This window comes from Mytilus galloprovincialis, chromosome 1 (assembly GCF_965363235.1).
Source record: "Mytilus galloprovincialis chromosome 1, xbMytGall1.hap1.1, whole genome shotgun sequence".
NCBI classification, from domain to species: Eukaryota; Metazoa; Mollusca; class Bivalvia; order Mytilida; family Mytilidae; genus Mytilus; species Mytilus galloprovincialis.
Window position 1 is genome coordinate 17,328,355 of NC_134838.1, and position 51,539 is coordinate 17,379,893.

At 30.9% G+C, this 51,539-nt stretch overlaps 5 protein-coding genes across 9 annotated transcripts in view; all 5 read right to left on the bottom strand.

The window, feature by feature from the left end:
• Nucleotides 1-8,459: 8,459 nt before the first annotated feature.
• Nucleotides 8,460-13,267, bottom strand: LOC143067714 (caspase-3-like). Of its 2 annotated transcripts, XM_076241187.1 has the most exons (6): nucleotides 13,066-13,247; nucleotides 12,445-12,523; nucleotides 11,054-11,292; nucleotides 10,569-10,750; nucleotides 9,979-10,147; nucleotides 8,460-9,802 (listed from the first exon to the last, which is right to left on the bottom strand). In XM_076241187.1, the coding sequence occupies exons 2-6, from the start codon at nucleotides 12,519-12,521 to the stop codon at nucleotides 9,573-9,575; spliced, it is 897 nt and encodes a 298-aa protein (XP_076097302.1). In that variant the 5' UTR covers nucleotides 12,522-12,523; nucleotides 13,066-13,247; the 3' UTR covers nucleotides 8,460-9,572. The 2 variants fall into 2 exon arrangements, with proteins under 2 accessions (XP_076097302.1, XP_076097311.1); XM_076241196.1 differs by lacking the exon at nucleotides 9,979-10,147 and having other exon boundaries at nucleotides 9,596-9,802; nucleotides 13,066-13,267.
• A 3,880-nt stretch (nucleotides 13,268-17,147) lies between these two features.
• Nucleotides 17,148-26,175, bottom strand: LOC143067727 (caspase-3-like). Of its 2 annotated transcripts, none has more exons than XM_076241210.1 (6): nucleotides 26,055-26,175; nucleotides 22,855-22,943; nucleotides 21,840-22,078; nucleotides 19,276-19,457; nucleotides 18,124-18,268; nucleotides 17,148-17,558 (listed from the first exon to the last, which is right to left on the bottom strand). In XM_076241210.1, the coding sequence occupies exons 1-6, from the start codon at nucleotides 26,058-26,060 to the stop codon at nucleotides 17,332-17,334; spliced, it is 888 nt and encodes a 295-aa protein (XP_076097325.1). In that variant the 5' UTR covers nucleotides 26,061-26,175; the 3' UTR covers nucleotides 17,148-17,331. The 2 variants fall into 2 exon arrangements, with proteins under 2 accessions (XP_076097325.1, XP_076097333.1); XM_076241218.1 differs by lacking the exon at nucleotides 26,055-26,175 and adding an exon at nucleotides 25,493-25,586.
• Nucleotides 26,176-29,293: 3,118 nt separating this feature from the next.
• On the bottom strand, nucleotides 29,294-37,299 carry LOC143067688 (caspase-6-like). 3 transcript variants are annotated; one of them, XM_076241168.1, is made up of 6 exons: nucleotides 37,277-37,299; nucleotides 35,913-36,009; nucleotides 34,907-35,145; nucleotides 33,056-33,240; nucleotides 32,293-32,437; nucleotides 29,294-30,580 (listed from the first exon to the last, which is right to left on the bottom strand). In XM_076241168.1, exons 2-6 carry the CDS (start codon nucleotides 35,921-35,923, stop codon nucleotides 30,351-30,353), a joined length of 810 nt encoding a protein of 269 aa, XP_076097283.1. In that variant the 5' UTR covers nucleotides 35,924-36,009; nucleotides 37,277-37,299; the 3' UTR covers nucleotides 29,294-30,350. The 3 variants fall into 3 exon arrangements, with proteins under 3 accessions (XP_076097283.1, XP_076097263.1, XP_076097272.1); XM_076241148.1 differs by lacking the exon at nucleotides 37,277-37,299 and adding an exon at nucleotides 36,892-36,970; XM_076241157.1 differs by lacking the exon at nucleotides 37,277-37,299 and adding an exon at nucleotides 36,785-36,949.
• Nucleotides 37,300-41,124: 3,825 nt separating this feature from the next.
• On the bottom strand, nucleotides 41,125-48,078 carry LOC143067705 (caspase-3-like). Its single transcript, XM_076241178.1, has 6 exons — nucleotides 48,055-48,078; nucleotides 44,586-44,673; nucleotides 43,932-44,170; nucleotides 43,364-43,545; nucleotides 42,840-43,005; nucleotides 41,125-41,494 (listed from the first exon to the last, which is right to left on the bottom strand). The coding sequence occupies exons 2-6, from the start codon at nucleotides 44,669-44,671 to the stop codon at nucleotides 41,274-41,276; spliced, it is 894 nt and encodes a 297-aa protein (XP_076097293.1). The 5' UTR covers nucleotides 44,672-44,673; nucleotides 48,055-48,078; the 3' UTR covers nucleotides 41,125-41,273.
• Nucleotides 48,079-49,985: 1,907 nt separating this feature from the next.
• The window catches only part of LOC143067738 (caspase-3-like), a 14,770-nt gene continuing 13,216 nt past the window's right edge, over nucleotides 49,986-51,539 (bottom strand). The window contains exon 6 of the mRNA XM_076241231.1: nucleotides 49,986-51,539. This exon is cut by the window's right edge and continues 295 nt beyond it. The gene's annotated coding sequence lies outside the window, so the exon portion shown is untranslated.

Sequence of the window (51,539 nt, forward strand, 5' to 3'; positions counted from 1 at the left end):
TTCCACGCTACTTTGAATTTTTCGAAAAACTAAGGATTTTCTTATTCCAGGCATAGCTTACCTTAGCCGTATTTGGCACAACTTTTTGGAATTTTGGATCATCAATGCTCTTCAACTTTGTACTTGTTTGGCTTTATAAATATTTTGATATTAGCGTCACTGATGAGTCTTGTGTAGACGAAACGCGCGTCTGGCGAACTTAATTATAATCATGGTACCTTTGATAACTATATACATACAAATAAAGGCCACAGTAGTATACCGCTGTTTAAAAGTCATCAATCGATTGAGAGAAAACAAATGCGGGTAAAAAAACTAAAACCGAGGGAAACACATCAACTAAAAGGAAAAAAACGAAACAACAATACCCTGAAGTGTTACAAAAATTTTCTTTGGTCGACGCTTTCACAAACCAAAACAATTATAAAAAAGAGTCTTTGATTCTTGAATAAATATTATTTGGGATAACGTTTAAAATTAGGCCTATTTATATATAAAAAAAAAAACAATGCTGCAGTTGCAAAAAAAAGTGAAATCACAAAAATAAGGAACTCCGATGAAAATTCAAAACGGAATGTCCCTTATCAAATGACAAAATCAAAAGCTCAAACACATCAAACGAATGAATAAAAACTGTCATATTCCTGCCTTGGTATTGGCTTTTCTCATGTAGAAAATGGTGGATTTAACCTGGTTTTATAGCTTGCTTAAACTCTCACTTGTATGACAGTTGCATCAAATATTATTATATTCGCAACGATGCGTGAACAAAACAAACAGACATAATAGGTATAAATGTCAAAAATACACCAGTCAACTTTGTGTTAAAATCACTAAAAAAACACCAATAGCACAACGGGATGCACAAGCACAGAGCCACCCTATATGCATCGAAGTAATATACAAACAAAGCACACTAGAAAAAATGAAAGACAAGAATATGAGAATATCATAAACAATAGTGACAAGATGTAAAAGTTCCACAAGTATCTTAATCACAATAAAAACAAACAAATATTGAACAAAGAAGCACAAAAAGGCATATATCAAATTTTACAACCTCATTTATTGCTTTCTTATTTTTGAAGTTTTATTTATGCATGCCAAATCCACCATAAACGACCGAAAGACCTTAAGCAAAAAAAATATAAGACCTGTTTAAGAAAACATTTGTATCCAGCAGTTATTATTGATTTTTTCAACAATTTTTACTTTTAGTTTATTTATTTGTCTAAATTGACATTGACAACATAACAAGTTTTAGTGAACACACAGACGTATGTAGCTTTCTTTCTGCAGTTGCATTAATGAAAAGAAAACAGGGGAAAATCAAAAGAATTATCCGAAAACTATGATTCAATATTTATTTAATCTATATGAACATTATTATGCATGTACATAAATTAAATATATAACAATACAATCATAAGTAGACCGTTTTCCTGTACTATATTCAGAAATGTATTGTTCGTTATTTTATGTGAATTTTGTTATTCAACTAACCGGAATTAAAAGAGGAAGGTCAATATAAAACAACATAGAGAAACTAAATAACATGTTTTAAGTGCTGGTAACAATTAAGAAATCTTTAGAGTTTTTCTCATGAATGAACTTCGATGTCAAAGGTCGATTTTACAGTTTTGTCTGCATAATCATAATGAACTCATTATAAGCATTGCATCTTGATAACATATTTAAAAAAGCACCACTTCATAAAATGCTTTAAGAATTCTAACATGAAAGCAAATATATCTAAAATACTTCTCCAGTCAAATTTGATTGCATTATCCTCCGACATAACACAGAACAAAATCTCTATATTTAAGAGAGAGGTGAAATATATCAAAGTGAAAATCACATTCATTAAACCGACAACAAACCGACAATTGCGCGGCAAATATGGATAACGACCAAATAAAAATATGAAGATACAGAGCACTACATTGAGAAAACTATACAGAGCTGATGACTGAGTAAAACAACCTAATCCAAAACCTCGGTTGGTATCATGTGTTCCAGACGGGTAAGCAGATCCAGTTCCACATGCTGCATCCGCAGTGTTACGCATGTTAATACAATTCAGGTGTTAATTCTAATTTGGAAGCTTACATTTGTCGGAATGAGGGCGAAATTGTGGTTAGGGACATTTTAATATATATCCGTCAACAACTGTGAAACAAATATTCCATTGCGGTAAAACGAATTGTAATGGCGTCAAGTCAATTTTAATTTGGATGGCATTATTTCAACTTCATTACTTTGAACCATTCGTTTAAAAGTTTCGTAATAAATAGCAATCCTGTATCAAGTAAACTCATCATAGATATCAGGATTAAATTTGGTATTTACGCCAAATGCGCGTGTAGTCTACAATAAACTCATCATAGATACCAAGACTAAATTTTATATATACGCCAGACGCGCGCTTCGTCTACAAAAGACTCATCAGTGACGCTCGAATCGAAAAAAGTTTAAAAAAGCCAAATAAAGTACGAAGTTGAAGAGCATTGAGATCCAAAATTCCTAAAAGTGTTGCCAAATACAGCTAGGATAATCTATTCCTGAGGTAGAAAAGCCTTAGTATTTCAAAAAATTCAAAATTTTGTTCAAAGACTCATCAGTGAAATCGAATCCACAAAAGGTAAAAATGCCAAATGAAGTACGTAGTTGAAAAACATTTAGGACCAAATTTCTTAAACGTTTTGCCAAATACAGCCAAGGTAATCTATGTATCAGGTAAAGAAACCTTAATATTTCAAAAATGCAAAAGTTTTGTAAATAGTTAATTTATAAATATGATTACATCAATGATAATTCATGTCAGCACAGAAGTTCTGACTACTGGGCTGGTGATATCCACGGGGAAATAAAACTCCACCAGCAGTGGCAATCATGATAGAAATCATGAAGAAAAACGGAAAATTTCAAAAAGGTATATAGAACCATATTTTGCATAATAACAAATTCATCAATATTTGATACATATCATTTTTGACATGCAAGCTATGGAATCACGTGTTAAGACTGCATGGACATGCGGTGATGGACTGTTACTAGATAGATATTGCAAATTGACAATTTAGAAGCTGAAACAATTTTTAGTTCAAATTACCTACATTCATGTCAATATATTACGCACACTTTTCTGTTTTTGTTGTATTATTTGTTAAAAGTTTGATGGGTTACATTTGTTTGACATAGTCGTCAACAATCTTTGGATTATTTAGTGAAAGACCATCATCTTTAAAGAGGAACGTGAAGTTAAGGGATAATGTAGCTTCATTTCTACTCATGGCGAAGAATTTATTATGGTTACTGTATATCATGACGGACAGTTTAAATGATAGTGCCCAGTGAAAACTAGCAGCCTAATTCAATAAAGAACATGGTTGAAAGTATCCTTTTAAAGCTGTTTTTGTCTCGCTCAGTCCTAAAAACGGACATCTTTTTTTTTTTTTAGATTGGACGTCTATCCGATTCTTATATAACGCGTGTAAATATTTGACAATATTTTTTTTATGAGTAATGATACATGTACACGAAAAATTAGTTATAAGAAACACACATAAAGAGTACAAAACAACACCATTTAAAAAAAGACACATGAAATGTTATTACCGATAAATGTTTAAAATAATAGATATCCGTAATCAGTATGATTATGATGCTAAATGAATCATAGATTTCAATTCGTATCCAAAGTAGGTTTTTTTTTAAAGATATCTTTTTAAATGTTATATATGTACATGGATTAAAAAAACAAATGACTGACTATTAACGTTTGCACTGAAAACCTTTTCCGAGAAATAGACTTGATAAAAAAACTTTAAAAAACTTCTACATGGATAATGTTTTTTAATTAAAGTTTAAAAATCAACCTTGAATAAATGAATACTTTCCATTGATCTTCACTAAAAAAATATAAATGGCATAAAACACTTTTATAATCTAGATATGTAAGATATTTTACCTTCAGCTGCTGGTTATCTAACGATTTAAGTACTGGACTGTCAGTGTAAATTACTTCCTGCAAACGTCCAAAACTGGAACAATGTCAATTAATAATTTTTGATCAAGTGGATTGAACCTAGATTACATATTTCCTGGCGTATTTAACTACACAAATATAAAATTACTAATACCTGCACTCTAACAATCTCTTGCTTTTCCGAGAATTAAGCCTGATGATAAAATAAAATATATACTAAACAAAAGCGTAGGTAGATAAAATGTTTAAAGTTTTAGGAACAATGACATATCTATCTATCTATATATAACAAGTTGGCTCATACCTAGACGTTTTTAGTATATAATAGAAATATAATTGTGTAATTGTGATTTCGACGTAACAAATGAATAACCAGTTTAACAGCTTTAAAAATCAAATATCAAGTTCTAAAATTTCTTACGAATGTTATGTCATACATTTGTCATAAGATAGAAGATTATTGCTCACACAGATTATTTGTAAGGTTGAATAGATAAAGGCAACATTAGTATAACGGTTTTCAAAACTCATAAACCGTTTGAGAGAAAACAAATCAGGGCTCTAAACTAAAACCGAGGATATACATCCACTATAAGAAGAAAACAACAGGAACAACGGGAACACTGAAATGCAATAAATTACAAACGCCAACATACATAGAAACGAAATATTTGTAAACAACTGCCATATTCCTAACTTGGTGCAGGACATTTGAACGTTTGAACTTTAAGGAAGCAAATATAATTTGATTGACCGGTATTGAACATCTGTGTCGAAGAGTATGTTTCACTTGTCGATAATACAATCCAGTTTCAAATTATCGATCATGACATTCGGAAAAGGTACATACACCAATATTAGACTCTATAGTAAACTAACAAAATTGGGAAGTCCATTAATCATACAAATTAAACTTAATACCAAACATTAACATGCTCAGCGAGACGATTCATGCATGAGTGGAGCATGAACTCCTTACCTTGAGTTCTGGAGCACCTAGTTGGGTTCGTGTTGCTCAATCTTTAGTTCTCTCTGTTGTGTTTTCAAAGGTTAGAAATATGAAAATGGTCTATTGATAAAATTTAAGCAAGTTTTATGAAGGCATGAAAGTATTTCCTTGCTCGATGGACTCTGCAATGCTTATTTAAACTCATACTTTTTCCACATAAAGTACAATTCATTGAATCTTCCAATATAAACCAAGCTACATCATAACACAATGTAAAGACTGTCGATTTCTATTTTCCATTGAATCGCATTTGGCAAGGGAAAGATCAATTCATTTTCATAGATAGAATAGTAATAATAAAAAAGTGTAATACATAGGTATCATGCATAGGTATCCTACATAAGTATCATACATAGGTATCCTGACAAAGAATACCAGACATATCAGATTAAATTTTTTTAAATTTCTGATGAAATATAAAATCAACAATAGACAACTTTCGAGTTCGTTGCAAATCCGTCAAAAATTAGATTTTTGTGAACATCATTTGTGTGTTAAGGGGCGTCGACACTTCTGTTCCTTTGTTGCGCAATTGGTAGAAAAAATTATAATGCTATATGGCACGAATTATTCGGTAAATTAAATTCTTATAATTGATATTCAGCACTGCTATCATAAGGGAATTGTGATTAGGGACCTACGGTACAAATATTATTTCTAGTTTATCCTGCACAATGACGACCACTAAGACGCCTGATGAACGTTGATAGTGCAGTGATATAGGCGTTTCCCTCTGTCTGGTAAATGACGTCATAAAGGCGCGCGTGACGAACAAACTCGAAAGTGGTCTATTAAAGATATCTTTTGATACGGTTCAGGGCACACATATAATTCACAATTAGAACAATTAGAATAAGAAAATGAGAACAATGGTAATTTGTGTAAACTCATGTATATTAAATTCATTAAACAAAGTGGGCAAAGCAATTTAACAAACAAAACCCAGATATACATTTATTCATAATCAGTCCCCAGAAACGAAACAGATTTTCCTGTTACATTCTTGACTTAGTCGTATATGTTATACGATTCACTGTGCCGACGTAATAAAGTCACCACACTCCTAGGGTTTAGGGTCCTTATGCATAAAATCACTGAAGTTAAGATATCCAATCGTTATACTAATTTATTGTAGGACATGTTGAAAAATCCGTCCGTTCGGAACAAATCTTAACTGAAGTCGCTTTATGCATATGGGCCCAGATAGTGTTATATATAAGAGTGCTTTGGCCTTTTAATTTTTTTTTATTCGAACGTAACTGGTGAGTCTTTTGTAGACGCGTCTGGCCGAAATATAAAATTTCAATCCTGGTATCTATGATGAGTTTATTCACAAATTAGAAACCCTTTTAGATGTTTGAATTACAAAATGTAATTTTAGTTATTTTGTTTTAAATGATGACTTCAACTTTACATTCAGGAACTCAAAGTTCAAACTATTTAAAATTGTGGAAATAAAACAAATATCAAAATTCAGCATATGAAGATGTGGTGTGATGGTGACATTTGATCTTCGTATTCAAAAATAAAATTATCAGTCCCCAAATGGTAAATATATTTCAAACAAATAAAAAAAAACTATGTGCAGAAAAGTGTGCAACTTCATCCAAATCTTGATTGATTCAAGTTTAGTTTAACTTACGCTTACGAAGAATCAGATTACTAAAATAATTTTCACTCTGGCTTGTTAAAGTCATTTGAAACGAGTGACTGGTGAAAACTAATGTTTATCCAATTCCTAAACCAATGCATGTATATATCATAAACTTAGTCTTCTGTGCACGATTTTATCATTTCTTCCGAAAAAATATCATATAATCGTTATTTTTGTCTGTCTGTCTGTTATGATTTAACAAATATGGCAGCTGATTGATTGCCGTGTTTGGAAGCCGTAGTGTACCGATTGTCACCTTAAAGTAAACAATCAATAAAGATCATGGATATTAAGCACGTGTATAACATTTACAATCAGATAATAGTTTATGCCAATGACACTCAGATTCATGCGAATTGCGACCACCGGATTATTACGTGAGGGTCACGCTAAGGTCACTTGCGTACGGAAAATATTTTATTGTAAGCACACAGAGAAATAATGTGCAGATCATGTCCCTACTCTTTTCTGTTCTTTTCTGTTCTTCTTTGTTTGAAGTTCCATTGATTTAAATGTGTTAAAAGAGGTAAAGTGCCTGAAAAGCAATTTATACAGTAAACCGGCCATAATGAAGTATACAACAAACAAAAAAGAATAACATATGATTATTTTAATGATGACATCCAATGCAGAGAAAAATAAAACTGTCCATCTATGGGTTGTTGTTTTCAATATCATATACCCATCATCGTCTTCCATATAATCTACAAGAGATATGTTATAACTAATGTGTCCGGTGTTTTTGATGTTATCTGTTACTTCTTAAGTTAAGGCATATCTATTCTGGAGTTTATTCTCAGTTGTTTACATTTCATTTCTTACCCAGTCTTTTTTGTTTCGATAATCTTTGTTCGTTTATTTTGTTTTTGTTAAATTAGATCTATTCATTCCATTATTTCCTGTAATATCATCTTGCATATACGTTAATATTTCCTGTGGTTGTATAAATGTTTGTATTGTTCATCCACCATTTTTCGTAAAATGTCCTGTATAAAGTCAGGAAAATGGCAATTGTTATCTTATAGTTCGTTTCTGTGCGTGTTCCATTGTTGTTCGGTTTTTTGTTGCACTCTAGTGTTTCTGTTCTGTTTCGTTGTTTTCCTGTTATATTTGATGTGTTTCCCTCAGTTTTAGTTTGTAACCCGGATTTCTTTTCTCTCATCAGTTTATGACTTCTCTAAAGCGGTATACTACTTTTGTCTTTATTAACGTATTTTGAATTGAGGTGGTCACTCAAATAATTTGTTTGGATTGGTTTGCTCTTGATAGCCATTTATCTGTTGGTAATCAAACAAATATGGTGTATAAATTTAAATGCTGTGTTATCCACATCGAACCAAGCGTTATCACTCATCACCAGCTTACATTGAGGTATTCCCAAGCATTTGCTCCCTGTTGATCACCTCAGTGTGACTTCGTGGTGAATTAACTCATCAATGATACCAGGATTCAAACCTTGTATTTGCGCAAAACGCGCGTTTTGTCCAAAAAAACTAATCAGTGAAGCTCGATTTAAAAAAAGGTTTAAAAGTCCACATAAACTACAAAGTTGAAGAGCATTGAAAACAAACAAGTCATAAAGTTCTGCCATATATTTACACAGTTGAAGATATTTTTCTTTACTTCGTGGTTGTCAAGTATACTTCGAGATATTTTGTCATGAATTATTAATTCTTCAATATGTACAAAATTATTAAACAAAGTACAAAAACTTAGTTTATGGCATATAAAAATATTTCATACAAACAAGTACAATTGTGTATCAGGAAGAACAACAGAACAAGCTATATAACTGGACTAAAAATGTGCAAGGTATATATGTAATTTTTATTGTAAAATACAAAGAGCAGCAAATACTGAAACAAAGAAAAAACTATTGTAGATGCATTGAGAATGCAAAGATTAATTTCATGATACTGTACAGTTGTTTATTTTCGACGAGTTTCAATTATATCTATAGAGTTGTGTGTTTTATTTTAAAATATTTTCTTTTTTTCATTGGGATATGATCTACATTTAAAACCTTTACTCGAGTGCAAATTAATGGCTATTGATTTTTAAGAGCAAAATTGACAGAAATAAAGCATATTGTCAAAATGTTTTACATTACAGTATGAAAGAACAGAAAACTAGAATGTTTTATACTCAATTGATATGTCAGATTACATTAGGTACATGCAATATGTATATAATTGTAAAATTGATTTGACAAAATAGTCTTACCACAACATTACAATGTTGATATAGATTTCTTTTAATAAAATAAAGATTCCAATAAATGACAGTAAACTTCAGGACCTAATGCAGTTTGCAAATTCATGTTATTATTTTGGCATTGTTTTTTTCCTTAAATTGAAAATGATCATATGTATATATGGGTAACTACGTACAGCCTATTGGTTAAAAAAATAAAATCACAAAAATACTGAACTCAGAGGAAAATCAAATCGGAAAGTCCCTAATCACATGGCAAAATCAAATGACAAAACACATAATAAACGGATGGACAACAACTGTCATATTCCTGACTTGGTACAGGCATTTTCAAATGTAGAAAATGGTGGATTAAACCTGGTTTTATAGCGCTAAGCCTCTCACTTTGTACGACAGTCTCATCAAAATCCGTTATATTTACAATGATGCGACATAATAAATAAAATAGTCAAAATATGGGTACAGCAGTCATCATCGTGTTACAATTTTAAAACAACTTTGTTTATATCCTTATCTCCAAATGGATGTCAACATTGTTTTGCTCCTTTTTATATGCCTATAGTTGTTAAAATTGTGGTAAATACAGATTATTTTATTATTATTATGTTATTAAATATCACGGTGTTTAGCATTGAAATACACAACTAATTTGTTCATATCTTTGTAACCCGTCATTTTAGTATATTTTCATGCTGTGGATGATTTGTCTAATCTTTTTGTTTTAAATATAAGTCTTTGGTAAGATGTGAAATAAAACAAGGCATCTGGGTAATAATGTCACTGTGTGCATAATTTGGCTTATATCCAAGACCAACGTCTTTATTAACTCTGGTCAAGACTTTGTAAAAGTCATCTTCTTTCTTCATTTTGAGTAGCTCTTCTGACAAGTAACGGACAAATGGTGACCCTTGCTCGGTGTTCCGGAAAGATCCATAACCTACAAAAAGAGAGAAAACCATTCTGGTTTAAATATACTTTTTATTGTTAACGAGTATAACTGTTCCTTTTATGGATTTCAATTAAAAGCCAACACCTACCATACACAGCCTTTTAAAATCAAAATTAAGAGATTCTCGCCTGCTTTAAAATAATGCACGCGTTGACTACACCTACCAGGGGAAGTAGAATACACGGCTAGGAAATCTGCTTCATTAGGAATACGTATAATCTCTCCGTGTGTCTTGTCATACTCATGATATTCTGCAGCAGCGTCTGCCTGATTTGGATCTCTTCTTACCACTGTCTTGTTTACACCAATTCCTAATCCTGTTCCTCTACAGGCCTGTAATTATAATTTGTAGTATATTTTACAACCGAAAACAATACATTTTCTCCTATACCGTGTTTAAACCAAATGCTAACCTTTTTAGGATATTTTCTTTGGAAGATGAACTATATCATGAGTAACTTTCTTAATTCGCATATTAAATGAATCAAAACGGAGTTTAGATTTCTATTTTTAAAACTAGACGACGAGCTTGTTAAACAATTATGGTCCAATATGAAACCAAAATTTGAAAAAATGAATCAAGTGGACCTAAATGCAAACTTAGAACGAGCGATTTGTTACACAAAGTGGAATCGTGATCAACGACATTTTCACTTGCTTGCAATTTTTACAAACAAAACTAATGTTATTAAACTTTAGCGTAAACTTTGTTACTATATTCCTGCAGGAAAATTCTAGAAAAGATTTATCTAACCTGGACAATAAATATTTTTGGCTTCATTATAAGTTCTGGACAGTTTTCTGCATTGAAGTAATCCATCACATTTTTTATCTTAACAGACTCATCTGTCATAAATACACTATCCTCATTTCCATGCGTCAACAAAGCTACGATTAGGCAACCTGCGTTTTCCAAACTTTTTTTGTCGTTTTTAACTACAATAAAAAAAAAATTGTTTGAAATGTATGTTAATGCAATTTTATGTTCATTTTGTTTATCAGTTTATACAATGTCTTACTTAATTGTTTTTGTACCATAGAATCAACAAGTACACACAAAGTTAAATGAATCCAGAGTTAGAATACAATAAGGAGTTTTTATGCATTTCATATATTCCTTCCATACAATGGTAAACATTTTCAAAAGTTTTGGAGGAAAAAATTCAAACATAAACGATGTATGATAAGTTCAGTGATTTCATCACAGCACATTCAATCTACATCTTTTTAAAATCTTACTTTCATTAAATTTGTCCTCCATGTCAACTTTAGTGGCATCATTTAAAAGATCACTATCAAAACCAAGTTCCTGAAATCTTTGGAATAAGGATGCAGCATCCAAGTCACTTCCTTTACGATCACCTAATTTCAAATTGTTATGAAATTCTTTGTTATTGATCACAACTGCTATCCCAGAACTAATAGGATATTTTTCTTGATCCAAATGTGCTTTCGATACAAAACCTTGTCCTGAGTTGCTATAACAGAAATTAATTTCAAGTAGATAAAAGGTAAAAATCACAAAAATACTGAACTATGTGGAAAATTCTAAACGGAAAATTCCTCAACAAATTTCAAACTCAAAATATCAAACACATCAAATGAATGGATAACAACTGTCATATTCCTGACTTGGAACAGGCATTTTCGGTAGTAGAAAATGATGGATGAAACCTGGTTATACAGATAGCTAAACCTCTCACGTGCGTGACAGTCAGATCCTTTTATTGACAACGATATGTAAACAAAAATAAGCAGACATAATTAGTAAAAATGTCACAAATAGGGGTACCACAGTCAACATGGTGTATTAATCTTTGTATCAACAGTCTACAATCTGAATCACTATAAAAACTTACAAATACGTAACAAATAAATAAATAAATAGATATCAAAAGAATGGTTCGGTGCTGCTTTTTCTCTCAACTAGATATGTAAACCGGCGTTTTGCATTTTCGCCGATCTGCAATTCATTGGCGCGATTGTTTTACAAGGAAATTACAGGTAAATGACAGGTGAGTATTTTTTCCCCTTTATCACCATAGACCTCTTCCGTTAGCCAGTTGTACAAATGTTATGAAATGTCAATAAATTGGGAAAGCCATTTACAAATTTCACTTAATTTGTCTTTAAATTCTGTGCTCAGCCCACATGGTCCAACAGACTAGATTTTCCTCCACAAGATCTGAGTATGATGAAAACGACAACACTCTAATCTGCATCGTGGAAAGCATCCATAATTGCGTTATGCCTTGCTTGTTCAAAGTCAATATGCATAATCTCGGCCACAAAGAAAAGCTGATTTTGACAGCAGAGATCGCAAACAAATCCCCACATAATTTCATAGCACTGTTCACCTTTCGCTGGTAAGAGGGCGTAAAAAAGATAAACGTTAGTTCTTATTTTCAAAGTTGAATGTCTTAAAACTCTTCTTTCACATATGAAAAGTAATAACAACGTACTAATTATAACGAGAACAAAAAAAAAAAAAAAAAAAGAAAAGAAAAGAAAAACAACGAAATTTTAGAGCGTATTTGGATTATATCCCTTCAACAAGTATGGAACTATAACATTAACTGTAACAGTTATAGTGCAGAACTGTGGGAAATATTTAAGAGCAGTACGTTTACCTTTCTGGTCCATGGATGATGGTTGATGTTGACGTGTCTTCTGGTTTACCACGTTGGGCATCTAGAACATCTGTCATTTCTTAAAAAAAAATAAAAAGTGTGACTGAAGAAAAATTCTATGAACTTATAAATCTTAGATTGAAGTTAAAACGGATACTTCAAACTGTTTCATTTTTACCAATATAATTGTAAATCTGGTCTAAAGGAAAATTATTCAGAACTATGAATCATTTTAAATTTCTAACTTACAAATGTGAACCTACAAAACTGACGCTGAATAAAATAATCATTGATTACTGTGTAACGTTAAGGCAGCAGTTATCGTCCCATGTTTATATGTCGCAAATGAATTTTGAACATGAAAAAAAAAACCAGTGAAACCAAACATGAGAAACGCATGGACTTTATTTTTGTAAAACATAGAATGGACTTCTGCAGTTTTTGAAAAATATATACGAAATAAAAGCATGCAACAATTACATTTTGAATGAAGCTCAGACGCACACAATGATATATCGATATCCTCGAATTACAATCAAGTTATAAAACGAAAGTAAAATCCAGTTAATATATTTCAAAATAATTAACGTTAAAACACTGAAAGAAAACTAAATATTTTACCTTTTGATGTGTCGTGTTGTAAGACTAATGAATGAACTACTATCACCTCAGAATTACAATCATTTGACGGAGGATTCTTTGAAAGAATCTAAATCATGATTGTTCCAATTCGGCAAGCGTTTTATATGTATGATATAATCTATACGTTTACCTAGTTTCCAAAAATGTCCGACCTTTTCCGAGAAGTCAATTTCACAAGAAGATTACAAAAGCAGTTATTTTTTTACAGTGTCTCGCATGACACATTATATAAATGTATAATCCTTTGTTCAACTGGGTTATATAATAAGTAAGATTTAATGATATATTTTTATAGAAAAGGTAGTCTTATTTCTCAACACGTCAGTCATTTCTCACAAAAGATGATATGTAAAATGGATGCACTTTTAATCTGGACAACGTGGAATCCTGAATGGCGAGCATGATAACTTATATTTTTTAAATCAGTATGAAAAACAAAACGCTTTTTATTCATTTTATAAGGAGTTATACTAAAATTAATTGTTAGGTCATTTTTTTTACTTCTTAAGTTTTATTGTATGTTATGCTTTTCCTTTTTTTATATATATTTTAGCACCGCATTAATTTGTATCATCGTTTTTGCTTCTTTTGTTTTGATCCAGATCTTTCGGTCCTTTATTCTCTATTATTCCCAATTGTTTTCTATACTGTAAATCAACTCTAAATAATCACTAACAGTTGGTAATAAATTAAAGATATAAAACGTGAAAATGGTAAAATCTTGCTAAGGGTACTTCTTGAAAATATACTTCATTAAAATAGAACCATGGATGACTGTTTAAAAAAAAAACAACCTTTGTTCGTTATTTTCTCGCAAATCACTTATTCGAAAAATATCTCTTAATAATGTAAAGTTTTCTGGTCACTCAAGTATGAGATTTTAATTTTATTGTTTTTGTATTTTTCAAATATTATAATTTCTTAATCATTAGACCTTAAAATACTTGAAAAGTTCTTCATAACAAAAAATATGTAAGTATGTCAAAGATATTGAAGTATATACTATCATTTTCCATTTTCAATGGACCGTGAAATTGGGTAATACATCTAATTTGGCATTAAAATTAGAAAGATTATACCATAGGAAACATGTGTACTAAGTTTCAAGTTGATTGGACTTCAACTTCATCAAACATTACATTTACTCAAAAGCTTAACCTGAAACTGGCACTTCCATTTTCTATGTTCAGTGGACCGTGAAATTGGGGTCAAAAGTATAATTTGGCATTCAAATTAGTAAGATCATGTCATAAGGAACATGTGTACAAAGTTTCAAGTTGATTGGACTGCAGCTTCATAAAAAACTACCTTGACCAAAAACTTTAACCTGGAGCGGGACTGACGAACGAACCAACAGACGGACAAACGAACGGACGCAAAAACCAGAAAACATAATGCCGCCTACTATCGTAGGTGGGGTATAAACAATTAAAGTCTGTCAGAAAAGTTGTACTTTGCTAACTAAACAGTTCAAAATGATCTGTTTACTTCTAAGAGTATTATACATTACCTATTCCAAGAAGAAAAAATGTATTAATCATCTACCGAAAAATATATGTCTATACTCATATCATAATAAAAGTCTGGCAACACATTACTTTAAAAAAAGATTTCCAGGTAAAGAAAACTTTAATTTCGGTCAAAGATATGTATCGTTTAGGAGTAATCTTTATTGCTAACACATGAACAATAAAGATACACCATTCTTATATCGCTTATACATATATATTATATTTTTTTGTGTTTTATATCATAAGTTGTAATCACAAGTGGTATTCTTATTCTGATCTTGCTTCCTTATTTATTTTGTTTGTTGGCATTATAATAATTGTACATTACTTCTTCTTAAAATGTTCCTTTTTGATCGTCTTACAAATAGAGTATTACTAATTTTGTCTGGTTGTATGGTAAATCTTACTAATATACATTTTAGAAAACAGCAAAATCAACAAAACAAAATGGGGAGTACGAAAGAGTAAGGCAAAATTATTTACAGAATGAAATGGTTCTATCACAAAAAACAAAATTCTTCTTTACAACATGTCAAATGTTGAGTTTACGGCGAATTGTCTAATCTATCTTAAGCATGGAGTTGAAAAGAAGTATTATACACTTTTTAGAAATCATCAATTGCATATATATTTCAGATTTAAGATAATAAAATGTTTACAAATGTACCTGTGTACTGAGAAGAAGACGTGACATAAAAAATGAATAAAAGTAGGTGTTTATGACATATAATACACTGATTGCCTGATGTTATTCTAATCCAGCATTTGGTATGTTATTTGATTTTACATTGTGATATTCAAAAACTGCAATTTGTGATTTGATCAGCTATTTAACGTTTAAAATAAGATTTTGGTTTTAAAATATTTTGGCCTCACGCAAAAATTAAAGGCATAGATTGTCATATCAGATGATATTGTTATTTTATTTTTTTGTTTGAACAAGCAGAAAAATCATTTGTTTAATTTCTGAAAAAAAAACCCATCTGTGCAGTAATAGTGGTACCGTATTTTAGTATCAACTCAAACGTCACCAATTATTTACATGCAGACGAGTTAAAAAGTATAAGGTTAGTTTCTTTGATATTTTTTAACTTTTCGTTTGCACAAGCAGGTAAAAACTTGTTTGATTAAAGTAATTTAGTAACGTCCAATATCACATAGATTATAAAGCCCATACTATACTGAATTCTTTTTCTGCTTGTTAACTGTTTTCATCTATTTAAATCATCTGTTTTTAATTCTAGAATTGGTTGATCTGGCCTTAATTTATGTCAATACTTACCCATGCATTCACATTAACATCATTTTATTTTATACGTATAGGTAATTTTTTAACTTAATTGCGATTGGTACACTGTATGTTGTGTTCCCAAGGTGTTAAGTTTTGAATTTTATTTTTTCTGATGGCGAACGTCTGTAGCAAAATTGTCATATACTCAGATTTATGTAATAAAATAAAATTGATGTGACTGCATGGTAATAACATAATAACTAACGACAGGTAAAATAGCTTGTTTAAAGAACAAACTTATCAAGGAGAAGATTCAACTAGGAATGCCACAGGACATACTCTTTTTATTGTTTTAATTTGATTGATATGTTGTGGCATTTTATATTTGAATGACAGGCGTTTAATTTGGACTTTTGCTTATGATACCAGGATTAACATTTTGTACGCCAGAAGCGTTTCGTCTACAAAAGACATACCCTTGACGCTCCAATAAAATAGTTCATACCTGGACTTGTTTGTATTCTGATCCAAGAACAAACAACACAGAGATTATTGATGCCATATCACTCAAAAAGCTACACTTCATTGATTGTTTGCTTTTCATTTAGTCCAAATAAAGTTTAGATCAAAAATACTAATCATACCCTATATTCTGCTTCATATTTGGGATTTTGATTATAATTTTATTTAAAAATTGAGGCTTTGCTCACACCGAACAGCAAGCAATTAAGAGCCCCAACAATGACAAGTTTAAAACCAATAAAACAGGAAAACTTACAGTCTATTTCATATATATATAAAAAACAAAAACACGAAAAAACGACATCAACAAACGACTATAACTGAACAACAGTAATTAAAAGTATATGCATCCGAATCAAACATATTAAAAAGCAGTCATTAGGTAGGCAACAGGGTTTCAAAATGACATTTAGGAAACACCTACAAAATAGACCTATGTTAAAATACTGAGTGCTTCGTTTAACTTTTCCAATGTCTATCGAATAGCAGAGTATAATCCCAAACGGAATAAAAGAACGTAACATTTAATAAAAATTATTCAAATCCAATTGACAGTACAAAAATATTATATGTCCGTTAAGATCAACGTCTCTTTTCTTCTATAGTTATTGAATCATTCTATAATTCAATAACTATAGAAAAGCTTTTAATATAGGGAAAATAGCAGCAATAATTAATTAAAATAATATTTTAACAAACGGTTGTAGTGCAATATGGTACACTTCGTTGACCAGTACCCTTGTAACGGTCATTGTAATAAAGACTTTTTACATATTAGAGTGTGAAAAGTTTCAAAGCAGTATTCAACAAAAGTTTATTAAATCACCTTACTGAGACCTAATCAAAATTTTAGAAATATTTTACATTATTGTTAATAAGTAAACCAAACAAATAGTTTCATTTCTAATATTATATGGTCAGTTTGATTTTTAAAGTCTGGTGAAACGATTGTCGGAATCTTGGCTGAAGGTCATCATATGTCTAGTTGGTCTGTTTCAGATATAAATCTTTTGTAAGGTGTGATACAAAATATGGCATCTGTCTCATATCTTTACTCGCCGTATGTCCAGGCTCAAATGTCATCACTTTGCTATTTACTTTTGTTAAAACTTTGTAAATATCATCGTCTTCCTGGATGTTATGTAGCTCTTCTATTAAATGACGTAAAAATGGTGATGATGACTCTGTGTTATGAAATGATCTGTCACCTGTTGAAACAAATTTTGGACATGAACAATTTGAATGTTATAAATGTATTTCAATTTTCTTCCAAGGACTCTTGTTATGTAAGTAAAGAAAAAAAAATATAATATACTAGTAGTTAGAACTCGGCAAACTATCACCTTTTCCGAATTTACTTTGGAGTTCGAAGATAGTTGTTAAAACTTTTATTAGCCCAAGAAGTTTTCCACTTCGCTTAAATTTTACAATCAAACCTTTTATTTAAAAATCCTCTACTCAGAATTTGCAGGAAAAATAATAGATAAATTTCTTGCCAAAGAAAATATTAAAAAAGGAATTAAAGAAAATAGAAACAGATAACATTATGAATATTTTACTCGCCCCGTTAATAGTATTTTTCACCCAACATCAATTTTCTCTAGATCAATAATTAGAGATAAAATAAAACATCGATTTATCCGGCAGAACAGCAAACAAGATTAAAAAAATGAAAATGTTACTCGAATACGAAAAAAAAAATTGGAAATGTTTCAGTTATATAAAAAAACTACAACATAGCACAAATATGTATTAGAAATGTGTTGTACACACCTATTGACGTAGAAAAAACTTCAAGGAAATCGGATTCATTGGGAATACGAACTGTATCTACAGCATCTGGAATCGTAACCTTGTTTTTAAGTGTGTCCTGAACAGTAATGTGTTCACCTTGTCTTGAGTCGGGTTTTCTAGAGCACTGAAATGATTAATAAATAAATCAGTAAGGTCAACATGTTTTTTCTTTCTATAAAAGAAATCCTTGATTGGTCTATAATTTAATATTATTTTATACTTTACGGTAAACGTTACCAATTGTCTGCACCAAATGCGCATTTCGACGATATTGTCTTTCAGTGATGCACAGGACAAAATTGAAAATCCAAGAATGCTGTTATTATAACCGATTTAAATTGAAAATATGTTTCGTTTTACTTCGCAATTTTTAAGACAGTCTTGCAGATTTTTTTATGCCTGGTAGGTCTGAAAGTCCTTCTATTCCTATAATATTTTTCATCTTTCGTAACGATATGTGCATTTCGAGTTAATTTTTTTCACAATCGTGCATGATATTTATATGCTTTTTTTTAATATCCGTAGTGTCATGCCAGTACCAAAGTCTAATCGGCTGTTCACATGTTGGACCAACAATCCGTTGGCAGAGTAATTGATTCAGTGGATGTTACTGTAGTATAATATGCTTAAGTTATCGTGAAAGTGTTATAGTTTTGCTATGGTTTCCTTAAATCAAAATCCTTTGAAAATATTTAAAAACAGCAAAATACACTATCTGTATTTGCAAATTTCGATATCAACATAAGTTATCAACTCATGTCAAATCACTTAATTTTTTAAAACAGGATATTTGTTTTTAATACTTATCCCGTTTCACATACGGCACGATAACATTTTTACGTTGTTTACACCCGTAAAAGAGTCATTTCTTACGCATTCACATTTATAATGTTCATTAGAAGTTTCTTCGGAAGCTTTGCCGATAAGATAATTGAACATGAATGTCAAAATATCAGACACTGCAAAACAGTTTCAGGAAGTAACCTTCGTTTTTTGTATGTCTACATTAGCCTTTTACATGTATCTTGAGGAAGCCAGTTACAAATGAATTGTTCAAATGCAGTAATAAACTGCAGGACTATAACGAAGTTTTATTCCAAAAGAGCAACAAATAACATTCACATATATTACCTGGAAAATAAATATTTTGGGCTTAAGAATTAACTCTGGACAGTTTTCTGCATTGAAACAATTCATTATTGATTTCATCTTTATACTTCTATCTGTCATATACACGCTGTCCTCATTTCCATGTGTCAACAAAGCTACGATTAGACAGTCTGTTTTCTTTAAATTCTCTTTGTCATTTATAACTACAACAGTATATACAAAAGCCTTTGTTTATGCAAATTGTATTACCTAAAAATGAACATTCGAAAAAGAAATGACATACAAAATGTTTCTTTTAACGTAAAGCATGTAAATGTGACTTCCTACTTGAATCTTGTGATTTAAATCAATGATTTTATCGTTTCAGGCTGGTAATGGGTGTTTAATCATGAAGGGAATATAACAAAATTGAAATAAAGTGGCTTAAGATAAAGAAACAGTAAATGGGTTATGTCTCAGATTTTGCAAAAATTTTACATACAACCTTTACTCGTTGAACTACAACTGAAAATCGAAAAAAATAATGCATTTATCTCTTTTATTACTTGAAATATTACAGATTGATTTCTTTCAATATGGGTGAATATTTGTATAGAAAGCACATAAAATCGGCGACAAAGCTTCTATTTTTTTTTCTAAAAACCGTCAAATCACTAATTCTACTCCATAGATTTTTCTAAAAAAAATATATATTGTTGATACATAAATTTCCGTTTCAATGATATAAAATAATCATCTGGTCACCGACTTCGTTTTTTGTCTACTGATCAATTTATTACAAGCCCAGTAGTCAGCACTTTTTATGCTGACATGAATTATCATTGATATTGTTATATTTATAAACTGTTTATAAAATTTTGATTATTTTTTTTTTTTAAATATTTAGGCTTTTCTACCTCAGACATAGATTACCTTAGCTGTATTTGGCAACACTTTTAGGAATTTGCTCTTCAACTTCGTACTTTATTTGGCTTTTTTTTTTAAACTTTTTTGGATTCGAGCGTCACTGATGAGTCTTTTGTAGACGAAACGCGCGTCTGGCGTATATATACAATTTAGTCCTGGTATCTATGATGAGTTTATTTACAATGTTTGTGGTAAAAAACGTAAAAAAATCAATGTTTTACGGCCTGTAACGCGATGACGTTGCGATTATTTCGACGTTTTATTAGATTTATTCACAAAGAACACCACTTTGAATAAAGTTTACCGTAAAAACGAAGTCGGAAATCTATATACCAACAACATATAGTTTTTTAAGAAAAATCTATGGAGTAGAATTAGACCTTTGACGATTTAAGGACAAATTTTAGAAGGTAATTCTCCGCTTTTATGTGCTTTCTATACAAATGTTCATCCATTTTGTAGGATTTCAATCAGTAATATTTCAAATAATAAATGAGATAAATGCTGTTTTTTTTCTACTTTCAGTTGTTAATTCATCCAGAGTTATGTGCAAATTTTTACTGAAATCTGTGACATAGCCCATTTACTGTTCTTTGACCTTAAGGCAATTCACTACGCAGTTTTAAAAAAACCAAACTTTTCATAACGTTAGTATATATTGAAAAGGGATTAATAAAGGAACCAAAAGAGCGAAAAAAATATGTAGGTCCGTGTGCTTGTTTTCGAGATATCAGCCATTTAAATTTTGGCGGGAAAATGTTCTCTCTTGATTTTTCATAGCTTTTTTCATTGACATCTTTAAGTTCTCAAAAACTATTAAAATATAACAAAGATTTTATATGACTTTCACAGATGGTTAATAAATATACATGTAAAATATTTATAAAAAGAAAAATGGGGGTTATTTGGCAAAATGTTTTAGGGCATACAAATGGATAAAATCAGAAGATTCAGAAAATCTTACAGGAATTAAAAAAATGACAAGCGAACATCCTTAAAGCAAATTATTCTGCTTAAAGAGTTCACAGTTCCTATGTTTCCCATTGTTATTGGAGAAATATTTTCTGTATTTGTACAAACGTAATAGTATGACTTGTAATAATGACATAACGTTAAGGATAAAAGGGGCCAAGAGTTTGTCATAACTATTGTGGTTAAACGATCTTACAATCATTAACATAAAAAGGTGTATATATAGCATATGCTGTGTAAAGGGTATCTGAAATAATTTTTTTTATAGAATATTATGAACTTAAGTAGTTTAATTCATAAATCGTTAATCTAGATAACTAATTACTTTGTAATACCTATGTAATAGCCTGATTGGAACATAAGAAAACAATAGTAACAACGTCTTTGAAATTATATTTGTTAGTTTGAAAATCATGCATAATAAACTATTAAACCTAAAAATCATTTGTATCGAACTATAAATCTAACAGTTATGCGTATCGAGATTCAAAAAGGTTGATTTCATGAGTATCGAAATATAAAATCCAACAACTATGCCTATCGAGATTCAAAAAGGTTAAATTTCATGCATATCGAACTATAGAATATATATGCTATATGTAGTGCTTTGATTGAGAAGCTCTGCGAATTATTTTAATAGGTTTAAACACAAAACAACAAGAAATTTTTACAACAAGATATACAAATAATTGCAAATTCATTTTTACTTTCTTGTAATTTCTCTACCAAGTCATCCCTATTGGCATCGTTCATCAGATCACTTTCGAAACCAAGTTCCATGAATCTTTGGAATAGGGATGAAGCATCTACGTCACTTCCAGAACGGTCAGATAAACCTAATCTGGCATCAAATTCTGTGTTGTTTATCACAACAGCTATTCCTGATTTAATTGGATATCTTTCTTGGTCTAATTGGCTTTGGTATATTGTTCCTTCATTTGTTTTTCTATAGCAGAAAAATAATTCTTCAAATTTGTGAATAAAAAATAAATAAAAAGGTTAAATACTATACACCAGCAGAAGTGTTTTGAAATGCATTATTTTCTTGTAAGACGAAAATATTTTTTATTTTGTAAATTGTTCAATTGAATTTGTTTTAGAAAGTTTTATGATTGTTTTGATAAAGTATTCAATTTGCACAAAATCCTATATCTGCACGACATTCTGCAGGTAGTACATGATAATGAGAATGATTACTCCAACGTTCGAGCTAAGACACTTTCACCTGATTTTGCGTAAAGCTTAAAAAGTATGCTATACAAAGTAGAAATATCAAAAATACCGAACTCCGAGTAGATAACAACTGTCATATTTCTGACTTAGTACATGCATTTTTTATGTAGAAAAGGGTGGTTTATACCGAGCTTACCGCTCATTACTGTGACATTCGCATGTAATTCCATTATATTGACAACGATGTGGGAACAAAGAAAACAGGAAAAATAGATAAAAATGTCAAAAATAGGGGTACAGCAGTCAACATTGTGTTATATTCTTAATCTCTATAAAACAAACTAATTTGTCAACAAAGAAAAACCAAAAGGCATTTATGCAAAGCAAATAAGCAAAAACGAAAGATAAGAATAGAACAAATTACCTTAGCAGAATAACACAATGACAGGACGTATAAACACAGAGATATTACTATGTTTAAATTTGTTTCTTAGATTATACGGGAAAAAATCAACATAACTGAGTGAAATAATTGAATGTTATATTTACGGTTCTGTCCCTTTGGTAACTGGCAATTTTGTTGATGTTTCTTCAATAAGATCAGGTTTAGCATCTAATGTGTCTTGACTTGCCATTTCCTAAAAGGATAAACATATTTACTCAATATAAATTTATAACTTATTACTTGTATCAGGTTTTATATTAAGCGTTGTATCTAATGTTGGAAGAGTGTGAAATATGCAAAATGTGTTTCAAAAGTAGAGCATCTGACCTTCTTCTCAGTAAACAGGTCTTAAAAGTTGGTTATAATTTTATTATAGAAAAGTTGGATAATTATCTAATGTGTTGTTTTAAGTCATTGAGAGTAGAACTGTATGTCACAATATCTTTTTATGTTGCACTTTGTATCTATAGAAGATCCCAAGACTGGGTATTTTTTAGGAAGACACCATAATGTGTTAGTGTACAATTTGAAATTGTATGCGTCATTCAACTTCTCTATGTTTACCACAGTTCTTCATTATTTTTAAATTTAAGACACATTAGAAGAATCAGTTTAACTTTGTTTTATCAAAAAAAAAAAAACAACGTAGATAAGCTTTCACGTTCGTTAAAGGTGTTAATAAAACTTTGATAAAAAAGCACTTCCTGAAACGGCATCATATACTAGTACATGCTTGATTTTTTATTGCGAACAAATGAGTCATTTTTTTGGGGATGTCGTTTCGTTAACATACTACGTGGATGCCTCGATGGAGCATCCTGCTTTCCTAATCCTCTGTGCATTTGACTTTACCAAACCTGGTATTTAAAAAATTATGTTCATTTTTTCCAGGAAAGGGAAGCAATGTACAATGAAGAAAATTTTCATGAATGACAAATCATGAAACAAGTTTTTTAGTTTTTTAGTTTAATTAAGACAAACAAATTGTTCTCCTTCAGTATCTTATCTGTAGCACAATATGTACTTTTCATTCACAAAGAATATGACTATGTGTTATGGTGCTTTTCCTTGGTTCTTTTGGAGATTTATTTTATAAAAGATTCTTAAACAATTTGAAGACAATAACAATCAAAACCAAGGAGTAAACAAAGACTCATCAAACCAAAAGACATTTACGTCAACAGTTACAAATAATAAATAAGAAACAACACGAACTCCACTAAAAACAGGGCGTGAAATCAGGTGCTTCGGAAGGGTAAGCATTTCCTGCACCGTATACGGCACCCGTCGTCCTATTTCTTTGTTCAGTTTGGTAATGATGGAAGGTTATTATGACTACGGAAGAATATCAGATATGATTTCTGACACACTTTTGTCATAATGGCCAATCAGCTCATGATGGCGACCGTAAAATTTCTTGAGTGATGACCTTAATTTGATTGATTCATAGCCCTGTCCTTAGCAACTTTTGAGAAAGCAGTATTGCTCGTTCAACATAATCAACGTACTTTAAGCTAGCTCTAGAGTAACGTATCAATTGAGACACATATACTCCATATGCTGGTGCCGCTGGGATGTTGCTATACAGAAATGGAAAGTTGACTATGGGAAAATTAAAATCATCGCGTTTGTCATAAATTGTGGTATTTAAGAATTTTCATTCTTATGTTCTTTCTCGCACATATAAGATGTAATTTTCGATGACATTATCATGCATAATTTCAATCACAGGCATACCTTCAATTAAACTATGAAGACCTTCTGCTGTTGTTTTTTTCTATAGTCGGGTTGTTGTCTCTTTGGCACATTCCCCATTACCATTCTCAATTTTATGAAACTAAGAGTTCGGAGTGGTGAAGTTGAAATTACCCATATATAAACGGACGCCATCACGAGTTTGTTGAATGTTAGGGAAGATCCGCTTCACAGGTGATAGCAGATATGTTCCAATTGTCGTATTTACAATCCAGTGCACTTTTCCTCGAATGTGACCTTCCGAATAAGACTTAAGACGGAAGGGCGAACGGACAAACGGACGGACGGACGGACGAACGAACGAACGTACAAACTGAATCATAGACCGATAAACATGATGTCCATAAATGGGGCATAAAAAGCAAACCCAATTTGAAATTATTTAGTTTGTGTTTACTTGTGAGAATAAAGGACGATACAATTAACAACTCGTAACCGGAAATCCGACTTTCGTCAATTGAACTGTTTTTTCGAGAGAAATATGAAGGTTAAAAGTCATACAATTTAGTTTTTTTTTTTTTAAATCGATGGTAACATCTTCTGTATATATGGTTCATAATGCGTTTGTTGATATTCGATGTATTGTATTGATTGTATTCCAGTGTCCATTTAAATAAACCTAAAAGGAGATCGTACCGTGTCTTCATTTGGACAACATTTTTATATTTCACTGAACATTTTAAAAAAAATATTTGATAAAGCCATCAATATTAACCACGAAATTTGATACCCTTCGAATAAAAAATTCCTTGGTAACTAAATGAATAAATTGGTTTTCTGTGAAATTTATAAAACACACACATGAAATTCACAAAGTACACAATTATTTGGGGGTTCAACTTGTCAACAAACAGTCATGCTTGGACAAAGTTTAGCCTGAATACAACTTCTTACTTTGATGCATATCAACAATTTTAAAAGTGTGATAATCAATTGATAAGAAAAAAAGAAATATATATTGACAGTGCGATTAAAATAATGCATTACCTGCACTAGAAAGTTGGTGTAAATTTCCGAGAAGTAGACGGAAGGAGGAAGTAAAAGAGAACAACATAAACTTAAAGTAGATAATATGAATGTGCAAAATTTGACATTCAAGAAATGAAGAATTATAAAGGACTTTGTTAAAATAGTTATTGGTTTATTTATATATTTTGGAGTGTTTTATGATGTCTAATTTTGTTGAACTAGTATACATTATTGTTGAGGGGCCAGGTTATACCTGCTTCCAGGTGCGAGCTTTTATCGCTTTGTTAAACACACATAGGTGCATCGGTTGGTGACCGGTCTTTTGTCGGTTGTTGACTCTTTGATTCATTCTTCGTTTCCATTCTTAATTTTTTTTGTTAACAAAGAGTTGCTAGTAAACACATTAAAAAAAATAATTGTTTACATTTAGCTGTCGACTATCTAACAGATACAGGGATTGACTCACAAATTTGTAAACTTCCTGCTTAGTACAAAAAAATATTTAACCGATGAAAATCAGTAAATTTTATCAAAGATATCCTTTCTACATATTTGATTGTTTGACATGAAAAATACATACGTTCATTTAAAGATTATTTCTTCATGCACCAAAAAATATCTCGGTTATTCCAAGAAAAGATGTGACAAGTAAGGAAACATTCGACTTAAAATAAACATAACTCATGTCATAAGTAGTTTAAATGTTGATTGGTTAAAAAAAGATATGTATATACCATTGTTCAACAAGGTTTTTCCATTTTAAAAACTAATTACAAGTAAGAAAACTTCAGCTTTTTAATATCAACTAATTGTTTGTGGATTATCTAAAAGAGGGTGGGTGTGAGTTTCCGATACAGATACATATCAAGATTATTTAGTTGATTTAAACAATGGTATCGTTCATGCAATAGTCTTGAGACATTCACAAACATTTATTCCAAATAGTATTATGAATAAAGAATATGATTATCTAACAAATGTTAAAGCCCCAACTTTTCAGCATGTATCAATTTATATTAGTTAGTTAGGCATGTTTAAAGACTTTAAAAATAACTTAAATTATTTCAGCTAGATGGTAGCATCTTATATGACATTGTCAACTTCCAAATGAAGTTTTGTCATGTAAATTGTAGATCACGTAAATTGTAAAACAAACACAAACCGCACTAAAAACAATTTATATACAAAAAAAATAAGTTATAAATTATTATGCATACTTCCAAGGTAAAATATATAACTTACAATTTTAAATATTGTGTAAATTACTCCATTTGCTTTCTCTATATGCCTTCTTGTGTTTCTTTGATACATATGACGTGGATCTCTACTTCCCGTCATTGTGTTATTGTGCTATGTTAAATTGTTGTATTCTTTTCTTTCATGTTTGCCTATGTGCTTTGTATTTATATCTTTTTGTGCTTCTTTGTTATATTTTTTTTAATTGTGATTAAGATTATAACACAATGATGGCTGCTGTACCGCTATTTTTGACATTTTTATATTCTATGTCTGTTTGGTTTTTTTCACATTAAATGTATCGTTATCAATAGACATGTTACGAAAAGGTATACTCACGACGCTGAGGTTGACAAATTACACTTGAAATGTGGAGACTGCGTCAAAACACAAAAGAGATTACCTGTGTTTACATTGAATATTATTTAAAAAACTGTACTGATCCTTTTGGCAATTCTGTATGGAACGAATATTCAATAACATGTGTACCATAAAAAATATAAGAAATAAATATTAATAAATTCCATAATATTTTTTAACAAACTCTAATGCAAAAAAAAAAAAAAACGGAAGCCAGTCTTGTAAATGCAGTAGATGTTCGGCGCAACGGAGACACGTGATACATACGTGTGTGAATTCCTCAGCGAGCCCTTAATAGACCTTGCAAATAATCTTAGGTAGTATAATCTGTTTTATACCTACTCTCAAATATAGATGTAACGGTCATTTTTATATAGTTATGTAAAGCAAAGAAAGGAGTGTATGGATGTTGATCCAATTGTTTGCCACCTAAATTTTTATCTAACAGGGTCTGTTTTAAAACACCTAAAACACGATTTTACTGTTAACAAAATTTAGAATTTTTGAAATACTAAGGCTTTTCTACCTCAGGCATAAATTACCCTAGCTGTATTTGGCAAAACGTTTAGGAATTTTGGTCCTCAATGCTCTTCAACTTCGTACTTTATTTGGCTTTTTGACTTTTTTGGATTCGAGCGTCAGTGATGAGTCTTTTGAAGACGAAACGCGCGTCTGGCGTGTATACAAAATTTGGTCCTGGTATCAATGATGAGTTTATTTTATACAATTTCAACTTGAAATATGTTGCATTATAGTTTTAGAAAATTTACTCCCGGTCATATAGATTCGAATGTATTATTTTCTTCCTTTATTTAGTTTAAACATATTTGTTTATAGTGGATTGTGAAACAAGTTTTGCAACTTTTATCAATTCCTTTCCACTTTGCGAGTGCGAGTGCTGCCTTGCAGCGGCACGATTAGCCTGCTCTCTTTCGTAATCTACAAGGGTGTCTTTAACGTGCTAGAAAGATGGCTCTCTCTTAACACGGGTCAGCGATTTATCGTCCCCTTCCGATGGACTATCATCTTTTCCTCAAGACCCTACTCGCAAATGGTGTCAAGGGAGAGCCGAAAACTCAGTCCCTGAAAATTTTCATCCCGGAACGGGAATCGAACAAGGAACATTTGTGTAAGAAGTCCGATGAACTAACCACTACACCACGGCTCACTGTAATTATTCTATTTCCTTCCAACTTTGTCTTAACTTAAACAGTTTCAGCTCAATTTGTATTTTCTTTATAAGGGGTTTGTGATTGATTGCTTGTTGGACTTCCAGTGGCAAATATTTCAATTATCATATAGGATGTCACATAATAATGTAAATACATGTGATTTGAATTAACCAAAACGCACATGATTTAAATTTGACCTATTTAAATCTATAATCAGTGTTTTGACACCGACCCCAAATTTAAAGTCTAATTGGTCATTCTCAACGTCGATAATATACCTTTTCTTAACATGTCTAATTTAATGGATTTTGATGCGAATGTCAAACAAAAGACAGGTTAACCTAGCTATTAAACCAGGTTCAATCCACCATTTCCAACATAAGAAATGCCTGTTAGTGTACCGTGTCAGGAATATGACAGTTGTTATCCATTCGTTTGATGTGTATGAGCTTTTTTTTCCATTTGATTAGGGACTTTCCATTTTGACTTTTCCTCGGACTTCAGTATTTTTGAGATTTTAATTTCTTTTCACACACACAACTGAACACATTTTTGGTCTATAAGGTCGTAAGATTGCTGTATCATTGACGTTTAATGTACATCTAAAATGACCGTTTGAGACTTAAATTTATGTACACTGTTTGGAGTCCACAGTATCAAAGGAAATCGTTTAAAATGCCAAAAGCTTATACCTTTTTCTTGAAAATTTACATATACATGCTGCAGTACATAGTAATAGTTTGTGTATCTATAGCAGAGCAATGTCAATATATGGATCAAATAAAATTGATGGAAAGTAGAAATCGATGCAGAAACGAAACTATTACAAACAATATCTGGGAGAGGCTATACGATATAACCATGTTAAAAATGCTAAATGCATCATTTTACTGTTTCTGTACACTAATGTAAAAAACAATACTACACGCCATACTGTGAAATGATGAATGATTTGATGAAAGTTGGATTACTTTCAGCTGAAAAACTGCTATATAGAGCTGCCTTTATGCTTAATTTAAAAACATACAGTTTAGTGTACAACGACAGAGAAAAAAAAACAATATTTTTTTATTGCCTTGAGTTATGATTTTGGATATGAAAAAAATATACGAACATACATGTTTCTACACATAAATATATTATTAAACATTTGGTATATTAAAACATTCTTTAATACATATTTTGCAATTTACTTTGGGATATGAAACTTTAGCTTGAATGTAAAAACAATGCTGTGGTCTATTTGTTTTTAAATCATCATAATAAATAAGTAAATTTTTATAGAAAATTTTAAAGTCGTTGAAAAATATTCTTAGATTTTAATAACAATTGATCAATAAATTTGTCCTAAAAATCTATTTTTGTTGCCGAACATTTTTTTTTTTATTTCATAAGTTTGGTAGATTTATAATTTAGCTTGTCGAATTGTTTATATACATTCCACCTTCAAAGTAACTTTGTAACGTATTGATTTGAAACTAAGTCTATCAATAAATCAAATTATCTTTAATGAATTTCATTGACCATTTTTCTGCACATGTCGTCTTAAAATAATAATAACCTGCTGACGATCTAAGGGCTCCTTGTCACAAATTTTAAACTATTGAACATCTTTAAAGGATTTTTTATTTTCACCATAATTATGTTAAAAACTCGTCAATTATTACAAACCGTGTAATATTAACACTGTAACCTAATCTTATGAAAACTAGTTATGTTGTGTGTACTTGACATTAACAGGAGACAAATTAGCTTAACCAACAACTTCTTGTTTGTAAATCATTTTTGTTTTACATGTATTGTTTTCTATAGATAGACAATTGATTGTCATTTCACTATGAAATATAAGTTACAATATTTATTTTACTCATTACAGTAGTATAGCATGTAATGAACTTTTATATAATATCATATATCCTTGATCTAGATAAATTCCTAACGCTTTGTAACAAAAATACGTGTTCTATCAGTTAGTTCTAATTTTCCCCCCATATAAATTACATTTTTATATATTTTATATTACCTTTGATAACTATTATATATCAAATCATAGTAAAGACAAATCAGCATTCATTTCTATCTTATTAAAGTTAAAGTCGTTGCTGAAGTTAATCATGTGCCATGTTCAGATACAAATCCTTCGTCAGGTGTGATACAAAACATGACATCTGTCTTATATCTTTAGTCGCTTTATGACTAGGCTCAAATTGCATTACTTGACAATTTACTCTGGTCAAAACACTGTAGAAATCATCGTCGACACCCATGTTCTTAAGCTCCTCTATTAGATGGTGTAAAAATGGCGATGCTCTCTCTGTCTGATTGAATGATCTTTCACCTGCAAATAAAAAATTAAAAATAACATATGTTTTTAAAGATAATAGCTGAAATATGTGACATATAAACCAAAACTGACAACTTGCTAGAAAAGATTATTCAACTTGCATGAATGTTAATGTAAATTCTACATCTTATCAGGCCATAGAAACATATTATATACTAGTGTTTTTACAATGCAATGCTTTCACATTGACACTTCAGTGTGTTGATCTGTCAGAAACTTTTTACTGATTTCAAGATCATACAGGCATTGGTCAATCAGTTTAAACTGTTCAACAAAATGAATTTTCCTACTTTGGGGAATTGTTTATCTTGCAATTGTTCAACCCGACTATAATGGCCGAATTAATGAAATAATCTCGGGTCGAATCTGCGAATCAACCTATTTGTAAGTGTAAAAGGGGGTTCTAATCTTATTTCGTTGATGTTTATTTGATAAAAACAGATCCGAAAGAATACATCTACATAAAAAAAAGATTTCAAGATGTTTTGTAAACAGATGCTAGTATTCATAAAAAAAATTTTTTTATCATCAGCGTTGAGATTACTTTACAACAGGGTCGATGCCACTGCAGATGGAGTATTTCTCCCCGATGATATCAGCAGCCTAGTAGTCAGAATCACTGTATTGACATGCAATAACTTTGATATGGTAACGTTTATTAATTAATTGTAAACAAAAATTTGAATTTAAGAATTTTCGACCACAAGAATAGATAACCTTAGTTGTGTTTGGCAAACTTTATGGGGATTTTTGGTTCTCAATGCTACACAACTTTGTACTTTTCTCTTTGACGATTTGAGCGCTTCTTATCTTCTTTTGTAGACGAAACGCAAGTCTGATTTACAAAATTGCAATCCTTGTATCAAAGATGAAGTTAATAAAGTAATGAGCAGTTTTTTTTTACCCATTTGTATTTTTCCTGACAAATGTGATATATATAGATTATAACATGGCATTTTCATATCAGACCCCTTATCAGCCCTAGGTCATGATATCAGCCCGAGAGCTTACAGGCTCGAGTGATGATTTTGACCATGGGATGAAAAGGGGTATGATATGAAAAATGAAATGTTATGTTCTTTTTATCATATACTTCAACAAAGACATACAGAAAAAAAAACTAGTTTTATAACTTTGAAAAAACAAAACGTTGAATAATTGTTTTGCATATTCTAATAATATATTTTTCTTATTCCTAATATTTTCTTTTTATCCAACTTGTTTTATGTTTTACACACAAAAATGTACCATTTAGATATATATTTTCCTGAATTTGCCGATTGACGTCGAAATGTCATGCGATAATGTTACAGCAAAGCATGCGATAATAACCGGAGGCAGTTGATATAAAAAGGAAGCAGTTGATATAAACCGGAAGCAGTTGATAACAAAAGTCATATCACACGGCTAAGGCAATTCTTCAAATTTAATGAATAAATATATGTTAAAATGAGTTTTATCATGGGGTACAATTATACCATTGTTTTCTCTAAGTATATGATAATCCTATTTTCTTCAATAATGGCTGAATATATGAGTTGCTGTTCAAGTAAGCATCACTTTAATAGACCCCCTTTAGTTAACTGTACGAACTGTTAAAGAAAAACAAATTGCAGTTTTGCTCTCATTTTAGGGGGAAAATAGATAAAATATCATTGATAAATTGTTACACCGCAAGTAGTGAATAAGAAATATGTAGTTCAAACCTAATGCTGTAGAATAAACTGCAAGGAAATCTGCCTCATTTGGAATACGAACAACTTCTGCACCTTCGGAAAGAGGAATCTCTTCCTGTTTTACTTTCCGATCGCCAATGCCAGCACCAACACTTTGAGATGATTGTCTAGAAGCCTTAAAGGGAATATGTTGAATATATATATATCAGTGATCTTTAATGGTTTATCCAAAAATAAAATTGAGATGAACACCATAAGTCATATAATTCGTTTGAAATAAGATGCTATAGTTAGTAAATATCAGTGCTTACACAATATTATATGTATACTCCGTCTGACCTGGCATTTGGTGCTCACTGTTTTATTCCTCCTCATAATAAATGTGCCTGTTCTATGTCAGGAACCTTTAAATGAGTGATTTGTGTTGGTTGCTGTCTGTCATGGATGTTTTTCTATAAAAATATTGTGTCATAAATCAGGCTATTAGTTGTTTCTTTTGAATTGTTTGATAGTTTTTATGTCGTGGCCTTTTTAATCATTTGCCTAATTATTGAAAGCCATACGATGACCTATAGTTGCTAAAATCCATGTCGTTAAGCCAATATTGCATATTCATCTCTTTGACAGTCAGATCCGATCTCCTTCTATTAAAATTTTCTAAATGACAGGGAATATAACGTCTTGCATACTGATTTGACAAGAAACTTGTCAAAATTATTATCCCAATGTAGGATGATAAAATTAATTTATCAAGAATATATTTCAATTTGCGGATAAGGAAATCCTTTCTTACCTGAAAAATAAATATTTTGGGCTTCAGAATGAGTTCCTCACAGTTTTCTGCACTAAAGTAGTTCATGATACTGTCAACTAGAACAGCTTGGTCCTGGGTATAAACACTTTCATCATTACCATGTGTCAACATAACTATGATTAGGCAGTCTATCTGCTCTGATTTCGTAGCTAAGTTTCTCTTTACTGTAAAGAAACATAAAATTGTTATGTACAAATGTAAACGATAAAAAAAAAATCTGAAAAGTGTGTGCAGGATCTGCTCACCCTTCCGGAGCACCTGATATCACCCCCATTTTTGGTGAGGTTCGTGTTGCTTAGTCTTTAGTTTTCTGTGTTGTGTCTTCTGTACAATTATGTGTCTCTTTGTTTTTTTATTTTTAGCCGTGGCGTTGTCAGTTTATTTTCGATCCATGACTTTGACTGTCCCTCTGGTATATTTCGTTCCTCTTTCAAAGAAGAGATTATCTTGATTTATGAAACATATGATACAACTACCATAATTAAAGGAAAAAACGAATGAAAATATGTTTAAATCTTCGATGAAACAAGAACTTTTAAGTAGTTTGTAATAGAGGCGCTAATGCACACACACCCTTTCTAAAATCATGAAGAACAAGTCATTATTCATTGTCGCTGGTACTATAGTACTAGAAACACCGGCTGTGTTAAAATAAAAATGGTAGAGTTTACGTAAGCACCGAAAAGGTCCTTCCATATAAGCGTGATGTTAGGACTGCATTATTCATTAATATTTTATTTTGCGACGTCGCCACATATAACATATACTCTTTCTAAAGTATACTGGTATACAAAGACTTCCAATCCTTTTACTGAATTGTCCGTATATAAAGGAGTAGGGGCAATTAAACCCTTATTTAACCCAAATATTACTGCAAATTTGAAAGTTGTCATACATATTCTTAAATTGCTACAAAATAAACTAAGGTACAAAGTATTCAGAAAATCAAATCAAATTTCACATTGAACAAGTTACTATGACAACAATTTTTAAATCATGATAAAAATGGATATTTTTTTTTCTTTCTTATTTTCCTCTTTTTTATGTGGGCACCAACGAAACAACCTTATATTTGGTGAGATTATGTCAAAAACTATAACAAAGCTTCTCTAAAATTTTATTTGTTTGTTTCTAGTTGCGGACTGTTTTCACAACGGAAATAAGGAGACAATGCATAAATTCTGTATTTATACATTATGACGTAATTTCGACGTAAAAAAATAATTTTTTTTCTGTTCTTCATTAATATGTCTTGACCCTATGCAGTTTCAAACATGATGTGCTAACTTGAAATAGTTGTTAAAAATTGCTAATGATGTGATTTCTTTTTTTTTTTTTTTTAACTTGGATGCATTTAAATGTAAAAATTATTAAGAAACTTATGCTCTATTTCTCAAATGACAGGTTGGTATGAAATGAATTATTATTTTTTTAATGTTCATTTTAGTCATATAGTATTTGTTACGACTTTGGTTTTCAAATATATTTTGAGCGTTTCTGACAAAGGTTTAACTAGAAAAGCGCGTCTGACACAAAGCAATTTATAAGTGTCATTTCTTTCTTTAGTTGTAGATTACATACGTGTACTAAAACTAAGGTTGTCTCTCTACAGAAAAACCCATGCTACATACTGATATTGGAATGATATGTTTATTTTGCTATTACAAAATTTGAATGTTACTTAGTATCCAATTGTATACTTTTAAAGCTACAGCATATTTGAGCTCATTTACCGAAATATCTTTTAAATATAAAAAGAACAACCAAGTAAAGGACTAGATTTTCCAGTGAATTTTAGATTTTTTCATATTCCTCTGAAAAAAATCTTACTTTCACTGAATTTGTTCTCCATATCCTTCTTGGTAGCATCCGTTAGAAGAATAGTTTTAAAACCAAGGTTTTTGAATCTCTCTTCTAGAGGCTCGGCTTCATTTTCAAGGCTACCAGGACGGTCAGGTAAGCGTAAGCGTCTATCAAATTCTGAGTTATTGATAACTACCGCCAAACCGGAACGAATAATATATCTTTCTGCGTCCAATACACTTCCAGATATAGAACCTGATGTTGACCTACAATGAAAAAAAACCATGTCTGTTTGTTTTATTTTTCGCATTGGCATTATCAGCTTATCACTTAATATGATGTAAAGAATATTTCGAAAGTTTTGTCATATAACATTGATGTAAGTCCCTTTGTATCTATTTATACATAATACATCTGACAATTTTCAATTCTTTTCCCATGTACTAGTATTTGATTTGAATCACAAACTCGTCTGAGAACAGCAGTTTGATCTTTTAAAATGACGAAGGAGTATTAATATTATAAAGGTTCAAAGACTATTAGTAAGAATCTTCCAAAATTCGACCGAATCTCATATTACCTGGAGTATGGATATATATAAGGAATGATATCTACTTCTGTAAGATATATTTTGCACTTCTTGAATTCATCTTTAAAACAAAGTTAAAAGTAAGGTCAATTTTGCTTGCCTTTGCCTAACTCGAACTTCGTACTTAATTTGGATTCAAGGGTTACTGATGAGTCTTTTGTAGACGAAACTCACGTCTGGCACAATTTTTGATAGTTTTACAATTTACATACATAGTGCAGCGCTAAACATTTCCGTTGAAAGCGTTTACTATAACATTACACGTTGTTAAATATTTTCTATAGTCAGACAGAGTAATGCGAACATATGAAGATATGTTATTTGGTGGATCTATGATAATTGTGAATGACATGAAGTGGTTCAGTAATACATTCTTCTGATCATTTTTCTGGGATCACGAAACTCGCAGTAAAGGCAACGAGATTCCACAAACTATATATCTACCTTGATGTCATATTTTACTTCTGTTGGACAAACTACAAGTGACACGCAGTCGACAGCTCTCAGAATAGCACAAATGAGCTCCTAGATATTGCACAAGCTGTATATAAAAATAAATGATAACAGTTACATGTAGAACAGGTCGCCGATGACAAGTCAATTTAACAACTGCTCGCCTAATGTCATACTATCAAATAATAATGATAATAAGTTCATGAAAAATGTATAACAGAATCATTAAGCCTTGGATACCATGATTTATTCATTACTCTGTGTTGGTTTTGTACACGCCATCAGTAATTGCAAGTACTTAGGTCGTGATTTAGTTGCTTTTTATTGGCATGCTAGTTTCGTTACCTTCATGCCGATAAGATGATTAAGTCATTTCAATACTTGTTTTAAAGTTGTGTTTATGTTGTGCCGTTACATCATAATCCCATGTTAGGGAAGTGTTGAGTGCCCACAATGTTAAACATGCAAAATTCTGTATAAGTCTGTTCAAAGTCATGAGCCTGAAATTCAGTAGTTGTAGTTTGTTGTTATATCTTTTAATGTTTTTTTTTCTTCATGAAGCAGGTTGTTGGTTTTTCGTTAGAATTATTACACACTTTGTCATATTGGGGCCATTTATAGTTGGCTATGCGATAGAAGTTTGCTCCTTGTTGAACACTAGAATTTTCACCTGTTTTCCTTGAGAAAAAATCTCGCAAATCATCCTTATTTCAAATTTTGAAAGACGATTGTGGAGAGCACTCTATTTGTTAAAAAGAAAATTGAAGCACTTTCCTTTTAGACAAACTATTATAAATGACCTTTTTATGTAACAACAGGAAAGAACAAAGAAAATGTATTATTTTTTACCATTTTTGACCTACCCTCATAAGTATTGACAATTTCCTGTTAGATGCACCCTTGCTTACGACATGTCTCCTATGAAATCGAGACAGTGGTCAATGAATTATATGTATTAATCTTGTGTTACCTTTTTCCGAGAAGTAAAACACAACCAGAAAATGAAAACAGTATACTAAAACTCTAAATCCAGAGACAAGGAAATAAAATATAGACTAAAAATAGGTTATTTTTATTAACAAAGTTCGAAGTTCAATGTTTGGTAATATATGAATATATTTTGAGTACACTTTATATCTAACAATAAAAAAATGTTAGATTCTTAATATTTTACCATAATCTTAGTAATGAAGGACTCGACTGACATGGTCGCTAATGTCCTATCAATTTAGAAATCGATGTTACATTCTGACTTTTAAAACATATCCTACACACCCATGATGTCACATTCCCCTTCTTAATATGTTTAAAACACACAAAATGTACATTGAAATTGAGATTATTGATATATTTACCCGAAATTTCTGTCTTGCTTTTTCCAAGAATCAGATGTGACAGGGAGATGAAATAAAACACAAAGTCATCTTATACATTTGTTATACTAAAAATAAACGTAGATAATATGAAATTTCATAAATATGCCTTCGGTGAAAGTATGTTTCACTCTTTCTACAAGGAAAAATTTTTATTATACGAGACAAAAAATGTTGATATGCTTGGAAATCATTTAGATGTTACCTATTTCACTTGACGTTTTTGCTGTCGGCAGGTGTCTGCAGACGATTGTAATAACAGGTAAAACTTGGGGTCAATATAGGAAGACATGAGACCTGATCTTGTCAGACTGGCGAAGATTCAAAATTACAAACAAAACAAAACATAACAAAAACAAAACAAAAAGAAGATGTGTTGATAGCGACCGGAATTTTCCATTTCGAAGGACCAAATAGGGACCTTCACAGAGTTGATTATGCGGTTCTATAATGTGCAGCAAGCGTGGTAGTCTTCCTACACGAGGCATAGGAATTAATACTCAAATTTATACGGAACAAGCAGGTCGAAAAATTCAGCGGGTCGACAGGTCAGCAGGTCGTCAAGTCAGCAGGTTAGATGGTCGACAAGTCAGTTGGTCGATTGTTGGATCCCAGTTATTTATATGACCTGACGACTTTCTACGAAAAAATTGACGGCGGCTTTTAAAAAACCGTATTTAAGTGAGGATGTTTTTGATCTGCTGAGCTAATGACTAGTTGACCTACTGACTTGCTGTCCTGTCGACCTGCCTACATGTCGACCTGCTGACACAATAATCCAATAATTGAATACCAACTATATGTATCTATATGATGACCTGTCTACTTGCTGTCCTGTAGGGTTAGGGTCTAAGATTCTAAGTGTGGATATTTTGTCGATCCCCCGACGTGTAGATACTTGCTGACTCTATAATGCAATTGTTGGAGACCAATTATTTATATGTTGACCTGTCAAATCGCTGTCTTGCGAACCTGTGGACTTGCTGCCCTATATTGTTAGCATAAGTTTAAGGGTGAAGGTTAGGTTCAGGGTCAGGGTTGTTTGTCGACTCGGAGAACTGCATATATTAAAATATAGCTCTTCAACGATTTTCGGTACTTATACATCTTCGGATTTCAAATGTTTGGCTTTGAGCGTTCCTGATGAAGGTAAATCCAGAAAAGCGCTTCGGACGCAATAAATTATTAAACGTGTTGTTTTATATTTTTATAATTTTAACAAGATTTGCCTCATCGACCATATTGAATCAAAGCTTTGAACGAACAATGACGAACTATCTGTCTTGCATAAATCAGATCTCATAATTCCTGGTTCTTATTTATGCAATACAAGCCTATAAAAGGCAATCGCGCGTCAGATCAATCCCACACTTGTCTGATTTGAAAGATATTCCAATACTCTTACGCATAGATGTAGGAGCACAAGGTATGGTCAGTCTTCACTGAGGCAGATACCAAACACACATCAGCACATGTGTATAAAACAGTAAACACCAGTTGATTTAAAATGAATTTCCTCATTTTGTTAAGTCACTTTTTAATTATACAGTTCTTAAGTGTTAGGTTGTTAGACTTTTTTTTAGCTTTGAATTTGTTTGGGTATGAGCGTCCCAGAAAAAGGTAAATCCAGAAAATATCATCGGTTACAAAACAGTCATAAAGTGTTATTTGTTTGCAGCATATGGTTTTGCAATATAATAAAATTAAGAATGGAAATGGAGGATGTGTCAATGAAAACAACCCGACCATAGAGCAAACAACAACCGAAGGCCACCAATGGGTCTTCAAGTCAAAGTCGAAAGCGTACACAAAACCTGCATGCATACATATAAATTCTTAATTTTTCAAGAAATGATATGTTTTAATATTAGTTTTGAACTTCCCGAAAAAGTGGTCTCGCAATAGTCTGTGAATTTGAAAACCAAACCAGAAAGGAAAAGTTTAGTTTAACGGTTCGTCAGTTTCTTTTGAGATATGAAACGAGTTAGTGACATTAATGATTTTGTATGTAGCATATGCATTTAAGATTGTAAAGATCTTGACTTCCCTTGAAGGCCTAGCACAGTCGGTCGGGCTATCTATATGAAGGAACTAAGGGTCCGTAAATCGAACAGTTTACGAAGAATTTCAACATTTAATAAACATGAATCGAAAATTCTTATACTGCCTGTTGTGATTTTTTGACTGAGTGTGGTTGCTCAAAGCGAGTGGTATAATGAGAGGCTTACCATATTGTCGCATCAAGTCTCGCTCTTTTTTTTAGTCTTGCAGTTCCTTGGGTTTTTGTAATTGAACTTGATTTGTATCTTCCTTATTGATTCATTGAATTTAGAGATTGGTAAACTACTGGTCTCTATTATGTATGATAAGTTTTCAATGTTAATTGTGGGTGGTAAATAAAAGAAAATACAGTGAATGATTTATTAGTAAAAAAATATATACAAAATGATGATATTTATAAATAACTCAATATAAGTATATTGTAAAATGTTATCTGTAGATGATAAAATAACGAAGAAACATTGAATAATTTACTAGCTAAGAAAAATATACAAAATAATACAATGAACAAAAATCACAATCTAAGAAGATATCAAAAATAGTATTGGAATTTTTAAAAATATGATATGTATGCAATCATTACAGTGTACTAAATAAATGTTATAATTCCACTTAAAGACTGTTTTCTATTCTATCTCTTTATATTGTCTCTGGATGATAATTTGAATGGCTTATCAATGTTGATAAATTTATGAATAGTTTGGATTTGTAATGTCTTAGATATCAACAAAATATTCCAACTTCAAAAAATATTCCTAAGAACTGTTACTTGATATCAATATTAGAATTTGAAATTTACATCAAACCTTAAAAAGACATATAACTTAATTTGCCATGCCATTATGTTGGAAAACAGACAAATAGTAAAAAGAGATGACAAAATTATTTTATTAATAGTATTATTAGTGATTTAACTCAATAATAATTAAGAAGCTTAAAGTCATATAAAACCTTAAATCAAATTTTTTTTTTAACAAAATGGATAGTTGTCATTATTAAACTTGTGTACATATACTTTTTTTTAATTGCTTGCTTCCAGGAATCAATTCGCCGACATATTTTCCGTATTCAAAGAGACCTTAGCGTGACCCCTCTCGTAAAAATCTGGTGATCGCAATACGCATGGATATGTCATTTAAATAAACTATTATCTGATTGTACATGATATACACGTGCCCAATATCCATGCATCTTTGTTGGTTGTTTACTATAAGGTGACAATCGGTGTAAACTACGGCTTCAAAACACGACAATTAATGAGCGGCCATATTTTCAATTCATAACAGACAGAGTGAGAAAAAAAATGACGATTAAACGATATTTTTGCGTAAAAAATGACAAAATCGTTCACAGAAGACTAATTTTATGATATATACATGCATTGGTTAAAGATATAAAAAAAACATTATTTTTCACCAGTCACTCGTTTCATATGACTTTAATAAATTACCAAGATATTGTACCAAAAGTTATAACTCACATCCTTTACATCTGACAATGTGAAGTTTAGAATTAAATAAAATCTAAACTCATTCGGGAAACAACTGAATAGCTTACAAGATTGTTTATTATACCAAAATAAAATAATCAAAGCATTTCGTTTGGTCCGAATTCAAAGTGGACATACGTCGAAAAAATGAACTAACATTTGTAACACTTTTGCCCAACGGTTTGAAAATTAAACAGGTGTTAGTTTGTTCTCTTCTTTATCTTAGTTTTTGACGACATCTTTTTTACAGGTTGAATATTTTATTGTCACGAAAACTCACTATAATTGAAACAAACATATCAGTTTTTTATAAAAATATATCTGATGAAATTTTTAAATTGTTCATTTCAATTCCATATATATATGATATCCGCTCAATCAAGATCAATTTTACAATTGCAATGATTTTTCTGTCTTACTGTCAAACATTTATTGTTTTAAAACCAACTTTTTTGTAAGATGTGAAATAAAACAAGGCATCTGAGTAACGTTACTCCTTGGAATGTTGGGTTGATATCCGATTCCAACTTTTCTATTTGCTCTGGTCAAGATTTTATAGAAATCTTCACCTTTATTCATGTGACGTAGTTCTTCTGTCAGGTGGTTTACAAATGGAGTTCCTTTATCTGTGCTTCTGTAAGACCCGTAACCTGTTTGAAAATAATTTTCGTTTTACATGTTATAAACAAGTGCGGGAATTTCTCGCTATATTGAAGACCTGTTGGTGACCTTCTGTTGTTGTTTTTTCTATGGTCGGGTTGTTGTCTCTTTGACACATTCCCCATTTCCTTTCTCAATTTTAAGTATATGACAATAAATCATATTAAGTTGTGTGTGTTGGTTTTTTCGTTTTCTCTGTAAAGAGAAAGTTTTAAGAAGAATGCAACATGGCTTCACAATAGTTTCAAATTCATTGACTTTTAAATTTAGTACTCTGATATCAATATCACAATAATAAATATCTGTCTCTTTTTATACTTTGATTTCATTATTAACACATTTCGATGTACGATTATTATCAGTTTCTTGACAGGTACTTAAAAACACTAGTGTAATCACTAAATCTAGCTTTATTTTGTAAAATGTATAACAAATTTGACTCAACGATAGCCAATGAATTACAGGTTACTGACTTGGGACTAGCTCAGCAAGATTTTATATATGAGCCAGTTTATGCGAAAAGGTACAAAAAGTCCTTTTGGTAAACTTTATAGGACACGTTATCAAAGTTTGTTATAGTATTTTTGAAAAACGATTTTATCCGAAAAAAATTTACATTAATGTAAACATTTATAAGATTGTCAATTCTATCCCGAATTTGTCAACTAAAACAGAAAAAGACGTAGAAATATCTGAATTTTTGGTATTTGAGCAAGTGTAAAATCATTTGTTCCCCTGACTAATGCTATACCGACCAGAAACTACAGAGACAAAAGTCAATAATTTCCGTCACTTCTACAGGTTTCAAGAAAGTAAGACAACATTAAAACATGAGGGAAAATACAAAAACTATGACATCTTGTGTTTGAGAAATTGAAATTAAGTTAAGTCATTTAATATTATATAAATCAACCTTAGTTGCACGGGATTCGAACCGTTGCCCGGTTTGATTGCATTGATAACCGCATCGTAATCGAGAGCTTTATCCCCATTGCTACCGGGGTTAACATTATCAATTGGCAAATCAAGCTATTTAAACTGTACTTTGAAAATGATTGAAATATATGAAATAATTCACAAAAAATCTTGATAAAACTAAAAGGGGGGGGGGGGGTCTCAACACTTGCAGGTGCGTGTAGCTCCCAGCTTGATGATATGAGGAAAAGTAAATGTGTTTTATAAATCACAAGTCTACTACCAATAATTTTGCACACTTTTTAGAATTTCGTAAATTTTTCGTTTTTGTACCTTTTCGCATGGACTGGCTCATATGATTTAGCTTTAGCAATACTAATATACAATATGAAACTGCCATCATAATTATATAACACGCACCAGGGGAAGTAGAGTACACTGCCAAGAAATCTGCTTCATTAGGTATACGCATTGGTACTCCATACGATTTGTTATAATCATAATATTCAGCTTCGCCATCAGCCTGGTTTGGATCTCGTACTACTGTCACGTTAACACCACGCCCAATGCCTTGTCCTCTACATGCCTGTAATCAAAATAACACAATACATTGGTAATACTAAGTAAACAATGAACATATTATTTCACTATTAAGCTTTCAATTAAAATGGTTCTGTCCAGCACTCTTTTTACTGATGTGCATAAATTCATACCGTTAATCTTATTTAATTGATGCTTGGCAAACCTGAAAATTAAACAGGATCATGTTAAATGAAACCACTATTTATTTTAAACATTTTCGAGGGCACCAACTATCATATACTTGGAGCTTGTAAAATAATATTATCCTTTAAAACAAAAACCCATTATATCAAGAAACACTTGTGTGTACCTCATATGGAGTACAATATATATAAAAAGATTCTAATCTTCAATTATCTCACCTGAAAAATGAAAATCTTTGGCTTCAAAATAAGTTCTGGACAGTTTTCTGCATTGAAAAAAGACATCACATGTTTTATCTTGACATATCTATCTGTCATACACACAGTGTCCTCATCCCCATGTGTCAGTATAGCTACAATCAGACAGCCAGTTTTCTCTAACTGATCGCTGTCGTTTTTAACTACAAACATAAATATACATATTAGCTAAGCCTTTACACAAATTCTATTTTGCTACCAAGTTAAGAATTCAAACACTTGAAAGGACCTGTTTTAGATATTGATCTGATATTGACATAACTAGAATAAGGACTTTTGCCAGACTTCCTTTATTTCGAAAATCAAAATTTCATAGAGGACATTTTTTCTAAAGGAGGTTGAAACCCGCCAAATAATTAAGCAAACTGTATTACTTTTAAAATACTTTCACACTTTGCTTGCATAAATAAGTAATAAATTACGATGCTTTATTTTTCTTTTTAAAAGGCAACACCACGAAATGAATTACATAAATTGAAACAATTTTTTGAAACCAGAACATTCATGATTAATACAATTTTAGTCATACTATCTTTAAATTTCTCTTCCATGTCATCGTAAGTGGCATCAGTTAATAGGTCAGTTTCGAAACCAAGTTCCTGGAAACTTTGGAACAAGGACGAAGCATCAACATTACTTCCCATTCGATCAGGTAAATTCAAATCACTTTCGAACGTTTCGTTGTCGATTATTACTGCCGTAACAGAACTAATTGCATAGTTAGCTTGCTTCAGATGACCTTTTGCTATGTTAGCTGACCCAGAGTTGCTATAAAAGGAAATTCACTTCAAGTAAAAATATTAATTTTATTTTAATGGAATGGTATATCTCTTGTGTGTTTAGTGTTTCCTTTAAATGGTAAATTCTTAACCTTAAGATTATTTTCTTAAATAATGTCTCTGACAAGCATATGAAAGCGTTCGATTTTTTCCCCCGAAAATAAAGTAAAAACAACTAAGTCAATCGTTTTTTGCAAGTTTAATTCTTTTTTACAAGTGGCAAGTGTTTTTTTTTTTTAGAATAAACTGTCATTTCCAGGGTGTGTTTAAGTGCACATATTAATCATGTTAATAAACGTTCAAAATACGATTTATTCAATGAAATTTTGATGAAATTGTAGTTGATTTAAAATGAGAGAGTTTATGTACACAATTGAAAAATGTTTATTCGTCATTGTATGTACCTTTCGATTTCATGAGTAATGGGAACTGATTTTGTATTTTCTTCTCCTTTATAATGACTAGCATCCACTTCGTCTTGATTAGCCATTTCTATAAAGATAAGAAATACTTAAATGATGTAGCAGGATTAGACTAAAACTGGCATAGTTTTACATCAGTCTCGTCACAGACCTTTATTTAGTACTATAATTTCCAACCTAAAGTTGGTGTAATCTAAATGGTTATAAAGACCTATACGTTTCCACTTTTATCTTTCAAATGCATATAAGTGTCAATTTTCAAAATTCAAACATGGTTATAAAGGATACTACAGATATAGTTAAGTCGGCCTCATGTCTTGACTTACATCTAGAAATTGACAATGAGGGTCGGTTGAAAACAAAACATTACGACAAAAGAGATAATTTTAGCTTTCCAATTGAGAACTTTCCATTTCTTAGTATCAACATTCCAGCAGCACCTGCATACAGGGTACATATCTCCCAATTGATAAGATATTCCCGTGCTTGCATTTCCTATCACGATTTTCTTGATAGAGAGTTGCTGCTCACTAGGAAGCTATTAAACCAAGAGTTCCAAATGGTTAAGTTGAAATCATACCTTCGTAAATTTACGGACGCCATCACGAGTTGGTTGACCGTTATGGAATAACCGTTTCACAAATAAAATCGGATATGTTCCTTACGTCGTAACTACAATCCCCCTCCCTTTCACGAATGTGACCTACCGATTTAGACTATTTACCGGATTTGTTATCACATAAGCAACACGACGGGTGCCACATTTGGAGCAGGATCTGCTTACCCTTCCGGAGCACCTGCGATCACCCCTAGTTTTTTGTGGGGTTCGTGTTGCTTATTCTTTAGTTGCGTATGTTGTGTCATGTGTTCTATTTTTTTTTCTGTTTGTCTTTTTCATTTTTAGCCATGGCGTTGTCAGTTTATTTTCGATTTATGAGTTTGACTGTCCCTCTGGTATCTTTTGTCCCTCTTTTGTAGAGTAGAACTTATCGTTAATTATATTTTTTTTTTCAATGTTGTAGTTAAAAGATAAGGCAGCTGGTTATCCAAAGTGATATTCATACTCATAAGTCGAAGAACAATCAACCAAATGACAAACAATAGTGTACATACACACAATATAGAAAACTAAAGACTTAGTAGGTATGATAAACTGATATGATATATTCTACTATAATGCCTCAACAATCTTATAGACATTAAACCACATAAAAACCAACACGCAACACGTGGGTGAAATTTTGGTTTAAATATTTATATTACGAACCTTGCCCAAGTTGTAAGGATAATGTGTCTATTAAACTACTTGTGTATATTAATGATTTTTTTTAAATAATGTGTTCACCAACGTTTTGAAATGGTCAAGTTTAAACTTCACTTAAAGTTATCCTTCGTTATAAGAGAAGTTGATTTAACTAGATCATGTAGATAATAAGAAATAAAAAGATACGCGTACGGACGTGCAGCCATGATGATTCTTACATATATCCCGATTGTATTATGATATTTTAAAATATACATCTGAGAATATTTTGTTTTCAACTGACCCTCATCGTCAATTTCTTGATATAAGTCAAAATATGAGGCAGACTAAACTGTATCTGTTGTATGCTTTAACTGAAGTTCGATGAGATAGATTCGTTTAAAATAGTTACAAAAAGGGTTCAGAAGCAGACTGATTAAAAACCGATTAAACTCATTTTTTTCTGTACAATGAACATAAAATGGGTCTGCTTCATAATAAGACCGAGAAAATAGTATTTTCTTTAAATAAATAAAAAAAAATAACAAAGATACCAAACTCCAAGGTATATTCATAAAGTTTTTTTTTTTTTTTTTTTTTTTTTTTTTTTTGAAATTATTTTATTTTTGATGATGAAACATGTGAAATTACATACTACAGTATTCGATACACATTTTAAAAATAAAGTAATACTTGATAAATCAATTAAGTCATATGGATATAATAATATATATATATATATATATATATATATAGAGTCTATACGAATCTACCAACCAGTAAACTTAATAGGTATTGGATCATCAAAATTGACAATACTACACAAACAGGAAAAATATATATATATATATATATATATATATAAATATTATAAAAAGATTTTGTTAATTAATCAATAAATTAAATAAAAGCTGCTTCTAACATATGCAATTTCTGATCCATTTTTACTTTTTGTACAGGGATTAAGAAACATACAGAGTATTTTTCTATATTAATCCAATATTTTAAATATTCTACCCCACCATATTTTGTGGGGGATATGTTCTTACATCTACATTTGTATATATAATATTTGAATAACAACAAAATATTGTTAACTGTTTTACTGTTAACAAAATCCTGAAACACACCTAACATGACTTCTTTTGCACTGAAAGGCAGGAGAATGCCATAATTTTTAATCTAATAACGGATAGCCAGAAGTTTTGCGATACATTACATTCCCAAAAAATGTGAAAAATATTTTCTTTAAATTCTGAACAAAAAGTACAAAGTTCAGATTCTTTTAATTTACATTTCAATAAAAATGAATATTCAGAAAGTTCATAAAACTTAGAAAAACAATCTTGATCAACCAAAACAGCGAGTGAAAAATAACTGTTATGTTCTTGACTTGGTACAGAAATTTACCGAAGCAAATACTGTGCTAAACTTTTGTATCTAAAAGAGTTATGTCAGCCGATTAAACATCATTGCTGTGTTTGTATTTGGCAAAATTTTTCAAAGTTTTAGGTCCTTAATGCTTTCCGACTTTTTTCTGAAACTAGTTTATTCATAGCTTTCTTAACCCCATTCTTGTTTGGTAGTTGTTTACAATTCCGTTGTTGACAAAATTGGTTTAATAAAATTGGTAATCAACACAAACAGTCTTAATAACTATAATATACGCGAAACAGTTTAAGATTTTGACCAGTGCGTAGGAACTATTTTGTTTAAATATTTACTACTTTCCGGTATGTTCATTTTCGGTGGTGAAACGTCTTCCTAAGTCTATCATTTATTTTTTTGGATAGAAATTCGCTCAAGTCGGCTCTAAGGGCCGTCTTATACATGCAATGAGGTGAAAGTTTTTGTGACTCCGTGTTGAGACCTCACTATTTTGTGCTTTTTTGTTTTGTTGTGCATGTACTGATTTTGTGTCATGAATGGATACCCCATATATTTTGTTATTTCTTAGATAATAGGTTAATAGGACAATAACTTCGATTTAGTAACAAAACACTTATAAAAGGCTATTACATTTTTCGAGAAGACCTATGATAGACAAGGAAATAAATAAAATGACATTCGTACTTTTTTTTAATATTGATATTTACCTTTAGTTTTCTGTTAACTAACGAAATGTAGAAATGATTACAAGGACATCTTACTTCCAGTTAAGGTACAAATCCTTGACCGATTTAATTATTTGTTTCAAAAGTTCCTTACTCTTATGTGTCACATTTCCCCTGATTTTAAAACAACACTAACATGATTTCATTCATGACTGCATAACAAATATCGATTACCGGGAAATAGATATGACGATAAACTTAAAAATAAAATTAGTAGGTCACATGTGTAGATTTTTACGGAAGCGTATTAGCGCCACACATTTTATTTTTTTATTTTTCTTCCTATGTTTGCGTTGTAACGAAAAGGTTTTCGTTATATCGCAAAGGTTTGCGTTACAACGCAAAGGTTTGCGTTATAACGCAAACATAGTAAGAAAAATAAGAAAAATAAAATGTGCGGCGCTAATACGTACGCTTCCATAGATTTTATCATGAATTGAAATAATGAATATTTTTTTTCCAACTGGGTTTTTAATTTTATAACATGACTTACCAGTTAAAGAACACTATAAGTCGACATTTGTATGTTCAGCTTACGTTTTATAAGGAATTCAGGATTATGTCTTTTTTTTCCAAAGTCTGGTTATAGATATTTTATATTTCACGTGATGTTTGCTCATATAGTAAATATTTTTACTCTGTCGCAACTATGAGTAAACGAGAAGCCGATTCACCAAAAAATATTGGAGCAATGATCGCTTATTCAGTGTTTTCTGTGTTGTGTATTGTGTGTTGTGTGTTGTGTGTTGTGTATTGTGTAATGTTTATTGTCATTAGGTATTTTTCCTTTATTTGCCTTGGCTTTGTCAGTTTATTTTCGACGTATGAGTTCGTGTTGCTTAGTCTTTAGTGTTCTATGTTGTGTCATGTGTACTATTGTTTGTCTTTTTGTCTTTTCCATTTAAGCAATGGCGTTAGAAGTTTATTTTCGATTTATGAGTTTGACTGTCCCTCTGGTATCTTTCGTCCCTCTTTTAAAATGTCCATTTTGGTATATTTCGTCTTTCTTCTTAACCAACAGCCATTGCCATCTTGTAAGAACTAAAATGTATTCAAAGATGATTTTGGACGATCTCAGTTAGATGAAAAAGTCATAGATAAATTGAAGCATTGGAAAGGCTTTTAGTTTTGGTAATATAAATCATAAATTTTTAGTATTTTGAGTAATAAGGATTGCCTTTAACTTACAGTGAGGTGAGAGTTTTTTTTCACTTCGTGTTAAAAACCTCATTGTGACTTTGAAAAGTAGAATAGCAATAAAATCATTTTGCTTTGGTTTTTTTTTTTTTTTTTGCTGAGCATGTACTGATTTTATATGTTATTCATAGATACCCTATAATATCCACAGTTTTCCATTAATAATGCTACATGTATGCGAGACTGGAGGATTCCATGAGTATTTTATTGGAATAACTTAATATCTGCATTAAAACGATGACAATTGTTTTCCATGGAACGTTTTTAATTTACGTATGATTTTTAGTATGAAATAAACCAAATTTTGGAGTTTGATTCAAGATAAGGACGAAATCTGTCAGCCGTTCTGTCCCTATATTTGTTCAATGTTTATCCTTTCTAATGCGATGTATATCATTAAAGAAATAACGAATTTGGAATATTATGCTTTAAACTAGATACCTATACTAGTCCATCACATGTTTCCTTGTTTTCCTCTTAAAGTGTAATTACCTACAGGCGTCCTTACGTCGTTTGAAGATCATGCTTCTCGATGTTGAAAAAATATTGCAAACAACTTTAACATATCGACATATCATAGGAACATGAATGGAGTATGTATTCTTAACATTATTTTCGTCGTCTCCGACAGTACCGTGTTATTATCAGTTAATTTTCGACTTATCAGTTTTAATATTAAAGGCATCTTTCTCATCGTGTTTGTATTATAGTAACTAACTATGAAGGATCTTTTTATTTGTTTTCGTTTAAAAAAGCAACATGTAAGTAACAAATTTGCAACAGAACCTCCAAACATACCACCAAAAATTGAAATAAGTGGAATTTGAGTTTGACTGTTGGAGTATTTTTTATTCACAAATCTAATTAAGATAACATTTTGGTGACGAATTTAAGATTACAATTTTGCCTGCATAAGTTGTCACTCAGTATTTACATTTAATTATAGAATATTTATCCATTTTGATAATTGAAAACGCACAACTACCAGTACAAGAAGTTGCGACAATCTGCAAAAACCAACCTTGTAAAAGCTACGCACTGCGCAGTAGTCTCATTTATTGGAACTATACCAAATAAAAAATTCAGACATTGTCGCAAACGAACCAGGCATAATGTCTTTTGAGATATTGTATTGTTCTAAATGCACAACTCTTGTACAGGATAGCATCACCCTTCGTTATATAACCATTACATAACAGTCGATTGAATTTTAGTGAAAACCATGCTTAAAAAAAGTACTGATATATATTAAACTCTATTATGAACAACCTCTCATATTTCAATCTTTGTTTTTCAAAACTTAAAGATATTTACTCTCTCATTGAATGAGCATTTTCAAATAACATGCCTGCAGCTGGAACTTATATATAGTTTTAAATTCCAAGATTTACATACAAAATTTGGTTGAGGTTTCACTTATCTACGATATTTGAATATTCTAAGATATTTGCATATTGGCATTTCAACTAATTTTGATTCGTCTATCAAAATTTCTTTTCAGTTTTGAATTGTTATTTATTCTTTTATCAAAAAGGAAAGTTTGTCATTTCTGAATAATTAAATCACACTTTATTACTTAAGGTTATTGATTTTATGAATATTTGACAGTTGAAGACTCCAATTATCTCAATAATTCGAACATTATATTCCTTTGTAAAAATACCCTTCTCCTAAAAACAAGTTAGTTAGTAAACAATTATTTACTACATAAATTTGTGTAGCAACATAAAAAACATAAAAAGAAATAGTGACATATTTTGATGAAGTAACCTTGCAGTAAATAAGATGCCGATTGTTTTATATATTTTTTTTAACTTTTGTTAAGAATTTACTGCAAAGAGCTGTGACCGCAATTTAACTTGTTATCATTGCATTTAATTGAAATTGAAATACTTGCATGCAATTGCCAAACCAAGCTTATAAGATATAGAATACCCAAATGTAAAAGAAAAAGCTTCACTTTTTGTAGTTACTTATGTTAATCGGCACCCTGATATCTTTTTTTTAATTATTGTTTTCTTTAAACTTCTAATTGCGGATTGACTGTTTAACAAAATTTCAAATCCACCATCTTTAAACTTTGCAGGATAATGTACTAAATGCATTTCATATAAAATGATATTCATTTAAGTTGGGGAAAAAATTAGTTGATAGCAAGTGTATTTATTTAAAAAGTGCAAGAGAAGCAAATATTTGATAAAATGAAAGTGTATTGTCGTGTCCACACTGAAATGTTCAGGTGTTATAACTTTACCCCACACTTTAAAAAAATAAACAGGTTAGAATTTAACAATCGTTAAACAAATAACATTTTGAATAAAGCAGAATATATACGCAATTGTTCAATTTTGGATCAAATTTTGAAATAAAACTGTATTTAAA

What these genes read in the sequence shown, in the direction of transcription:
- LOC143067714 (XM_076241187.1), bottom strand. Translation starts at nt 12,521, where the DNA reads ATGACAGATGTTCTAGATGCCCAACGTGGTAAACCAGAAGACACGTCA. An exon ending in ATCATCCATGGACCAGAAAG is followed by an intron (nt 11,293 to 12,444) that starts GTAAACGTACTG and finishes TTTCTGTTATAG; the next exon opens with CAACTCAGGACAAGGTTTTG. An exon ending in CGTGTATTCTACTTCCCCTG is followed by an intron (nt 9,803 to 9,978) that starts GTAGGTGTAGTC and finishes CTCTTTTTGTAG; the next exon opens with GTTATGGATCTTTCCGGAAC.
- LOC143067727 (XM_076241210.1), bottom strand. An exon ending in CCAAAATATTTATTTTCCAG is followed by an intron (nt 18,269 to 19,275) that starts GTAATATATGTG and finishes TAATCATTTCAG; the next exon opens with TGCTCTAGAAAACCCGACTC. An exon ending in AGTTTTTTCTACGTCAATAG is followed by an intron (nt 17,559 to 18,123) that starts GTGTGTACAACA and finishes TTGTTTCAACAG; the next exon opens with GTGACAGATCATTTCATAAC.
- LOC143067688 (XM_076241168.1), bottom strand. An exon ending in CCAAAATATTTATTTTTCAG is followed by an intron (nt 32,438 to 33,055) that starts GTAAGAAAGGAT and finishes ATTCCCTTTAAG; the next exon opens with GCTTCTAGACAATCATCTCA. An exon ending in AGTTTATTCTACAGCATTAG is followed by an intron (nt 30,581 to 32,292) that starts GTTTGAACTACA and finishes TTTTATTTGCAG; the next exon opens with GTGAAAGATCATTCAATCAG.
- LOC143067705 (XM_076241178.1), bottom strand. Translation starts at nt 44,671, where the DNA reads ATGGCTAATCAAGACGAAGTGGATGCTAGTCATTATAAAGGAGAAGAA. An exon ending in ATTACTCATGAAATCGAAAG is followed by an intron (nt 44,171 to 44,585) that starts GTACATACAATG and finishes TTCCTTTTATAG; the next exon opens with CAACTCTGGGTCAGCTAACA. An exon ending in CAAAGATTTTCATTTTTCAG is followed by an intron (nt 43,006 to 43,363) that starts GTGAGATAATTG and finishes TTTTGATTACAG; the next exon opens with GCATGTAGAGGACAAGGCAT.